At 47.2% G+C, this 72,089-nt stretch overlaps 2 protein-coding genes and 1 pseudogene across 5 annotated transcripts; 2 read left to right on the forward strand and 1 right to left on the reverse strand.

Annotated features, from left to right (window-relative positions):
• Positions 1–20,820: 20,820 nt before the first annotated feature.
• LOC8027295 (probable phosphorylase b kinase regulatory subunit alpha) lies at positions 20,821–26,255 on the forward strand. Its single transcript, XM_002407670.4, has one exon. The coding sequence runs from the start codon at positions 20,998–21,000 to the stop codon at positions 24,421–24,423; it is 3,426 nt and encodes a 1,141-aa protein (XP_002407714.3). The 5' UTR covers positions 20,821–20,997; the 3' UTR covers positions 24,424–26,255.
• A 7,322-nt stretch (positions 26,256–33,577) lies between these two features.
• On the reverse strand, positions 33,578–54,958 carry LOC8027306 (activated RNA polymerase II transcriptional coactivator p15). 4 transcript variants are annotated; one of them, XM_002407668.5, is made up of 5 exons: positions 54,842–54,958; positions 54,289–54,373; positions 51,887–51,979; positions 50,059–50,167; positions 33,578–33,874 (listed from the first exon to the last, which is right to left on the reverse strand). In XM_002407668.5, the coding sequence occupies exons 2-5, from the start codon at positions 54,349–54,351 to the stop codon at positions 33,795–33,797; spliced, it is 345 nt and encodes a 114-aa protein (XP_002407712.1). In that variant the 5' UTR covers positions 54,352–54,373; positions 54,842–54,958; the 3' UTR covers positions 33,578–33,794. The 4 variants fall into 4 exon arrangements, with proteins under 4 accessions (XP_002407712.1, XP_040072486.1, XP_040072487.1 ...); XM_040216552.3 differs by having other exon boundaries at positions 54,289–54,376; positions 54,846–54,919; XM_040216553.3 differs by lacking the exon at positions 54,842–54,958 and adding an exon at positions 54,596–54,614.
• On the forward strand, positions 41,443–42,499 carry LOC8027305 (annotated as a pseudogene).
• Positions 54,959–72,089: the final 17,131 nt, after the last annotated feature.

A 72,089-nucleotide genomic window follows, 5' to 3' on the forward strand; every position in this document is an offset into this window, starting at 1 on the left:
ACGTTGCGACTTTCTTTCGTTTTTTAGTCGGTGCGCGCGCGCACGCGCGTGGATGTAACGGTCGGGCCTCAAGTCAGTGAGAGAGGGAATGCCTCTTGGAGATTCATGCCATCCAACTCGTTGCCTAAAACTGAGTAAAAACATTTCTCTAAAAAAAAAAAAAAACGGAAAGTCGAGGCGACCGGTAATTGAATGACATAGTGCGATGATGACATTGATCCTTTCTCTCTCTCTCTCTCTCTCTCGCGGGCGCTTTTCCTGGACGAACAAAATTCTATGTAAGCAAAACGTGTGCCTTCACAAAACGTTTCTCGGATCGGAGGAGCACCAGACCTGTCGGTCAACAGAGTAGATAGTTTATTTCGAAAAGTTTTAAGAAGACCCTAATGTAAATCAAACGCTTCGTACGTGCAAATGCATAATGTCCTCCGGTCATCAGATCTCATTAGAAGCAGCTCTTGAAAGGCGACAGAGCCGTAGTGTGTGAATAGCTCCTGTTGATATAAAATACGCTCGCGAGATGTCGGTCTCCCAAACCCTGGTATCCATTGTCCCTGTTTCAACAGATGTATAGTTGCAGAGCTGTGGGTCCTTGACGCTCGGTGCGCTTACGTGAAATTAAGACTGTCTAATTAAATGCGCCACCAGCTCGTTGTCGCTGGAGCATGGAGCTCTTCGAAGAGCTATCGACGCATGAGGTCGGGGTGCACCACTCTAAGCCCGCTACCCATTTCCGGTGTTTATTTGTTTTTATTATTATCATTCGGTGCAATACATTGAAGGGGTCTCACGTAACTACATCGACGTTTAATGACGTTTATTAGTTCTCGAATTCAGCGCAAGAGGTCGGTGGAAAGAAATGTCACAAAGAAACAAACATCTGTAACTAAAAAAAAATAAACAAAATAACAATTGCAGCATTATGACTTTTACACATCTTGGTTTAGGTTTTAACTTTATTCTTTTTTTTTTCCACCAGCCTTTTAAAAGCTTATTTGTCGTACACCGAGTTAAGTCCCAAGCGTCCGGAACACGCTGAAGCTCGTCGAGAGTGGCCGCAAAAGCGGCAGAGGCGTCCGTCTTGCGGTCCCGACGGGCTAGCGTCGCGCTCGCTCTGAGACGCTTCGGAACGCTCCAGCGACTACGCAGGCTAGGCGGCGCTGTGCGCCAGTGACGACGTTTTGTGGGAGTCTTAGTCTTCGAGGTACTGTTGCCGCAGCGCCGTGGAAGCTTCGCGAATCTCGACGATGTATATGCGCAAAATATTTGACGCCGAGTACATGCCCTGTATTCGTCTACCGACAGGTAAAATAGAAGAGTGAAAACATCACCTCGACTTGCGTGTTGTGCCGGTCACATCGCTCGTCTGCGACGCCCGGTGTCACCCGAAGAAGGCCGAGGACAGGAACCGGGAACGAAGGACGAGATTCTGCACGGCCGTACCGAAGTGAGGGCGCTGCTCTTTACAGCTGAACCGGGCCCTTTCACAGGTGGTTTTTCGTTTTGTTCTTCAACGACCTGAAACTGCCCGCATGAGCACCGCTTGCAGCAGCGCTGTTGGTGGTTACTCGCTCGCGGGATGTTCCGACGAGCTTCGGCCTCCCCTCGCCAACAATGCACCCGTCCCGTTTTGCTGAAGGCGAGCCTTAACCGTACTCCAGCTGACAGGGAAGCTAACCGGAAACCTGTTTGCCTTCATCCCACCTTACGTGCCGGGCTCCGTTGTTTAAGCGTTTCATAACGTCGATAGTCCTTCTTCATTGGTTCGTAACTGGTTGCAAAACGTAACGCCTCTCGTCGTCTCTTGTCAATGACAGCGCAGGGAGCTGAATGACATCTGTGTTTGCGTTTGTCGCAAGTTGCTCGTTCGGAGACGAGCACGTTTGTCTGCGGGAGTGGTGGTCACTGCGCGTGCGCGAAAAAGCAAACTGCGTAGAGCGGAGAACCACGCATGGTCCGTTCCTCAGCCATGGAATGACGTCACAAGCGTGATCTGATATACACCCGTAGCCACTGACAGCTTTGGAAACGCAGGGCGAAGCTGATTATTTATGGTCTAGCTTGTTGCCTCGCGATTCGCGCATTGCTCTTGTTGTCGGTTAAGGCTGATATATCATAGCGGCGAAGTGATAAGGATCTGGCCGCGACTTGTTTCTTAAGCTATCGGTGGCTGAAGACTTTAATTCAAACATTCTATACTTCCTGTTACCTTAAGCCCAGTCGCAGCCGATGCTACGAGCTGATGGGAGAACATCAAACAACCTCAAAAGCGCACCATCCTGGTGTTGGTCATGTTTCTGTAAGTGTGCAATCATCGCTGAACCAAATCATAAACAAGAAATGGCCCGGTCACTTGCGCTTTTCACGCTGTTTGATGGGTCCCATTACCTGGTAGCGTCGGTCGCGTCTTCGCTGAGACGAGATCGTTGTTTCTGTCAAGGGGATTTGTTGCATACGGACGTTCTCTTGTTCTTAATGAAAGACAGACAGAACAGGTGCTCATAGAAAAAAAAACAAAAAAAACCTAAAGTTCATCTAAAGCTCGGATAAACTTTATATATATGAACTTTTCTGCTCGAAGGTCCTCTATTTTAACGAACATCAAATATTAACGTCGGATTAACCTGTTCTGCTCGAAAATCGCGATTTCAATACATTACGGGTTTCAGTTGAGCCAGTTGGTGCATGTTACTTCTAAGTTCAGCTGGCCCCAGTCCAAGTTCAATACATTCTCAGATCAACAATGAAATTGTGTTAGCTTTTATGACACGTATCTACTTGAACAAACAAATTGCAACCACAGACGTTAACGATCTTTAAACCCAAAAAATGAAACTAATTACGGAACTCAAAAAATATTTTTTCATATCCTGGATATCCGCAACAAACGTATTTGAATTTATCGACTGGTTTATTAAATTTCTTCCATGTTTTTTTGTTTTTATCTAAATATGTGGGTTATGGATTACCTAGTTAGTTCTAATCTAGTGCAGTAACCTTGTAATTTGTGCTGTGTAGACTGGTTTCCGTTCTTTTCCGTTTCAAATTTGTGGGCCCGCTTGAGTGCTGTAGTTTGGTTGCAACCTCGTCAGGTGATTTCAATTACCTTTTGTCCCAACCGCCTTGACACCCGTGTCAGAATAAGATATGTCAGTCAATCTATCAATCAAATAGCGCGCCATTGAGGAAGTAAATGGCGTGGCAGTTCTTTGCAAATATGAAAATACAATGCAAATATTCTTTAGACCTTTCTCAAACAAGAGATACGATTAAAGTGTAGTTTGTTAGAATGCGATGATATACTTGTAGCATCCGAATTATACAAATTTATATATACTTTATGATTTCGTCTGGCCAGATAGGCATACATACTAAACGTATATATGTATCATACTATTATTAAAGTAAAAACACTTTCAGTTGACTTTTACCGCTCATTCACACTGGAATCGGATCCGCGTTCGCAAAGCGGTTGCGAACGCGGTTGTATAAAGATCCAGTACAATTGCAGGCGCACTTCATGTCATCGGGTGCGCGTGCAATTGTACTGGATCTTTACACAACCGCGTTCGCAACCACTTTGCGAACGCGGATCCGCTTCCATTATGAATGAGCGGTTAAGGTGTTTAATAAAATTAAGAATAAATATACTGTTTTTTGACAATGAAAGACGGGTGTGAAACGGGACATATAATACAACTTTTGATCGTTGGAGTCGACAGTTTTGTTTCTATGAGCAGGCGGACTAGGAATGAGAGTACGAATACCTGTACAGGTATTCGTTCTACGAGAGTTAAACAAACCAACAAAAGGTCATCTTGACTGAAAACGTGGACACTAAACAAACCGCCCACCGACGGCACCAGGCAATTTTTTTCCCGTAAGAACTGCCTACTCGTCGGCTAAATGGTCCCTCCCCACCAAACGAAGCTCTCGGATTGGTCCAGCGGAGCGGCGATGACTTGATCTCGTCGCCAGGGTAACGTCAACCCCCGCCGGAACGCGCACGCGCCCTAGATCTTTCCGCCTCTTTCCAAAGTAGTATAAAGACCTGGATTCGAGACCTTCGCAGATACCTGAACTTGAGGAGACGACAGCGACTCCACAACTGGTAAGTTCTGTCTTTGTAAAATTGTTATGAATCCTTGTGACTTTATATGACTACCGACAACTTAAGAAACTTAGGGCGTGTTTTTTATATTGGTGTTTCTTGCCTCGTGATTTATTAATTGGCGTTCTTATCGGCTAATGCTGTAATCTTATTGGCGGAGGAGCGATAATGAGATGTTGGAATCTCACCACGCCCAGAGGTTTTAAAGTTGTCAGTCGTTGTATATTGTGCTAAGGGAAATCACAATTATTTTAGGCGTCATATTTCCGATGGAAAAAATATAGAGTTGTAAACGTTACACTCGACAATTCTAACACTCTGGCAAAGATTACAAACACAACCCCAAATACCTGTCAGCCTGAATCAACCATATGGCATTATGTCTTTCAACACAGATACAGATCACATTTCCTTTTTTTTTATGCCCAAGTCTCTTTGAAATGGAATTACCTTCCCACATATGTGCCTGGAATCGCTGAAATTAAAAGATTTATAAATGTCGTGATTACACATTATAGCTGTAATGAGCCGCTATAATTGTTCTCGAGTTTGTTTTTGTTGTGCGTTTAGTGCTCCATATATCTGTAATCAACTGCCTTCAGTTATAGTTACTTGAGATAGAACGTAATTTAAGTACAGTTGGATTCTTACAAATCGATCTACTTAGAGGAACAGTTGTTCATAAAACGTAGCTAAGTAGCATTTTGAGTAATCTTAAAATATCTGATGCCGTCGAGGTGCACGGTAACTGCTGACCCATGGCTCACTTTCGAATGCCGAAACGAAAATTGTCCTATAGTATAGTCACAGATAAAGAAAGTTGAAGTAAAATGTTAAAAACGTCGAAAAATGACTCACGTAGCGAAAAACGACAACATAATAAAGCGCGCCCTGCCTTTTCTAAGTTGTTAATGTCTAAAGATTAAATTTACAACTTTTCTAACGGCACGCTTCAGGCAGAAACAATAAGCAGCGCTGATGTTGACGCAGAATCAATGTAAATGTGTGGAATTATTGACGTAATCTTGAGCAGTAGCTAAACTGCAAGTAACTCTAGAATGTAACTAAGTTGAAGTTACACGTACTAAAGGTTTCTTGAAACATTCGAAATATTCCGTTTTTGGAATAGCAACCCACTACAGTAAACTGAATGCGTTTTATTCCTTAACAGCTCTCCAATATTAATCACTAGAAAATATATTGTTAAAAATATGCTGGAAGTATAAAAATAGCTTATCTAAAAATAGCCTTTCATGCTGGAAGATTTCTCGTTTATGTTTGTTTTAAAAAAAATATATTTTTTTCTCAACCAAGTTTTGACATTTGAACTTCTGTTGGAGCCATTCTACCTATCACCACGCATCAATCACGATCACCCACATAAAACCGGGTTTCCGCGGTGTCGCACTAATACCTACTTTAAATCATTTATACCTCGTACGTCTACTAAATGGAATGATCTTCCCAGATCCACTACCACAATTCCTAATCCTGCGTATTTTAAGAATGCTCTAACCGGACTACAACCTGTTTCATGATTTGCTTGTTTTGTTTGACTTTCTGTACATTGTAAACCCGCCCCCCTCAGTAATGCCTTGGGGCCCTGAGGACACGAATAATAAGAATAAATGAAAATAGCCTACACAGATTTAATGACACTCGCACAATACATCGAGCACAAATTAAAGCCACATTAAACTGCGAAGAGGATAAGAAAGTGTGGATTACCGGTGATTGCAGCTACCCAGGCTTGTGGGATTGGGGTTAATGTATTCTCAGCGCCTTGTTGGATTGGAATCTAAAGGATGTTACACTACCATCTGACAAACAACGCGCTTCCTAGAAGTCTTTCATGTGGAACCATAGTCCAAACGGGAGAAGTTTTTGCAGTCCCCTTTCCCGACACTACGTTCTGATTTGCTTAGCCTTTTGATCGCACGATGCAGGCTCGAACCCAGGGTTGTCCCTTTCTATACAGGTTCCTATGAAAGTTCAGCATTTCCCGAGTTGCTTCGCAACGTGAAACTTTACTCTTTCAGATGACACGTCCTTCCCAGGATCCTCGAAAACTACCTTCCAAAAAATCTAGTCCGTTTGCTTTCTCACAAAGCACTTGGGAGGACAAATTGCCCTCGTCTACGGAGGAAATTCCGCGAATGACAGGGCTGGAAAGGTGTTTAGGCCTAAAAGATGTTTTCGCTGTGGAACCGAGTATGAAGTATGGACGTGAAAAGTCACGCTCAGCGTTCCAGCGCAAGCTGTTCTTTTTTTTTTTTTTAAGGCCTTAACACTTTTTTAGTTTCCACATTTCCCGATCCTGCTCCGTAACTTGCAGCGACTGACTCTTCCAAGTCCTCTGCGGGAAAGTAAACGTACCAGACGTCTTAGAGTATTCTCGTAGGAATGTACATGTAATAATAATGATATATGTAACTGATGAGTTAGTAATCCTTCAACATGAACAGTTGAAGTTTCTTCTTGTTTGATAGCTGTCCGCTCGTTTTTTCAGTCGTGTAAAATAATCTCAAGAATGTCATTTGAAGCTGTCTTACATCGATTGACGGTGTATCAATAAAGCGCGCAATCCTTTTCAGTCCTTAAATGAACCGAACAGGATAATTTTAAATTTGTTTAATTTACACGAGGATGAGAAACGCGTACTAACAGAATTCGAAGCGTTACGCTCTTATTTTTGAGTAAGTACTCAGCATTCACTAAACTATATACTCCAAGACAAATAAGAAATGAAACTTTTTCCAGGAAAAACCTGATTTCAACCTTCATATTCCTATAGATTAAACAATGAAGTTATAACACTCGATTCTAACCACATAGGGCGCATCTAAAACCAGGCACTGCCACACCCTTTAAGACTGAAGCTCTCCTGAGTGAACCGCACGGATATTTTCAGTCCCGCGGCCACTATTCGATGATAAAACAAACCCCGCTCCGCGAAGAAACAACAACAACAAAAAAATACGTTCAAATTACGCGTTATTTACGATAGCATTGGAGGTATCGTTGGCCGACTGTGCTAACGCATAGCACGTCGGAGCACGTGGAGCGAAAGCTGGCGCCGTAGGATCCAGGGATCCTGGGCTCCAATCCCCACCCCTTCCCGTTCCAATCTTATGGGCATCGTATCGGTGTGCGGTCGTGTATCCCTACTGCGTGATGCATGTTAAAGACCCATGCAAGCACTGGTAATACACTGGCCATTTTTCTTTCATCTACAGCGGAGACACCAAACGTTTCTTCGAGCCAACTAACTTTCTGCTGTCTAAACATACGCGCGACACGATTACTTTTATTAGCATTCCGCTTCTTTTTCTTCTATAGGGCCATGTCAACCGACGCTGCGTAGCTTTAAATTTTGACTACGCCATCGTACGGTGGCTACTACTCTACAAGGACGATTCTCAGGAAACTCACAATCGCACAATCGAGGACGACGTTTGCCGACATCTCACACGGCCAGTGTCCTTCAGGCAACCTAGTCAAGTTGATTAAAGACTGGTCAAGCGGGTATAATTTCATCCAGCCAGTATGTCTTTAACGACATCTAGTATATATGGATGCCGAAGTAAGGGAAATTAAATGTTTTACTCCTGCGTAGTGAAATATTCGTTATTCGTCCAGGCGACGTTTTTCGACTTATTGAGAGTCGTAAAATCTTTAGTGACGCGAACAAACCTACAAATTATTCCTGCAGTAGTCTGACTACTACTTACTTAATAACGAACAGCAAACAATACACGATTAGAAAACTATATTGTTAAAAAATATTAAATGAAACTCACGAGTAAGGGTCAATTTATGCACCTCGAACTACCCTTCAGAAAACCCCGAACAACGCATGTCGCGGTTATTTCCTTGGAGCATTTTATCCGTAATTTGTCGAAGCGTTCACTTCACACCCCCAACACAGTGTTTTTTTTCTTCTTTTTTTTTTGTTGGTTTTTGTAAAGGTTTATAATTGCTCGAGCCCCTGTGACCTTATGTAGTACATGGCAGTCGTCTGCAATGGCGTCGTCTAGAAAACTCCCGAATGTCCGCTGCCTCACAATTCACTCGAAACACCGATCGCGACTCTTTATTTAACTTCGTTCAACCAATGAAACACACTAGAAAAAAAAGTATGCGAGTTAACTTTCCATCAGGACACCGTGATAGCCAATTACCAGCAAATGATGGAAGGATCCCAGCAAATGGAAGTTCAGGGTTCGAATAAAGAAAACAAATCGATGTGCACAGGAATCATGCGCGCGTACTATTTCGCTTGCTCAGTGTTCAAGCACACATTGCACTTTCCACATTCAATCGTGTTCTTAGCTTAGAGCACAATACCGCTTGCTTTTCTGGCTGAATCGACTAGTTAAATGAAGGACAGACTGGGGTAATGAGTGGATCACCGGCGCGGTATACACTCTCCAACATCTAACAATTTCTGGTCACCTACAACTTAAAAACTGCAGGGCGGGACTTACTGTGCTCGCGCTTCTTGTTCACGGATTCGCTCATTAACTTCCTTGTCGGCAAATGGCGTAATCCCGTTGGCTCCAGAGCGACAAAATGATGCTTGAGAATTATCGTGCCCGGATGCGGTACCTATGCTTTCAGCGATAGAACCCAACATGTTATATTTTAGCGTCTTAACGTTCGTGACGGCGTGCGTATTATTTTTTTCCAATAAGCTACGTGCTGATACGCAAAAATAATTTCGCTGACCACTTATACAGATGAAGAAGGCATACCGAGCAATTAAGTTAAGTAGCGATGGAAGCGAACCCCGGATTACGAACTTGAACCTACAACGGAGGCGCGCTGCTCGCTATAAATGAGATTCTAGTAAAGGCTAAACTCCGTACCTCCCGTCCTCTATTCCCGAAGGCAAAAGTTCGGTGCACGTGACGTGCAGCCAATCATTCAGCCCGATTTCAGGACGTGTACGTGACTGACACTTGAAAATGGTTCTAGAACACCGTCATGGTGGTTGTGAATCGAGGAAAAATGGATCCAGGTCCTGTATCGATTGTTCCTTGTAGACACACATGCCTCTTGAGTTTATTCGTGGAGTACATGGGTGTATATACTTTGAAGTTGTTAGTAGAGTCAGGACGAAACAGTAGTCATAACCCATCTTTGAGATGAGCACATGAACGATCTTACATGTTTGCTACCTATGAGTTATAACCCAGACCCGTAGAAGAAACGAAAATATAGTTGTGACTTGTTCCTGCGGGTTAATCACAAACACATTTTATTCGAAAAAAAAAAAACAATAGACTGCTCAGTTACTAAGAAATCAGTTGTTTTAAAACTCGTTTCCTTCAATTTTGGATTTTCTTTTATCTCTGAGACCTCGGATGGAATAAATCGACGATTAGGAATGCTGAAAATGCGTGGACCAATCGCGCTGTAAACGGCGGGCGTTTTTTTCGTTTCACCTCGATTTCTTCCGGCTGTTTATGCACTGTGTGTATAAACGAGAAATTGTAATTCCTACCAACGGCCGCAGTAGCCGCAAAAGAACCTTTGTATGCGTAGTGAGGACAGCGACGACTACGATACCTCAAGGGCGATTGCAGTACGCGTTACTAATGGTTGACTCCAATTCCCTAAATTATCTGTCTGAGATCAGGCTGTGACTTTTCGTGACTTAGTGAAAGGTGACATTCTAAAGTTACTGAAGCGAACCCTCTTTGCTCCCTCGCGAAACACGCACCACGAGGGAACCGAATGATCGGCAGCCACCAGACAAGCATGATGGACCTCTCTAACCCTCTTATACTCCCGGACATTCCTACGACAGCAACATAAGTGGCCTCAATGACAAAGGCAATTTGGCTATCAAACAAACCAAGAAATGACGCCGTGATTCTAACGTAAGTGAGCTAAGTATCATCATGCACCTCAGCCATCGTCCAGCAAGTGGATCCAACAAACCAACTGATCACCAGCATCAATCTTCTGGCACCTGATGGCATAATCTCAATACACCCTACCAATCGGCAGACCGCGGTTAGGTTATAGGACGATGATGTTAAATGAGGTCCGTCTGTCTCTCCAGCTCTTTTTCGGGTCTCTATTTTAAGAACATTTGCGTCAACATCGGATTATTTTTTTTTTCTTGTGATTAGTGGTTGTTAGCTACAATAAAGATTAGTTTTAACAGTACCTTCGACTGACTCTGAGGTTAACATTCTCGCACCAGTAGCTTCCCTTGAAGTTAAAATAAGATGGGAAATTCCCGTAGACGCTTGTAACGTCAACGGACGTCTTATGGTTTTCAAGACAGTCTTCCTCGAGAAGTGTTGTTGCGGCCCCTTCTTGTAAGTGTACCATGAGTTGAACAGAGCCTATAGTCCAGGTAGCAACACGGCATGCCGCAATCTTTTTGCCCTTATGACATGACTTGGTAAATTCTTAAGCTGGGAAGCCTTGGAGCAGTTAATCGTTCCCAGTCCTCGTGCGTTGACGTTATTTGAGAAGCGCCAAAGAAGATCGCAGACGATGACCTCAAGTCAGCAGGAAGCGCAAAGGCCTCCGCGATTTGAGTTCAGAGGGTTAAAAAATCAAAACTATTCAAGGTAGTATTTACCACCGGAAACTCGTCAGCGTACTTCACATGTGTTACATACTTAATTGAAGGTTTCGCCGTGCCTGGCAAAAGCGCACCAGTGTGTTAAACGTCGCCGATCCAGCCACGTAGCAAGCGTGTGCCCTTAAACGCAGTGCTGTTGTTGTGCTGGTGAGCACGATGCCGGTACATGTAAAGCAGAGCAACCAGAATGTGCCAATCACAAGAAAAGTTATGATTCTACATCATGCCGATGTGCAGCCTCAGAAGCTCAAATCACGTTGACTCTACGTGAACTATATCGGCAACTGTCATCAGAATTCTTTAATCCAACGGGGACTTAAATACTGAACCCCTTTCCAGAGACTACACTGTTTAAAACAAGCGAATAAATTATTACTCCACTAAACAGCACTCTGGACTTCCTTGCTTTGACAAATCGATCAGACGAAACCATGCCGGCTAGAGCTTCCACGATGATAAAACTGCTTGAATCTCCCAGAAATCAAACCGTCGTTTCAAGGAGCCGTGTCTCAAAAGACGAAGACATTCTTAAAAAATGCGCAATGACCGCTAAGCTTTACAAAGAGCACACGCTCCAACACAACCCCTCGTTCTTCTAGCGCTGCGAATTCATAATGCTCAGTTGCCAGCGTGCGCTAACTAAGATCGTCACCGTCGTTTTTGACGTTGCCGGTAGGATTGATTGTGATTGTACAGATCTTTCGGTTCGCCAGCTCGCTCCCGTGCGTTGTTTGATAATGCTCTGAAACCTTCTTACAATTTCGACTCATCTGGAATAGTATCTCAAAAATGCGATAAAACGCGTATTCGTGCTAACCAAACACAGTTGGCGCTGATCAGTGTCGTAGCGCCAACGTGGTAGTGTAGTGTTCTGTGTACTAGGGCAACGCCTATTACGGTGATCCGGAAGTATTTGTCACCATCCGAAGGAGAAGAAATTGAGAAAAGAATAGCTCATCGAGCCAAAAGTGGGCAAGTTGAACTCAATGAGCTCTTGCATGTGTAGGAGAGCTAAGATAAATAAGAGCCGCTTCTCCGTAACCCTGTTGGTTCCACTAATCCTGGAGTGGGACTCTTATAAGTGTCATGCTCATTACTTTTTGCATTTTGCAAGCGAATAAACGAATGTTTCTCCTAAACAAATCGAAGGATGGTCCTTTGGCAAACAAATGGTGCATCGAGCATCAAGCATAAACAAAAGCACCTCCGTTTCCTTGTCATTTTCCTATTTTAGGATATGAAAATGACAAGTTCGTACCAAGTGGCATGACGACGTTACTTCTCCAGTGCAATTCGCAGAAAGAGTCTCTGCAGGAATCCTAAAGCTCTAACAAACACGGACAACTTCAGAGAAGCAGAGCATGCCGAGTCGCATAACCTTATTACCACTTCGCAGCCATTGAAATTTCGGCCTTAGCAGAATAAGAAAACAACAAGAAAAATCACGAAGTAAGAAGCGTAACCTTTTTAAGCCGCGCCCCGTGTTTTTTAAGCTGCCAGCGATTATATACCTTTTCCACAAAAGCTCAGCCATCTCGAATGTCGTCACTTCTGGTACGCAATAAAACATCGTTTTGATCTCTCCACGCCGCTGGAAGGTGCTCACGAAAAATGCGTGGTTGTTACACATTCGTGTTTTGCCTCACATATGTTTTCTCGTGTATTCCAGGTTGAAATGTTTTATTATTTTTTCGTCCCGCATACCAAATACGAAACCCCTCTGACTGAGAACGAGAGGAAACAGAAAACGTCGATAGGCTTTTTGCGCTGACGTCACATCGCATACTTTTTAACACCATGTAAAAGGAGGAGAGGGAAGCTGCTTTTGTAAGAATTTTGAGTGATAGGTTAATCTTCTATAATCTTTTGGGGGGAGAATAGCGACGTCTGTGCTTATCCGGGCGGCACAAAGGAGGATCCTGATAAGAGGGGAGCTCCCTCTTCCCCTTTTCTCTGGAGGGCATCGGAAATGACGTCATGTGCAAGCCACGTATAGATATATAGGCTCCTTGCACTGACGTCACATCGCACACTTTTGAACACCAACTAAGAGGAGGAGAGGGAAGCTCCTTTTGTAAAAATTTTGAGTGACAGGTTAATCTTCTATAATCTTCTGGGGGGAGAATAGCGACGCCTGTACAAATCCGGGAGGTACAAAGGAGGGTCCTGATAAGAGGGGAGCTCCTTCTTCCCCTCTTCTTTGGAGGGCAACGGAAATGACGTCCTGTGCAAGGAGCCTATAGCACGGTCGCAGCGTTCAAGTTCACCCCCGGCAGTTCGATCTCGAAATCAGGTTTAATGAAAACGCTCGTGGTGGCATCCGAACTGTGCCAAAATTCTAAACTATACTCGTACTCGTTTCAAAAACCGTAGTAAAAAAAAAAAAGTCCGGCTCATCGAGGAACGTTACAAATTCTCCCTTTCACATGTTGAATTAAGATATACATGTATGTAGGCGCAGCGTAGATTAGAGTTATGTTGTTTTATCGAGACGCATACATTTCAAGCACCAAAAGCATCGTTCCTTCCTTCGACGACCAAATCTTGTAAGAACTACTTCCCGCAGCGCACGAATAATGCCCAAAGCTTCCTTTCTTCTTTTTCCAAATAAACAGTTCCCCCTTTTCTTCCTCCGCGCAGGCCAAGCGGGGTACAGAAGGCCATCAGCTAGCAACATGAGAGCGTCTTCGTGGTTCCTGCTTTGTCTTCTGGCAGCACTCGTTTACGGTTCGTGGTCGAGCCCAGCGTCCATGCAGCAGCGCCACCGCATGGCGATGGGCAAGTGGCTCAAGAGCGTCCTCCCCGGGGCGCCATCTGGCGGCGACGCGGGGAGTCGGAACAGCGGCGACATCGACACGGACATGATCGATCCCGTCATACTTGCTAATGGCTTCGCCAAAAGGCAGGATGACGACTACGGTCATATGAGATTCGGCCGTTCCGACGACTACGGACACATGAGGTTCGGCCGCAAGTGAACCGACGGGAGACGAGCGCACGTCGAAACGACTTTGTGACCGCCGTATACCTCCGCCACATGCGTTGGCGGACGAACTTCGAAAAATAAAGATTTCTCCGGCATGGTTCTGGTATATACCCTGCGTCTTAATTTTTTTTTTTTTTTATTCGCCAAGATTGGTTTACACACGCATCTTGTGACGGCTTTCTACCTTAAGGGGTTCTGAGGCTGGAGCGTCGGATGTGCTCGAAAGATTGGCGGAAAAGAAGGGGGGGAAAGTGTGTCCCCCCCCCCCCGCCCCCCCCCCCCCCCCCCTCAACCTTTCTTCTTCCGACCCATTCGCCTGCTCCGCGCCACTGCTTTGGGATAAACCCAATACAGAACAAGCAATGTGAACCTAACATTCTAAATGAACGTAGAAAAATGTTTGAACAACAATAGAGGCTTTATAACACGACGTTCCGGGAAGAGACTAGAAGTCTCTTTTTAAACCTCGTGTAATAAAGCCTCTACTGCTGTTCAAACATTTTTCTACGTTTACGACTTTCTGGTGAAGACTTGTTCATTAATACAGTTATTCTAAATGAAAAAAAAAAGTTTCCTCTCCTTGAACGCTGTCCTTTACCACGGAACCCTGGCGATATGGTGGATTTCTTTTTCAAAAGTAACACAGAACAAACCTTGCCTTATTTGAAACTTGGAATCGTCAAACTATTTCATATGAAGCTGTTATGAATCAAACGGTTTGCTCTGAAAGCAGACTGAAAATTCGGCCCCTCCATGTAACCAGCTCAGACTTGTGCCAGAGGTGTACTTAGTGTCGAATTTAAACTTGTAATATTTCAAGGTATTACTCAATTCCTGAAAGATTAGACCAACAGGTGATGACCACGGCTGCACGAGCGCTCGTTCGGCGAGTGCACCTGTCAAATCCACTCGTGCTTGTAGGCACTGCGATAAGTTTGTACTATGGTGCCTGCAACGCGTCTCCGACTGCTGTGTTTACCGCGCCCAAAAAGGTGGTCCCTCAATTTCCGCCTGACGACGTCATAGAAGTGTCATGCTGTCGCCGGTAGCGATCCTGGCGGCGTCCCAACAGTTGTGGTATATATGGCAGACGCCTGTTCTGCTGCAGGTCGCTTTTACATTGACAGTCCACGGAAACTACAGCAGCCGGAAGTTTGGACGCCTGGGACGCCGTGACGTCAGCGACACTCGCGTTCGCTCGTGCTTTTCGCCAGCATTTCTAAGGCCAACCGCCAGGATCGCGACAGGCAACAGCATGACACTCCGGCTTCTGTGACGTCATTTGTCGCCACTTGGGGACCACTTTTGACGTATGGGCGGAATAGGACGCTAAACACACCGGTCGGAGACGCGCTCCAGGCACCATAGTTTGTACTAAGGCGAGGTGAGGTAAACACATCGGGGCATTTGGCCACCGTCATGTCTCTGCTTATGGGGGCGAACACGTAAAACTGCAAACCTGCCAAAGCTACCTTCTGGTGCACACTGCACGTGCTTGCACGTGTAAGGCACCAGATGGGGCAGCATATGCTTGCAATTGTCTACGGTTTACGACGGTGGTTACTTTTTACAGCAGCTCCATAGTTTATCACAGGAACATGAGGGAAGTCACTCATTAAAGCACCCCCCTCCCCCCCAAGACTATTTTACTGTCTGTCACCATACGGCTTGAAAATAGTGTCAAATTTATTTTTACGTTCCCTGTCAAATATTCTTGTTTCCATTCAAAATAGCTTTTAAGTAGTTTCGGCATTCCAGTTAAAAGAATAGTTTCGTACTATTCTATTTTCCAGCCACGCTGACACTGTCCCCTGCTCCTACAGCTTCTCGTTACTGAAAATGTTTTTTGGCGTGTGGGTGCTCGACAGTCGGATGATTCTCTTTGAACAGGGACTGTGACCGTCAAAATTGACACCAAGATCGTAATCACCCGGCGCAAAGGTTGCTGTCGCTTGGAGCTCTCATGTAAATATTGAAGAAGTTAGATTCCATAACTAAGGCAAGCTGGATAAAGCACTATCCTGCGTACACGAAGGTAAGTGCATATATTATAAGTAACATAGACAGTTTTGAGTGCTGTTTCTGCATCCACTTTTGTGTGAGCGCTTCTTCGAAAGGTTGCTAAGTTTCGCTTTGCACCCGACAACCAATGGTGTGACTGGTTTTAGGTTTTACAGCAGATAAGTAATTTTTGTAGGAGCAAGAAGAACCTTGGGAGTACAAGCACATTTTTCATTCTTGGTCATTCTATGCGAATATACTACATCAGGATTGGTGTTGGCCTGACCGCCTACAAGATTGCCTTTGTTGCTGTCATGACCCTGTGCATCTACTTATTATCATACAATGCACCGGGAGTTTAATATCCTCAAACACTCAAGTAGCTATTTATTTGTATTTTAAAGCACGAAACATAGGGACAAAAATGTTGTGACCAAAACGATTACTTTTTTTTAGAAAGGTTTATTGCAGCCGTCATTTTAAAATCTCATGCTGACTGACGGAAGGTACAGCACGAACTAATGCCAATGATTATTTTAATAATGGAGTCAAAATTCAAGTACAAACAAAATAGTATTCCCCTGGAATAATGCTAAGATAATATAAATCTGTGTACTGAACTGAAATCTTCGTTGAAGTTTGGAAAAATTCAGTAAAACTGGAAATCGTTATTAAGTTTATACAACGTCCATCAATATACATGTAAAGTTTATAATGATGCAGATGAGCACCTCGACGATAGATATGCCTCCTTAAATTATATAATCCAACTCGTTAAGTGTATTCACAAGCTTCAAATACTCGACTGCTAAAGCTAATTTAGCTTTAAAAGTAAACTTCATTGCCTCTGCCCTCCAAGATTTAGATTTTTATACAGAGGTGGTGAGCAAGCGACGGATTTGACATACAAAAATTCAACCTAGTTCCGCCATACACCCAACCAAGTCTTGAATTTGGGGAACCAAATCTCGATCAAAGATGCAAGCAACTCGTCAGAATATCGCAGTTCCCACAATTTTATTTTTAGAAAATCACTGGGACGTATAGGGGTCACATCAACATTCATAAATTGCTACGTTTTCATTGGTCCAATAAATCATTAAATCATTGGTCCAATAAAGCTTGGTCTTGGGTTTGGGCTAGTTGGTTGTACATTGATAGACGTGCTGCGCTGCGAAGTTCTACAGAACAAACGCGTGACCAAAAATTGAAAGGAAAAGGATGTAATTCATCATTTTCCTTTCAATTTTTGGTCACCCGTTTGTTCTGTACAACTTCGCAGCGCAGCACGTCTGTCATTGGTCCAATGTTGGCAAAACTTCTTTGGTCACATCTTCGCGCAAATATCGGACAGCGATCACACCGCTGTTTTTAGCTGTTTAGTTGCACTTAAAAGCACCAAACTTGACAACAAGAAGGGGAGAAGGGTCATTTGTTTTGTTTGAAATACGTTTATTAGAAGAGCCGCTTTTGCACCGAACTAATTCATAAAGTACATATTTAAAAAAAAAAAAGAAACATCGGTTAATTTATTGAAATAATGCTACAATAGCATAATTTTGAGAAAATGTAATGTTTTGTTTAAGTTAAAAGGTTCCAATAGAAATGCGCAATTTCAAGCTTAGCTAAAATAAATCTTTTTGTCATCTAATAAGGCATATCAGAAGCATTTTACACGCAGGCTTTCATGATGATTATTTATCGGAATGCGGCTGATAAACATGTTTTCTTCACGACCAAAAAAAAAAAAAAATATCACGACCAATAATGCAGGCAACTCGTTCGAATATTGCAGTTTATATTGCATATTGCAGGTATTACTATAGCTGCGAATTTATTTTTTTTTTTTTTTTAATTTTGCAAGTATGGTAGAGATGTCACATCGGTATAAACTAAGATTTTTTTTCCTCAGTGTCCGACGCCCGCACGCGCACCATTTCACTCTGGAAGGATGTTTTTTCCTCAGCACCCGGTTGCGCTGCAGTAAAGCGAGATGCGCAGAATCATGATGCCTAATTCGCGGAAGGTGCATTATCACAGTGCACCAATGCATGGAAAAAAGTGCACTCAACGGTGCTAACTAACCGTCCTGAACGAAACTGAACGTATCACGAACGAGAAATAGTGTTGATCTTCCGAGCACTGTCGGTGTTTGATACGGAGATAAAATCAAATAAACCGATCTCATCAGCCAGTTTCGCTACGCCGCCGCTGCCGGCATGTATTGTGGGAACTGTGGTCCTTCTGCACGCGCGACAACCCCGCTCAGGGTCGACACGAGCAGAGAACAAGACAGCACGAGCTGTCTACTTCACTGTTGCTTTCCTCCTGAGAACTAAAATAATGTCGTCGGAAAGCATGCGTGGAACGCTCAGGGAGATCGGTCTATTGTGCGCTATTCGGAGCGATAACAAGATTAAGAACAAAACGAGCGTGTCGGTAACGGTAATTAGGCATGAGGAAGATACATAGAAAGGGGGGACGGACAACGAAGACTTCCAACTAGCCAACTAGCCTGGCTAGTTGGAAGTCTTCGTTGTCCGTCCCCCCTTTCTATGTATCTTCCTCATGCCTAATTACTGATAACAAGATCTTCCGAAAATTCGCACAAGCCCGCGGTAACCACCATGCAGTGGAGCGGTGCTGAAGTAATCTTGGGCGCAGTGTTGGCATAAACTCCTCATATCTTGTTAAACTATAGCAGGATGTAGAAATGTAAGCCCTTTGAACCATCTCTTGCACGTGACGTCAGTCCGCCCATCTTCCAGGTGGCCAGAAGCGAAGCTACATATACGCTCTCAGGCGCCCTTTTCCCCAAGTTCGACCCTCTTTCTGGTGGGAAGAAGCGTATCGTTAACGCAGCGAAAGGCACACCCTCTCACGCGCCCTGTCCCCTATTATGCCCGACCATGTGATGTCATTGCAATCTATGTATATATTGGATTTTTAGTGTTATGACCAGTGTGAGGTAGCTACATACGATACGACCAGGATGCCAAATAAAGTGTTATGAATGGACATTGCCTGCTTGCCGTTTCTTTGCCCGGTGCAAATCATGAACGGATATAGACCAACATTATCAAGTTAGTACGCGTTTGGCTCCACCAGGTGTGGGCACTGCGAGTGCGCAGAAACCAGAACCGGGAGAAGTGAAGCGTTTGCGCATGCGCAGTGCCCACAGCAGACAGCAGCGTTACCGCGGTGGCGTGACATGAGACTCAGAGATTCGAGTTTGTGTCGTTTGTGCTTGTGCGTAATTCAAAGAATGTTAGCGGCACCCAGCTATCGATTCAGAACTGCTTTAGGGTTATTACAGAAATTATGATGCTTAACGGAGTCGCCCTTAGCATTCGTGACACTGCTGCGTGCCCACCAAAACGCTACTCAGATATCAATGTGATTTTCCTAAAATTAAAAAAAAATTAAAGACGTTGAAACTCCCTGTAATGCCGAATTAGAGCGCAGCTCTTGAGGAGGAAGAGGAGGGGAGGGTACTGAGGGGAGGGTATCATCATCCTCCCTCCTCCGCTCATCCTTTAAGCTCCTCCCCTACTCTCTTCGTCCTCCTGCTCTCTTCTCCTCCTTCTCTCTCCTCCTCCCCTTCCACTCCCCCTTTCCTCCCATCCTCCCTCCTTCTCCCCTTCTCCTCTCCTCCCCCTAGTCCTCCTCCCCGCGCGGTGCATTATCGGACATTTCCCATACGGCACCGCGCGGTTACGCCGACGCCGCTCAAGCCGGAAACAAGCGCCTAAAAGCTGCGCTCTAAAAAAAACTACAAAAAAACTCAAATCTTTATTTATTTTTTGTCTTCTTTTTGGAGAGGGGGCACATAGAAAAAAATTGAGGAGGACGGGAGGCTACAGAGGAGAAGCGATACCTTTGTCGTGACCTTCACAAGTGACCGTGACGTCACGTCTGATAAAAAAAAAACTGCGCCGACTTTACTCAGCAAGATTAACAATTTAATCAATCAACGTTGGAGAACCTAACGTTTCGTCTCCTATGCGGGAAACATCATCAGTGAAACCTTAAAGCAGGAAATGGTTTCACTGATGATGTTTCCCGCATGGGAGACGAAACGTTAGGTTCTCCAACATTGATTGATTAAATTGTTAATCTTGTTAAGTAAAGTCGGCGCAGTTTTTTTGATCATTATGATTCCCGGCTTTTGGAATATTTTTGCATTCCGACGTCACGTGTGACGTCATTATGGGAAATGTCCCGTAATACAACGCGCGGTCACGAGTGAGACCCGCGCGTTGCATCATGGGACGTTCCCATAATGCAACGCGCGAAACCCTCGTGACGTCATGTGTGACGTCATTATGGGAAGCGTTTCATAATGCAACGCGCGGGTCACGAGTAAGACCCGCGCTTTGCATTATGGGACGTCCCCCATAATGCACCACGCAATTACGCCGACGGCGACGCCGCTGAAGCCGGAAACGGGCGCCTAGCAAAATTAGGTGGGGGAGGGTATTAGCCGTCCCCCACCTAATGTTTACATTGTACGCGTGGCCTGTCAGCTGGCATGCATTTTGCCTACCCGACCATATTAATAAAAATAAATTGCCGTTAATTATTGAGGATCGGCACAGTCCACGATAAGCGACCACGCCTCAAATTTGTAACATTCGGAAAATGCACAAAGGACATATATTTATGTACTGTTTCGCCGATCTCCCAGTTTTACCCGTTTATTTCCAAATTTTGGTGGGCGCTTACTCAGGATTCTACGGTAGACATAAAAATAAAGTCAATTTTGGCTTTGGGTGTTGGAAAACCCGTGCACCTCGTTGAACCATGACGCCGACAGCCGCAGATCGGATATCCATCCAAACCTTGACAAAAAGTGATACAAAAAAAAGAAAAAAAGATTGCAATAATTTTGGTGGTTTACAAGTCTTGAGAAACTGACGTTACAAATATGAAAATAAAGTTTATTGTTATTTTTCTTCGTTGGCGATGGAGTAGAGTGGAATAACGACGCGGTTTGCGACAATACGCGAAGAGTCTCTGCCTTATATTTCAGTGGCTAGATGGCGAAGGCTACCGTCCATTACACAAAGAGTACTCGTCCAGTCCTCGCTCCCAGAAGTCACTCATCCGTCCATAACAACGCCCTGCAGGGCGCGCGACTGATCATGCCGATCAGGCGGTGTTGCGATTGCGTTATCACCTGTTCGCCAGCTCGGCAGTGGCCCTTGACCTCGCAAATCCACTCAATGTCATGCGCTTCGTAGCCGCTGTTCGCGGTCACCGAGCTCCCCGGAAAGCCTGAGTCCGGCGGGCGCCATGCGGAGACGGAACAACTCCGGCGTGCGGCTGGACTACTACCACCGGCTCGTGTCGCACACCATCCTCAGGTTCCAGGACCCTGTGACCGGACTCATCCCGAGCCAAAAGTACGAGCAGCACGCCTGGGTTCGCGACAACGTCTACAGCATCCTCTCGGTATGGGCACTCTCGTTGGCTTACAAGAAGCAGGCCGAGCTCGACGAGGACCGGGCCCGCACGTACGAGCTGGAGCAGAGTTGCGTGAAGCTCATGCGTGGCCTGCTCGTGGCCATGATGAAACAGCGGGACAAGCTCGAGCGTTTCAAGGAGACTCTGAGCACACACGACTGCCTGCATGCCAAGTACAGCTCGTTGACGGGCGAGCCGTGCGTGGGCGACGCGGACTGGGGACACCTGCAGCTGGACGCCACGTCCCTGTACCTGCTGGTCCTGGCGCAGATGACGGCATCTGGGCTCCAGGTGGTCTTCAACCTGGACGAAGTGGCCTTCGTCCAGAACCTCGTGTTCTACATCGAGGCGGCCTACTGCACGCCGGACTACGGTATCTGGGAGCGCGGTGACAAGACTAACCACGGCCTGCCCGAGCTGAACGCTAGTTCTGTGGGCATGGCCAAGGCGGCACTCGAGGCGATGAACGAACTGGACCTCTTCGGCGGCCGCGGGGGTCCCTCGTCGGTTATCCACGTCCTCCCCGACGAGACGCAAAAGTGCGATGCCGTGCTGCATTCCATGCTTCCCCGCGAGTCCAACTCCAAGGAGGTGGACGCCGCGCTCATGTCGGTCATCGGCTTCCCAGCCTTCGCCGTCACCGACCCGGCCCTGATCGAACTGACACGGACCACCGTGGTAGACAAGCTGCAGGGCCAGTACGGTTGCAAGCGGTTCCTGCGGGACGGCTACAAGACAGCGCGGGAGGACCCGCAGCGACTGTACTATGAGCCCTGGGAGTTGCAGGCATTCGAGGGCATAGAGTGCGAGTGGCCCGTTTTTTTCTGCTACATGGTCGTGGACGCGTGCTTCAGGGGTGACAGCGAAGCCGTCGATGCATACAGCGAGATGCTCGAGCGGCTCGTGGTCACGACCGACGATGGGTTCAAGCTGGTACCCGAGATGTATGCTGTGCCCGAGGATTGTGTGGAGCTCGAGCGGGCCTCGCCTCATACCCAAACGCGCGTCCCCGTGGGCCAGCTGCCTTTCATGTGGGCACAGTCGTTGTATGTGATTGGGCGGCTGCTTCATGAAACCCTACTGGTGCCCGGAGAACTGGACCCCCTGAACAGGCGCCTCGGTGCTTTGCGGCGGCCCGAGGTAGTAGTACAGGTGGTGCTGCTCGCAGAGGACGCTTACGTGCAAGAACGACTCTCCGGACTGTGTCCACCCCTGCAGACCGTGGCTGAAGTGGGCCCTGTGGAGGTGCAACCCGCCCGAGTCCTCGGCCAGCTCTATTCCCACCTGGGCCAGAGCCGCAAGCTGGGCCTGTCTGGCCGAGCCTCCAAGGATGTGGGCCTGCTGGCCACCAGCAAGCTGTACCTGTTACAGGACCGCCTCTTCGCATTCACCCCACAAAACCTGGACAGCGAAGAATTCCACCTGGTCAACGACATCGACCTCTTTGCCAGCACCTTGCGGTCGGACATTGCCGTGCTGCGCTCCCACTGGCACATGCTCGGCCGCCCCACCGTGGTCGTGACGCTGCAGTCACGCCAGCTCGAGAGAGACCGGGTGCCACCTGCCCTGCGGCAGGCGCTGGTCAAGCTGGCCGGGGGCTACATTAATGGCACCCGGGTCGTTCTGGGCTGTCTGGCCGAATTCGTGAGCACCTCGTGCCTGGCCAGCCTCAGCTTCCTGGGCGACGGTGAGCAGGGCCGTCCGGACTGCCTGGACGCTCAAGTGCGCGACTACCTTGACCGGGAGATGCGCCGGGCCTTCCTCAATCGGCCCCTGCGGCCGGGAGCCCTGCGGCCAGGCCTGCCTGGCGCGAGGGCGCGTCGCTCCGGCGTGGCGGGCCTCATCCGGCGCTCGCGCTCCATTCAACTTGATGACGTCGTCATCCCTTTCGACGGGACCATCGCGCGGCGAGACTCCTCATCAGACGAAGAGCCCCAGAGCATCGTGAGAGCTGTGTCGGAGTTACGACTGGACCAGGCGACGGAGCGAGAGCTGCTGGCGACGTTGCGCGACACAGACTCCCTCGAAGAGCAGGGAGACATCCTGCACTACCTGGCGAGCCACAAGGGGCTGACTTGGGACACCGGTCTTGGGCAGCCGCACGCGGTGGTGACGGTCAAGGACCTGTTCCAGGACTTCTACGACCGGGCCTGCCAGGAGAAGCGCTGGGGCCTCGTGCGCCATTTTGCGGGTTCTCTCGGGAAGCGCGTCGAGGACCTGGCAAAGTCTGTCACGGACTTGCTGGTTCGCCAGAAGCAGGTGACTGTCGGCATGCCGCCCCACAGCGAGCACACCATCACACGGCCGCTGTCCACCCGCGAGTTGCGAGCCATCATCAACCGGGCCCACCGGGGTGACCAGAGCACGGCCATGCTGACCCAGGAGCTCCTAGTCTACCTTAGCATGTTCATCCACACCGACCCACAGCTCTTCGTCGAGATGCTCCGGCTGCGTGTCGGGCTCATCATCCAGGTGATGGCCTCCGAGCTGGCCCTCCGCTGCGCCCCTGAGAACGCCAGCGATCTACTGCTGAGCCTGAGCCCCTTCGAGATGAAGACGCTGCTCATGAACATCCTCAGTGGCAGGGAATTCACAGTCAAAAGTGCCACTTCGGGGGCCCTCTCGGTCACAGCCAGCTTTGTGAACAAGCGCAGCGCGGCGGGCACGTTCCTGCGGAGCGAGCAGGAGGATGAGTCTTCCAGAAACCGACAGGGACAGTGGCTGCGCCGGCGTCGCCTGGACGGGGCCCTCAACAGGGTACCAGGAGGCTTCTACCCACGCGTCTGGGCCGTGCTCGAGCGCTGCCCGGCCCTGCAGGTGCGCGGCCAAAGTTTGCTGGCATCGGTCACCCACGAGATGACCCCCGGGGAGCTCAAGTTTGCACTGCGGGTGGAGCAGCTGCTCAATTCGGTGCCGGAGCCAGAGTACCGGCAGCTCTTTGTCGAAGCCCTCATGGTGCTTGGGCTAGCCGTGGAGAATGCTCTGCCTGTCGGGCCAACGGATGTGGAGGCCCTTGTGCGTTCTGCCCACGAGCTCTTCCTCGAGGACCAGCGGCGCTGCCGTGGAAACTCGTCCCTTTGCTGCTGCAGTGGACGACCTGGAGGCACCTGGTGCCGGCCCACCGCGGGCCTCTGTCAGCACTTCTATGACAGTGCACCCAGCGGCTGCTTTGGTACCATGACCTACCTGGTGCGTGCTGTGGCTTCCTCTCTTCAGGACCTGTCCTGCATCCAGCTGGAATGTGCCACCTCCTAGGCTGTCATCTGCATTCTGCTACTACTAGATTTGTTTATGTAGTTCCTACTTACAGCCATTCGATTTCCTAGTGCTGTACCCTTGATGCAAGAGTGAGGGGCTGGTTCGAGACAACTAAGTTTGTTGCTGGATAAAGGGAAACAAAGTGTTGGGACGGTGTTAAGTGGCATCAATCTGCCGTTTTTATGACTGTTGCGACCACAATCTGCCATGGCTTCCTCTGTCTGGTACCTGCCCTGATTCCAGCTGGAATGATACGCCTACACTTTTGTTGGTGCTCATTGCCATCATACAGTGCTTGTTGAATGTTGTGGTGCCTGTTGACAGCAGCAGGTCTTTATTGCACATCATCGATAGAAGCTTCAGGGTACAAGTCAGTCCTACTGAGGGAAAAGAAATGGCAGGAGTGTGTTAGTACGCTGTCCTTCACTCGTGTTTGAACCGTCGTCTATCTGGCATGTGCCGTGGCATGCTGCTTTCTACTGGAACGCTCTGCCTCCCATACTGATATAGGCAGATGTTCCCCACTAGATTTATTTAATGTTGTGGTGCCTACTGACAGCCATGGGCCTGTTTTTTTTGTTGCAGATGGTTTATATTATATATGTGTGCGGGTGCAGGCCACCCAAGGACTATACTCCGTTTCACCTTCAGTCCGAGCGCAGCGGACGCTAGGAGCCATCCCAGCCAATCCAGCGGTGAGAGGGTGTGGTGTGACCTTGAGGTCCCTGCGTCGCTCTGCCCGACCAGCAGGTCCCACTATTTTCTCCCGGCGCTGGCTCGGCTGGGATAGCTTGTGGCGTCCACTACGCTCGGACTGAAGGTGGAATGGAGTATAGGAAAGTTGTTGAATGGTATGCAATCCACTGTGCCTAGTCATGTCCGGAACCAGGAAAGTCAGCCTCCGTGGCTTGTTGGTTAGATAGAAATGCACAATTCTAATGTTGGCCTTGCAGATAATTAGGAGTTTTCAATAACTTCAAAGGGAAGGAAGCATACGAGTTGCCCTGCCAGCCTGTCGGTCAAACCTGCCTGTTCTGAACAGGCTGGACGAGGAAAAGCTCGCAAACTAAAAGCTGCTTCGACCATGCTCCCAGTGACTTCCCTGTGAAGCGGCAGGCCGATTGCATGACAGGAGACACATGCAAGCTTGTAGGTGGTGCAGTACACACTCCAAAGATTCAGAACAGCTTGTCAGATGTCATTTGACCTCGTGATTCACTGAAGTGATGCACTTAGGTCAAGCCATCTTGCAGCAGCAAAAGGAGACTTTTGGAGCAGAGGCATGGACTCGGTTTTAATTGGTCTTACTGCAAATGAAGTCTTGGTCACATCCTTTGTTAAAAAAACAGTGAAGACAACCTCTGTTGCTTTGAAATGGATATGTCTTGTGACTGCAAGCAAGGCCAAGATGCCAAGTTATTTTTGTAGCTTTTTGTAAGAGCATTGTTTGTCACTGTGGTGTTTACAAAGACCAAAATGGCAAGAGGAGCAAAGTGTTCGAGTCATTCTCTTCGTGTACCATCAAGTCATTATCGTGGTAGAACTTTCTTTCACAGCAGGGAATGCAAGCCAGCACATTCTTCCATTGTGGTGATAAGCCTATCTCAGTGGCGTAGGCAGGGGAGTGGTTTGGGGGTCAAAAACACCCCCAAAATCATTTTATTTTTTATTTGTTCCAGTCAGTTGGTGGGTTGGGGACGGCCATGTCCGTACTCGTGAATTGCACAGTACATTGACTACTACATGCGGAGATGGGAGAACGCCCCTCGCCCCCCAAAAAAATTCCTGGCTACACCACTGGTAAATATAAAGCATTTTTGTGCCTGCAATTTCACGAGAGATGCGTCTGAAGCTGCCCATTTCGTCGTCGCCATATTTTGACCGAGTTGCCACAGCAGTTACCATTTACTTTTCAACTTTAAGGGGCATTGTTGCAAGTACTATGCTTAGTGGGCCCATTTCATTGGGTTCCAATGCTGGAGAACCTGTATCGGCAGCTGTGCAAGTAAACCACGATTACTGAGCACTGAAACGCAAACGTCCAAACCAATGTTGAAGGAACACTGGACTCCGGAAAATCTTATTTTTTAAAGTGCCTGAATAGGACACAGCTCACGAAATACGCTTTCTTTGAAGGATAGTTTTTGGATATTTGTTAGGAAGCTCGTTCAAGGTATTCGAAAACAAGCTTCTAAACCGGGTTCGACATCTTGAAATGGAGCATGTTTCATTCTTGCTGCAAACTCCAAATCTGCTGTGCAACATACATATTGAACTGAGTGTATGTTTATTTTGTGACATACCTGTCCTGTCCCAGCACTTTAAAAAAGTTAGGAAGTTCAGTGTAGGTTTCTTGACCTATGCCAGTGCAAATGTTTTCTCATTTAATACCACCAGCATAGCCAAGTACTAGTCTAATTCACTTGTCACCAAAACGGTATTCTTGTTAATAGAATCGGACACATTAACAAGGATGATGGAACAGGAGTGTTGCATTCCCCTTTCTTTAACCCTTATTGGTATTTAACAAGATAAAATGACATAACGGAGCTGAAATAAAAAAAAATATCTTAATGTAAACTTGCAAGTTATAGGTCTGTTACCTGTGGGCAACACCAGGCAAAAGTTCAAAAATTGTTCCTTGCGTAACCTCTGGTTCACTAAAATGTCGATAGTATCTGCGCATACGATAGCCTCTAATAAAACGGCCACCTATTGTAAAATATTAGTGGCAAGAGGAAACCGCTTATCCATAACTTTCGGCGTTCCACTGCTCTTGGCCGCCTCGTATTTGCGTGCCAAACTTTTTTCTTGATGACAATTTGCGTATCTTTTCACTAAATGGCGCCATAGTTTCGATCTTCCCAGAATGGCTCTGGATCTTCCAGAGCCGTACATGTAGTTTGGTCATGAATTGATAAGAATAGGGCAAAAATAAGGGCATGTCATTGGCCGAAATTGTTTCACTTGCCTTGGGCGTGATGATTGACAACACTTGTGACCAACCACTAGCCACAAATATTCCCCTAGCAGAGGCAATGGAATACCCTCCGATCACAATTGCTAGGTCAGGATGTGTTCAAGTATTTCATTTCAGCACACTAGATATGACGTTTGCGACTCTTTGTAACTGCAAGGGCAACGCACGTGACATAGTCACGGCAACATTCAGAACGCACTCAGTCTTTCTTTCGATTGCACTCGCGGCCGCGGCCACGACGAAGTGGACAGCAAGAAGTGTGGATTCGGCTGTGCTGGAGTTTTGACCCAAACCCCGAACGCGCACCCACATTCCCGGTTGCACCTCATGTTTCAGGAAATTTTTCTCGTCAGTGTCACCTTTCCTAGCTCAGTAAATGCGCTCAGCACCTTGAAACACTCCTTTTCCAACAATCTCTTACAATTATACATTCGTGTACTTTCAGCCTCGTCCAGAAACAAAAAATGCCTGCGCCACGCTACGCGTATCCTTTAAGGTCATCCCGGCTCATTCTTGCTTCACAAGTTCATCACGGGTCGATAAGTGGCACTGCCGGCAGCGTCGCGTTCGCTGTTCCACCCCGGCTCCTCCCATTGACCAGACTCTCTCTATAGACCATTCCACTAGGAGGAGCGGAGAGAGAAGAAATGCGCTCCAGCGCTCGCCCAGTGTGTCGTCTGCTCCGTCGAGTGGGCTGTACCTAGCATCCGGCTGGCATTCAAACTTGGTTTAAAATCGCATCATTTTGGAAATTTCAAGTGCAGAGGCGCGGATTTTGATATGCAAGTTATTGTGTAATGCTATGCTCCATAGAAAGACTAGCCGAGTCTAATTGTGATAATACCTGTGTGCGGACAAAAGAAAAACTGTTTCAGAGTGGCCGGTCGCTCTGGTGAAAAGTAAATCTGGTTGCTGTAGCTTTTGTACTATAGACCAACACGCGGCCCTGACGTCACGCAGCTGCGGTGGCGCAGTCGACGGCACTGCGCATGCGCAGACGAATCACTCCACATGAATTTGGTTTCAGCGCACGCGCAGTGCCCACACCTGGTGTGGGCAAACGCGGGCTTGTTTGTAAACAGCGTGTCGGTCTATACAAAGTTCCTACTGGTGTAGGCCCTAAGTGACAATGAGTGGAAGTTTGGGATAATAAATGAAAACGTGCTCTCCTTACGGATTACACGCAATGGTAGAGCGTAGTACTGCTAGCTGACTCCACTGCTACTAAAGTAACGGAACAAAGATAAGCTAGTTGGTCATTTGTTGAAATAAAAGAGCAGAGCTCTAAAGGCCAACTTTGGAGTAGTCCTAAATATTTTAAGAACGCGAACAACTTTACAACGACAGCCACGAGTGCGAGTTTGATACCGCCCGCCGGTACAGCCCAAAGATGGAGAGCGCCAACCTCCCGGATTGTCGTCTGCTAACAAAATCGGGCACGTGCCTTCTCTCGTTTTACACCGCCGAACCTGCTGAACCTCCTGGATGTGTGGAGAGGGCGCTGCGGTCGAACAAAATGGGGCCACTCTGAGAGCGCTAAACAGAATGGTGTATACACTGCTCTTGATCTTCAAGACTGTTGCCAGACTAGAAGATTAGAGAAATATAATCAAACAGACTATTAAAAACAAATCTTATGTGGTTCGTTGCCTGCAAGCAACACTCGTCAACAAAGGGTTAAAAGCCTGGTGATATCGCACGCTGCCTGGTGATTAGTTAGAAGGGGTGGGAGGAATCATGTTTGTCATTTGAGACTTGGGCTAAGTTGCGCAAGCTACCGCCCGTTACAAAAGGTATAGCCAGTAACATCCATCCCTCCTTGCAGCCACTTTTAATTGGCATCAGCCCCAAAGTACTTGCTGAGTGATGGAGGGTATCACAAGGCACCCGTAGATGGTAGTTTTAGGAGCAAAATGTAAACTGGAAAAGTAATGTTTTGATATTTCCCTCCCTATTTAAACTAATTAGGTGCAGTTTATACTTTAATGGCGGTGCCCTCACACTGCTGGAGTCCTATACGCCTATCGAGCCCTCGTCACCAGGTAAAAAAGTGCCGAGTTGCTGGGCTGTGAACGCATGCGCAGTGATGTGATTGGTCGGAGTCATTTTGGAGCAGCTGAAAGTTCATTTGAAGCAGCGAAAAAAGGGACTGTCCAAATGGGGCACTTCAAGCACGCGTGAAGCAACAATTCTCCGCCATATGAAGTGTGGCCCTCCGCTTCCGTCAGTCTTTTTGGCCGGGGGGAATGCTTTCCTCTGCCACGTCTGCTTGTGTTCTTCACAGAGGCCTAGGGCATGCAGAGCCGTATATGTAGAGAGTTTGGCCATTCGTTGGGAAGTATAGGAGACAAATGAAGCGGCGCCATTGGCCGAAAGCGGGCTGGGCGTGTTCCAGGGCGTCTTCAGAAATTCGAATGTGACCAACCAGAAGCCGGAAATAATACCCTGGCGGTGGTCGCGAGAAACAAACCTGATAACTGCATTAGAGTAACTCTCGATGGCTGAAAATATGGTACACGTGATGTTTCAATCACACTCATCTAAAATGATGGTGGAAGAGTGCGACTAGCGGAAAGATCGACATAATCCTTACGCCAAACGCCGAGCGCCGGGAATCTGCCGTCAGAGCGGTCACACTCTGTCCGCGCAAAACAGAGTTGAGCGGCGCATTCGTTTCTTACATCTTTCTGCAAGATCATGATGAAACAACACGTGAACCCTATTTTCAACCACAAAGAGTTACTACACTTCACTCTTACGCACTTATTAAAACCATATACGAACAGAGACCTTCGATGATCGATCGGCTCAGAACTGTTTCTCGCTACCACCGCTAGGGGATTCTTTTCGGCTTCTGGTTGGTCAAGAGAGCATGCCAAGCCCTCTTTCCGAGTCTGCCGCACGCCCTGGCTCTTCCCGCGCCTCCCATTGACCAAACTCTCTACATATACGGCTCTGAGGGCATGCTCATCATGTGGGTATGGACATCCAGTCATATGATCTGTTGGCTGTCAGTGAATCGCTCAAGGCCTCTGCTGCTGTTTGAGTCCAAAAAACGGGAAAGGGCGTGGCAGAACAGATGGACGGGCAACAGGCACACCAGTGGCAGGTGGCGTCAAGCCTGACGACCACTGAGGTCACAGAAAAGCGGAGGGGGCAAGGAGGTAAGCCGTGATGTTTGACTGGTGAATGTACAAACAGAAGACTGACTGCCAGACAACTTGCACTTCGTACGGCAGAGAAGTGTCGCCTCACGCGTTCTGAAGTGTCCTGTTTGGACAGCCCTTAAGCACACATTATATTTCCCCTCGTACCACTGTGAATATTATGTTAAGATTTGTGTGTTGACCTGTCGAACTAGCAGACAATGTTTACTTTGCCTTCCCACTTTTGTGAAATCTTTTGTTAGCGTTGGTTGCACGGTAGGTTTGATCCCCTCGAACACGGAACAAGCTGCTTAGTTGTGCGTAGAAGCAAAAAACACGGCAACATTAATCCAATTGATGAATGTCAGTATCAACTGCAGTACATAGTTATTTTCGGTACAGAATCAAGGATATTTCACTGAAATAATGTTAAAAAAGAATAATGTAGTGCATCCATATGATGTTCTCTTCAAATTATAACAGTTCTAATAAAATTGAAATTCCCCCCCCCCCCCCCCCCCCCCCCCAAAAAAAAAAATATATATATATTTTTGTTTTATTGTGGACACTGATAACACAGCTTCAAATCAGTCTATAAAATTGGGGCAATACTCAATTAACCTTTCTAAATCTCGAATTTGAAAAGGTATTGTCAGAATATTGCAGTTCAATATAATATACATAATACTTGCAGCTTTATTAAGAAATCGCGAGTCACGCGCCACCTTGGAAGGGTGCTTCCTTCTCGGAACGCGGCGGGTGAGCTGTGGCGAATCAAGTTACGCATAATCGCAATGCCCGTTTCGCGGTTGTCGCTTCACTGCAGCGCACCTGTGCAAGGTGTGAAGTGCACTCACCGATGCCAGCTAAATTGGCAGAACAAACCATGCATGTGACAAATATTGCAAAACGTTTCAGAGTATTGTCGGTGATTGATAGAAACGATTAGTACAATATGTGACGTTATAATCGAAAGTTCTGAAAATTTGCACAAGCCTACCATATAAATCTGGCCGTATAACAGGGCCCTAGCTATTATATTTTAAGTACTTTAAAAGAACCACGAGATTTATTTTAAATTCTGCGTGCAAAGTCCATGACGCCACGGAATGGTCATACACTCTCACCACCTCAACGTGACTGCCAAGCCAGTCCACTCTCCTCCACGTGCTTGAAATGCCGAGAAAACAAGTGGAAAGGAGGTGGCTACCAACTAAATCACGTCTCGCGCCGTCAATACTGATCTAAAAAACAATTTTGTTTTTGTAAAATTCATTTTTTGACACAAGTGTCCCCACCAGACTGTTTAAAAAAAATTTTTTTTTCTTTTCAGTGGCCCTTTAAGTGACATTGACTTTGGGCGGAATGTTGCTGCAAATCCCTCAAATTTTAGCAAAATGTAGCAAGCAGGGTTACCATTTTGGAGAGTTTGGCACAGCAATAACATTAGGGAGTCTTAGAATAGCGCACGCCAAAGCTTTGCGCACGCAAAGAATAATGCCGTCACCCTAACGCATGCGCCGACCGCCAACCACGTTTTGCGCTTTGCAGGCGCCGTTTTTCGGAAATTGCTTGCGTAGAAAAAGACTCTTTGCGTTCCTTTAAGAAGTATTCGTGATGAGAAGTTGGCTCAAGCCAAGACGAGCAGTTAAAGAATTGCGGCTCCCAGAATCGTATCTGCAGCCGCTTTGGCAGAGTTGTGAGTGCGACGTCATGGCATCCTCGCGACTGCGATTTTCAATACGAGACGACATCGCACTCGATATGCCAACGATCACTGGCATCCTGGTGCTTGCGACGCACAAACATTTCTCGGCGAAGGCATGACGTGCAAAGGCGAGTACACGAGACCTCTTGCCGAGGCGAAGCAAGCGGACACGACTGGTCAACCGCTCGCGTCGCTTTCTCCTGTTTCAAAAGATCTAAAATGTTACTCTGGACCAAAAACTTGTTTTTTTCTCAAGTTGCAGCATTTCGTGTGTGAAATAAAAAGTGTTACTGTATCTTTGTGGCGTTGAAAGTGCGGGATGCTTGGGCTTTTCCGTCGCGGCAGAGTCGCGCTATTCTAAAACTCTCTCGCGTAGTGTGCCCTAACGCAGGTGCTAAATATAGCAATAGCGTGCGCTAGTATTGCGTATGTTAAGCTAAAGCTTTCTATTACTAAATGCGTGGCACCCGAGAATCTGCAGAAGGAAGATACTGCAAGTGCTTGGTTCCACAGCACACTAGATGGCTGCAAGAAGGCAGTTAGTGCAATAGTTAATGAATGAACAAGGTCTCCTATAAAAATTAAACCTAAGTGCAGCCCGGCTACACCTGGTCGAGGTTACTTAAAAATCCTCTTGCTATACCTTGCAACCTTCGGTAACAATTCAATCTTGTGGGCATGCCCAGCCAAAGCGCGATGGAATCCACCAAGTGCTTGCTGGAGGTGGAGCTTCAGTCTAATTCTTATTACTTTGAACATTTCTCTGCAAAGAAGGGCTGTCACATCGAAGTCCACAAAGTTCCCGTTTTATTTTTTCTTCCAAATAAAACATTTTCACTCAATCGGTCAACCAATTATCCGACTAATGGACGTGCACCATCCCAGTCTGGAAGAGAACTTCCCCTCCCCACGGCACAAGGCTGCGCTACAGCGAAGTCTACAAAGCCTGCTCCATGTTTGTCGCTTCTCCGCAGCGCACTAGCGTGTGGCGGGAAGTGCACTCTACAAAGGAACTGACCCGTCCAAACAGTTTACAAACAATAAGATATATCACGGAGTTTCAAGTACTCTCGGCGTTTGAACGAAGGTTGAATCAAACAGTATGTTATTGAAAGTAATAATCAAAAGCTCTTTCAATTTGTAATGTAATGTAATTCAACTGTAATGATCGGGCAACACAATGGGGCCCAAGCTTCAGTACTGAGAACATGAGATGAACTTTTGGTGCAATGTTCGCACAAATTCCATACGCTTTGGAAAAACGCAGCGAAGTCTAGCGGGGGAAGTACTTTGGTGTAGCAGTCACTGAATTAAACATACTGCATCCAAGCGCAACTTTATTTTTATGGAACATAGTCGTACAAAAAGAGCCAATGAGCGCTTCCAAGTTGTTGGGGGTCGTTCGGAGCGCGATATGCAAATGGTCAATCACCCAAACCAAAAGATTTTCGAAAAAAAAAAAAAATTATAACAACTCAACGAAACATTTTAACAACAGACAACTTATGATATTGGTTCCTGGCAGCAGCGATGCTCAGTGCTTTCGAATGGCGGCGTCGATGTCATCGATGTGACCTTTCAACGCGTTCCACTGGTCCAGCTGTAAGCAGATGCCTGCAACGAGAATCAAGAGACGTGACGCAAGATAAGCATACAACTTTCTCGAAGCCGTCATACAGATGAATCGACTCACAATGAACACGAAGCGCCAAAAAAAGGTTTTCTTAGAAGCGATAAGGTAGGACACATGTCACCAAATAAACTTTTAACGAAAAATGAACATTTTTAGCACGTTGGACACTACCCAGAAAAGTCAACTTCTGTACCGCTTGCTTGATTTTAATCAAATTTACAGTGGAAGTTTGAGTGGCAAGCCCATCCCTGCCAAATTTCATTGTTCTATGTCAATTCTAAAACTTGTTATGAATGTTACAATATAGAAGTCAGTGTGTTTGCTTAGGAAAACTGTCGTTTTAAAATAAACAAGAAATTGATTTTTATGTGTGATATAGTCATAGGAGTACCCATAGCACATATCCGGCTAGTTATTTTGCTATATTGCATTGTTTTTCGTAAGTATAACTTCGTAAGATTACTTTTTTTTTTTCATGTCTGCTCTCTTTTCTAAATGTAGTTTTTTTAGCATAAAAGAATGTTAAAATAGAAAAACTAACCAGCCAAGCATGTTCCTTCCGAAAGGCTATCCCAGAAAACCACCTAAAAATAATTTTCTATTGTGCAATAGGAGAACAATAGTTTTCCTAAAGTGAAATTTATGCCGAAAGGTGGAACGGAGAAAAACGCATTCTAAGTGATACAGTCCCTACCCTTTCTTTAGCATCAGTGGACCAAAAATAATTTATAAAAAATTAACTATGCAGCGTAAACTAATGAAACTTTCTGGGAATACTCTTTAGATGTTGGTGGCAATTTATTATGGTGTCGGAATACTACCCAATTAATATTTTGCTACAGTCACATATTTTTTAAATAAAGCCAAAAAATGCAACTGCTCGAAACAAACTCTCGCACCGCACGGAGAAGGGGAGAGGATAGAGTGAGTGGTGGAAGACGTGTGGCTACACCAAACCATGCATTCTTGTTTTTTTTTTCTCCGCACGTAGCAGACGAAATGCGTTGCGGGATCCGTTCGCCGTGCGATATTTTGCAGTTATGTTTGTTCCGCTCGCTGTTCGGTACTTCAAGATGAGTTGTTTTGTACATTTACATGTTGGCAATTAGTAGTGAGTGCCCGTGGTGAATTCCCGTGATCGGCTCCGAAAAGAATACTCCCAAGATGTTGCGTATGTCCTGCATCTGAAAGGGGCATTGTGCGGCAGCGTGCACAAGTTTCCGAAAGATCAACGGGTCGGGATCAATGGCTGGCTGAAATTCCTGTAGAACAGTTACGCGAAGCTCGGAAAGCGGACGCTACCCGATTCATATGCTCCTTGCATTTTGTGGAAAAGGACTACATTGAGTTTGCAGGTGTCAAAAATGGAATCCCATACCATTTAGTTCAGCGACGTATCGTCCACAACAACTGTTTTTTTCAGTGATAATTGTAAAAAAAGAAATATAAACATAGCAAAATGCTTGACAAAAAAAAAAAAGAAAAAGAATGGTACACCCACACCAGGGATGAACCCGTGCCCGCTGCGTGTGAAGTGGACGTCTTTCCACTGAGCTACTCAAAGAACTCCTTCATGCATAGTAATGCAGCAGGTCGACTGTATGTCGGAAGTTTGCTGCCGATTTTCCTTCAATACATGCGCTCCTGGCTTGAAGTCGGGCAGCACCACGCATAGGCCACATTTGCACCTCGTAAAGAAACCGTACGCGTGCGTATTCAACTTGAAGTACGCACTTCGTGCTTGACGTTTCAGCGAGCGATGTCTTCGGCCACGAGAAGGGACGACGGTTCAACGACGTCTTCGTGCAATCGGCTTGCTGGTCCAGCGTGTCGTATGGGACGAATATCAGTTCTTTTGATCGGTCCAAAATTTCTCTTTCCAAGGAAGACAGAATTCGTCGGTACCGTGAACGGCAGTTCTGAAGTAGAGGTCCAACGTTCGTCATCCGCTGCCATTCGCTGGTCTCCATCTTACGATACGCAAAACGACGCCATGTTGAGAATTATGCAGTAAACGCACAGAATGCTTCCGGTTGTCTGTACTACCTTTTTTTTTTCAATCAACGTATTTGCAGCCTTTTGGAAGCCACAAAGAATGGGCTTCATATTTTTTTTTATTTTTAATATTGACTGTATGCCTTCAATGACGCACGACTCTGATTAAATTTGGTTTGAATGGCTTTGTTTGGAATTTGGAAAAATGGCTTTGAAACCTTAGAACAATGGTTCTCAAATGGGGGTCCGCAAAGATATTTTAGGGGTCCGCAAAGTTAGTCAACCTGGCAATGAAAATTGTCTTTTTTTCAGGTCGTGAAGAAATGTTTCAGATTGAGGGCGAGTTTTCTCGTGTGTATACGTCACTAACAGAGGACTACTTCACACTAGCCCTTAGGTATATCCATTTATTAAATCATTATCCTAATTAACCTATACCTTTCCCCTCCCCTCACCACGAATGGGGTCCTCCATCATCTCCGCTGATCCACAAAGGGTCCGCGAAACATCGATGGTTGAGAACCACTGCCTTAGAAAATGGCCCGTGACCACGGAAAACAGAATGAGCGCAACTCAAACCGGCCAGTTCTTGATCAGCGCTTTTCGGGCGGAAAGAAACCGAATTTCAAGCCGCAAATTCTGTTCTGGGTAGTTAGGCTCCCATATGTCACATACAACTAAAAACCACAGCGAGCATAAATACCCTGTCAGTGTCCCTTTAAAGGCCGACGACCAGTTCGCGCTCTCCACTTTCCCCCCGCTTCCTCCTCTCCCCCCTTCTACCCTGTCTACCATTGGCTGTTTCCTCTTCCCCTATGGTGAGGAGGATGTTCTGACTTGCAGAATCTCGGGTCTGGTCGTCGGCCTTTAAGTCATGAGACACTACTTTAAGTTTGGAGCGAAGTTGACAACTTGCTTCTAATATAAGTGCACCTTCTTAGCTTCCATTGGCTGAAAAGATGGTCCACATTTGCAATGTTGCTTATAAACAGCGTTCCGTGAATTCGGAGTTTACCTTTGGACAAATTCGGACGGTGCTTTTTTAGTCAATTTTTACCTCAAATTTAATTTTTTTCGGAACTTTCATTTGTAAGTTTACGAAAATTTCGAGGATTTGGATGTTTATTGTCTTAAGCCTATATGGAAAACAACAGTCGACAAAATTATTGAAACAAAGTGTTCATAGACAACGCAATAAAAACCGAGCCCGTACCGCCTCGTCTAAATGAATTTGTCGAAAATAGGTGCACGCAGTTAATTAAATACGGTCGTCTGTCTCGAGACGAGGTCTCTTCAGCTGGATGCGCCGATTAGAACTGCGGTCATTTGACGATCATACTGGGATGCGGCTTGCGGGCAACCTGGGGATCCAAAGCGTCGACCCAGGCTGCTCATCCGCCAAATCGTCAATAGTCATTTTCACCGCGAGGGGGCCAAGGGCAACTGGCCACCTGAGCAGCGCTCCGCCGCCGATAAAAGGCCGTCGCAGCGCACCCGCGAGGGCTCTTGGGAACACGGCGTGGGTGATAACGAAGTAAATGACCGCGTGTTGTTGAACCAGTGCGGTGTGTCATTCTCCAAGACGGGTAACAGCAAGGGAATTCCCTAAAGGCTTGACCGATGAAAGCTGCAAACAATTTCCTCAAATTCTCCTCTGTAGCGCGACACGGTAGCGCAAGCAAAGTATGATGTAGGCATATGGCTCGAAACCTAAAAGCCGACCGCAGGGTAATAGATTGATGCTATACTCCATTTCACACCCAATATACAGTGCCGTCAAAGCTGCTGGCGTGAGCATGGGGTTTGTTTTCGTTGATCATTTGCACGCGTTCTCGCGCAAATGAAACCATAGATGAAGCCAAGAGCTCGTGCCAGTAGCTTTGACAGCGTTGCATATTAAGTATGAAACGGAGTATAGAGCTCAATGGAGGTCGGCCATCTTACGAGCATCTGAGCGCAATATTGCCGCGTGGATGGCTGAGAGGAAACGCTTTCCCATACTTCTATAAGATTTGCCTTTACTCTTAACCAGTGTAGGAGATAAGGAGGCTGCCTTGGCCTTGCTGACGCAGTCCCGCCCCAGTGCGTCGTGAGCGACGCAACTACCTGCGGCAAAGTTCTTTTCGAAGGCAATGTTCACCTGCTTCTAAGAGGAACAGGCGTTGCAAGGGGCCTAACAGAGCTACAGGATGGACGCACTGCAATCCTCGTGACGAAATTTCAACAGGAGACGCAGCATCTCACAAAAGCATACCTGCCAACCTGTGGACTTTCAAATTCGTAAAAGTCGCGGCTGCAGGGGGGGGGGTTACGCGAAGCGATGTGCAGCTTAATGTCAGCCTGGCCAGCGTGCGAAACGCTTACATCACACGTGCACGTGCTACACAATCCAAACTTCTCTCGCTTTTTGGGTGGCACGAAGCACGAAAATTTCGACGTGTAGGGCTTTAGGAACACCTGAAAGTACCTCTTTTGAGGTTTCGAGTTCGGCAGTGCGTCGCGAAGCCACAGTGACCAGGAGAATGCTACAGTTACACGTGCAACAAACACAGACGCCGTACTTCTCGCCTCAAACTGGCCGAAACAACGAGGCCCAACAACGTCTGAACACGCCGAACCAACGTGCACGTGTGCACCACCGAACACACGAACAAAGGCTTTGAGCTTTGGATTGCTTTTCGATCCGTGGCCACCGGATAGACGGATAGTAAAAACCACGACGCTGCTGTGGACGGTACCTATCGCTCTCTAGTGGCGGTGCAAGATACCGCCAACAACGGAGTTACAAAAAAAAAAAATATATATATATATATATGTATATTTCGTAAAATTTTAAGCAAGATTCGTAAAATCGTAAAATTAGTTCCAATTCGTACATTTTACGAAAAATTCGGAAGAGTTGGCAGGTATGCAAAAGGTGCCACGGTATGTCACGTCAAGGAGCTCCACAACACCGCTGCGGTCACAGCGACTTCTCAAGAAACCTTGCCATCTCACCAGGACACTACGCTGCTGCCACGACTCGACATTAGCCCGGTGCTCCCCATCCCGGAACGACGACGGCTGGTAGACCTCTTCGCTGAATTCAGCGACTGTTTCGCGACATCGTCGAAGGTGCTTCAAACTACGGTTGGGAAGCGTCGCATCGTTACCAACAACAGCGCGCTCCCAGTGTGTCAACCGCTGCGCCGGGTCTCCTAGAGGAAAGAGAGGCCTACGGGAGCAAGTTCGGAAGATGCTCAACGACGACATCATCCAGCCTTCAAGTAGGCTGTGGGCCTCTCCAGTCCTAATGTTTAAAAAGATGGACGATACGCCTAGGTTCTGAGTGGACTACTGGCAGCTCAATGCAGCGTCGTAGAGGGACATCTACCCGCTCCCCCGCATCGACGAAACACTGAACGGGCTGCACCACTCTTGATACTTTTCGTCGACGGAGCCGAAAAGTGGCTACAGGCAGATCGAAATCGATGAACGGGACTGAGAGAAAACCGCCTTTGTCACGCCCAATGGTCTCTGCAAGTTCGAGGTAATGCCCTTTGAACTTTGTACAGCACCGGCAACATTCCAGCATGTCATGGATGCCGTGCTGGCAGGCCTCAAACGGCAGAGCTGTCTTGTTTTCCTCGATGACGTCGTGGTCTTCTCGGCCAACTTCGACTAGCACTTGCGACGTTTTCGGGCCGTTCTTCAGGCAATCCGGGCCACCAGACTCAACCTCGAGCCAACGCGAAGTGTCGGTTCGCCCAGTGCAAAGTGAAGTTCCTAGGTCATGTCGTGAGCAAGGAAGGTGTTTGTCCTCACCCCGAGTTGACTCTCGCCGTAGCAGCGTTTCATCACCATTGAACAAAAAGGCAGTAAGTAGATTTCTCCGACCCTGTGCCTACTACAGACGCTTACTTCGGAATTTCGCGAGAATTCCTTCACCACCAACCCACCTCATGAAGGACGCCATGAACAAACCGGGGGAGGAACAACAACGGGCAGACGAGCTGAAGCGAAGACTACAGTCGCCCCCGAGCCTCTGCCACTCCGATCAGTCGGCGGAAGTCCACACGGATGCCAGTATTGTAGGATCTGGCGCAGTACCGGTCCAATGGCAAGAAGGAACCGAGTGAGTGATCGCTTACGCTAGCCGCATGCCGAGCGAAATCACTCAACGACCGAGAAGGAATGCCTTCCTGTTACCTGGCCGACAACGAAATTCCACCCGTACTTGTGTGAGAACCCGTTTCAAAGGTGCAGTCTACAGGTCGGGCAGCAAGCACAGCGACACCGACTGCCTGTCCAAAGTCCCCATCGAGTCGGCTCCTACTGGTGACGACGATGAAGAGAGCCTTCTAGCAGTGAATGTCAATAACAAGGCAAAACTCCAGCGAGACTATTCTGTACTGCACATTTTAATCGCGCACTTATAGCCTCGTCCAACTAGAGCGACAGACACCGATTCTTGTCCGGTGACACCGCAATGTTTTGTGTCTCTGATGCTGTCCTACTTTAACGACCAGCACACCCGACAAACGATCGACGACAAACAGGTTCTTGTTCGTCCCTGGGCTTGAAGCACAGCAAGCAGTCCCACCAAGGAACATCTCTAGGAGACAAACTTATCCTCCTCGCCCACTTGTACCCTCTGTTGCCTCTTCCCACCCTTTTACCCTTCCTCCCGTGGCTCACTCCACCGCTCGACCTTCAGAGAAGGCCTTGGCGGTCGCTGATGGTCCCACAGTTCCCAAATCCCTCAATTGCTCGTAGCGGTAGTGGCTTGCTTGCTGGCGGTCGTGTTGCGAAAGGGAATTGGCTGTGGCTGGTTCTACTCGCGAAAACCTGGCGCTCGAGGTGATGCCTCAAGACACCAAGGTCTATGCCCCTGCATCAGGATGGATACACCGATGTTTAAGGACTGACCAAAGTAAGACCGCTCGCCACGAAGTAGGACACGACGTTCCGGCAAGCCATTCCGGCAGGCGAAACTTGTCATCCGGTTCTGCGATCATCGGCACGACGTATGCTCCCAAAAAAACACCTGCCCTCAATCATTTGGATACAAACATCCTCGAAATCGGCTTAAAATTCTGTGGCGGTCACCTTGAATGACCCAAATAATGAACAATTCAGGAATTCTAGTTTTGAATAAGTTTGGTGTCGATTGTCACGACGGTTTACGGAAAGTCGCCAACGGCAAATGAAGACTAGCGGAAGCTTTAATTAAGAAATAAAGGAATCGTCTCCACTTTTGCCGGGTTTGTCTGCTCGTTAGCTACCCAAAAGCGAATCAACGAGGCCCTCTACTCCGGAGAGCAAGCCAGGGCTGATAGCACTACCGGTAACCAGGAAGAGGAGCAGTCGCAAGCCTTGCGAAACGAAGGAGGAGCCGGCATTGGAAGTAACGCTGCAAATGACTAAGTCGTCGTACAGCAGATTTTGCGCATCCCCCGAGACAAAGGAATGATTCGGCTGCGTCGTGACAGTAAACTACTTACCACCTGGGGCTATGTCACAGTGCTAACCGAGATTACCTATGCACACAGCTACAAGTACAAGGGTTACCAGACCTCAATAAGCAGACTACCCGTCGAATACTTGTACCTCTACATGACTCCGGCGCATTTCAAATATGCTATCCGACAACACCAAGGCCATCAAGTGCAGTGTCAAAATTACACCGCACGGCATTCGCACCCCATGGAAGACTGGGAGCAGCGTTGTACAACCCGTCAATTCGGACATGATGGTATACGGCGTGAGCGCAGTGGGCCTTAACCTATCTCTGGACACTGGCATGTGCATTCCCGGTCCTGGAGGCGCAGACAATGCCATGTATACATCCAACCCCACGGAGTTTAAAGACGCGGACCACAGAAACCTTATTGAAAAGTATTGGGGCATGAGCATGGACGAAAACCTGATCATGACAAAGTCGGACAAGATACCAACGTGTATGGGTGTTCCTTGCCACAACAAGTGCTACGACTTTATTCACTGCGCCAACTTTGGTCCTCGCACCAACAAGTTTGTCAACGTGTATCCCTTCAAGAGCCACATTGGAACACCCATCATCAACTACGAGTACGAGTTTCAAAACGCTTAGATCAAGACTTGCCCACCGTATTGCGGCAACAGCAGGACCTACGTTGCAGCACCAGCCGACAGCCTGACCAAGATGGCCTCTAGCCTGGACAACGACAAGGATAGCCCTGCAGGTGTTTCCTCGCCAACCAAGCTCTCCCCAAACACGGAAGTTACACAATACACCAACCCAATCGAACGTGAATGGGGCCGCCAGGGACTCGGACCTCACCCCAACTTGCACGCTGCTCAACCTAGCGTGGGTTTCGGCATCATGGCCGTACCTAAAAAAAAATCTGGACCAACCCGAATCGGGGGACAAGTTTCAAGAAGTTGCCGCCTTTTTCCAGGTCGACACTGAAATTGTGCTGCACACGGATATCGACACGATTAATCCCATGCACACTTGCTACCCGGCACAGGAGCAACACTTTGAAAAGACCAACTTTGGCATGTATGTGCCGTACAACCGGCAGACGCACCTGGGCCACTACATGTACCTTCCCAAGACATCACCTCACCTCGTTCCTTTTGAACCGTAAATTTTTATTTGGTTCTAGAGCTTTTATAATGCTGAATAAAACCGAGTACTCTGTTCAATTCAGTGCTCATTTCGTTTTCTGATCGTTCCAGAAATTCATCTTCGGTCTCGCCGTCTTCTTGTTCCAAATTTAGGTGATTGACATTTCCATTCATCACCTCACATGCTATAAACCAGTCCTCGGCTTGTTGGGCTAGAATGTAATTCAGCCGGTTTTCCTGCTCAATTACGATTTCGTTTTCAAATTCTTGAATCAGGTTGACGATCGCAGTCAAAACTGCATCTTTGAGTGCCACGGCCCGCTCCAACGCCCTCTCTCTCGAACCAATCACCCTCTCCGTCTCGGACGCCTCGGAAGTGTCGTCGTCGATGTCGATCTGCATAAAAAGATATATATATATACTTTTTTTAATACCACCGACAACAACTACGACAAAACAAACGGTAACTAGGGAACCGCTAGGCACCACCTGCAAGGATGCGCTGAGAGGGACGTTCACCAACCAATATCGACGGGGAGGGCCAAGGACCTTCTTTGAATGAGGACCCAGGGCACAAACGAGACAATCACCAGCTTCGTCGGGGATGTCCTGCACCTGGTTGCTTGTCCCGACCCCCAAGCCACCGACAAAAAGAAGCTACGGATCCTGGTGCGAGGTGTTAGAGATGACATCTTCGGAGGCCTCGTCCGTAACCCTCCGACCAGTGTTGAAGCCTTCGTCATGGAGGCAACGAACATCGAGGGCGCTTTTCAAGTGCACGCTTCCCACTACCAGCGACACCCCGGCGTCGCTGCCCTCTCGCCTCTCAGCTGCAACAGCCCAGATCTCCATCAGATTATCCGCCACGTCGTTCGGGAGATGAGGAAGGTGCTGTCCAGTGCCGATCGCCCTGCCTCGCTCTCCATGACCAAAGTAGTGTGACAGGAGGTGCAGCGAGCCTTCCAGCTGGAGTTTCCCGTTGACCTGGCACCACCGGAACAACCGACAGTGAGCTACGCCACCATGGCCCACGACCGCCACCTGCTGCTTGTCAACCCCCTACGCCACGACGGGACGCACCAGTACAGCCGTACCCCTGACGTCTCGACCTCAGTACGTCTGGCAAGAACAACCGGCGCCCAGGAAGACCAACGTGTGGCGAACGGCCGATCAATGCCCGCTGTGTAACCACTGCGGTGAAGCCGACCACATCTACCGCCGTTGCCCCTACCGGCAAATAGGGCTGCGCGGCTTCCACCCGAACGACCCATGCCCACGCTATGATGAGCGACCACAAGAGATAGAAGAGTACCTTCGACAACCTCAGTCTCCCCCGCCTGCACCTCGCTGCAGGTCCCGGTCGCCGTCACCACAACGTCCAGCTCTGCCGGTGCACCGACCCTTTCGTGATAGCCTGTTGCCCTTGTCCCGCCGGGAAAATTAAGCGTGGCAAATCCCGGAGGTGAAGTTGCCATGGATGGACGACGTAAAGAGCCTCCACAAACGCCGGAGCGCTCCCACTCTTCCGACGCCACGCCTCGCAACGATGCTCCGCCAACGGTGCCCAATAACTTGAACGTTGTTATCAACGGACACGACGCATCGGCACTCGTTGACACCGACGCAGACTACTCAGTCTTGAGTGGGAGGCTCTCTCGCCTCCTGCGAAAAGTGACAACTACGTGGGAAGGCCCTCAAATACGAACCGCCGGTGGGCACCTCATCACACCAGTCGGAAGATGCACAGCTTGCATCAAGATCCACGGTGAGACGTGCCCTGTCAAGTCCGTCGTTCTGCCAGACTGTTCGAGGGACGTTATCCTCCGAAAGGACTTCCTTTGCGAGTATGGTGCTGTCATCGACCTCGGGGAAAACCAGTTGACGCTGCGAAAGCCTGTTCTGCCGCCGGTGGAGACCAACACAACGTCAACCGCGATCCGAGTTATGGCCAACCATGTGAACCTGCCGCCGCGGTTGAGTGTTTTTGTAACCGTCATAAGCGACGCAGCCATGCACGGTGAAGCTCTTCTGGAAGGCAGCGTCCAACTGCTCCTTGAAAAAGGAATTGGTGTCGCACAAGGCATACGGATCTCCAAGAACGGCGTACAACTGTTCTCGTGACCATTTTTCGAGAGGAGCCGCAGCACCTAACGAAGGATACCACTGTGGGCCACGTCGAGGAGCTTCAGGCACAAGCTGCGGTCACCGCAATTGCTGAGGAAACCTTGTCGTCCCAGCAGAAGAGCACGTCGCCGCCGCAGCTCGACATCGACCCCGAGCTCCCGGCTCCTAAGTGCCAGCAACTAGTTGATCTCCTCGCTGAATACAATGGCTGTTCTGCTACGTCGTCAAAAGTTCGCCAAACACCAATGGCGAAACATTGTATTGTTACCGACGACGACGCGCTCCCTGTCCACCAGTCGCCATACAGAGTCTCCTTAAAGGAAAGGAAGGTGATTCGAAATCAAGTCCAGGAAATGCTCAACGACGACATCGTTCAACCCTCAAGAAGTCCATGGGCGTCCCCAGTCGTCTTTGTAAAGAAGGACGGAACCCTGAGGTTCTGCGTAGACTATCGTCGACTCAACGCTGTGACTAAGAAGGACATGTATCTGCTCCCCTACATCGACGATACGCTAGACCCATTGCGCCACTTCCGATATTTTTCGTCGATGAATCTAAAGAGTGGCTACTGGCAGATTGAAGTCGAAGAACACGACCATGAGAAAACTGCCTTCGTCACTCTCGACGGACTGTACAAGTTCAAAGTGATGCCGTTCGGACTTTGTACAGCACCAGCCACCTTCCAGCATGTCATGGACACGGTGCTGGTCTGAAATGGCAGAGCTGTCTCGTCTACCTGGACGATGTCGTGGTATTCTCATGAGATTTCGATGAACACCTGAGACGACTTCGAGCCGTGCTTCAAGCCATCCAGACTGCCGGCCAATCACTCAAGCCAATAAAGTGTCGGTTCGCCTACGGGAAACTAAAGTTCCTTGGCCACGTCGTGAACAACAAAGGTTTTCTCCCTGACCCCCGAGAAGACCCGCGCCGTAGCTGCATTTACTCCGCCGTCTGACAAGAAGGCGATGAGAAGATTTCTCGGACTCTGTGCCTACTACAAGCGCTTTGTTCGAGACTTCGCCAAGGTGGCTGCACCGCTGACGCACCTTACGAAGGACACCGTAAAGTTTGAGTGGACAGAAGAACACCAGCGGTCATTCGACGAGCTCAAACGAAGACCCTCGACACCCCCGATTCTTGGCCATTTCGACCAGTTTGCTGAAACAGAAATCTACATCGACGCCAGTAACACCGGACTGGGTGCTGAGCTAGTCCAAATGTAGGATGGGGCAGAGGGAGTCATCGCATACGCAAGTCGGACGCTGTCTAACGTGGAGAGGAACTACTCAACAATGACTGAAAAAGAGTGCCTCGCTGTCGTCTGGGCAATAACAAAGTTCCGCCCATATTTGTATGGGAGTCCTTTTCGCATGGTCACTGACCACCACTCAATCTGCTGGCTCGCGCATCTGAAGGACCCCTTTGGACGGCTGGCCCGGTGGAGTTCGACACGACTGCAGGAGTTCGACATGACCGTGGTGTACAAGTCCGGCCGGAAGCACGGCTGTTAAAGTCACCAAGTTTTTTATCGAGTTCATTGTCCTCTGTCACGGCACCCCCGAAGTCCTCATTACAGACCGTGGATCATTGTTCATGGCTCAGCTGATTCAGGAGATCCTCCGTCTCAGCCACACCAACCATTGGCGAACCGCAGTGTACCATCCTCAGACTAATGGGCTGGCGGAACGCCTAAACAAGACCATCGCCGACATGATCTCCATGTACGTCGACGTGGAGCACAAGACGTGGGACGAGGTGTTACCGTACGTCACATCTGCCTAAAACACGGCCGCACAAGAGACCACCGGGGTTAGGTTACACCCTTTCAACTGGTTCATGGTCGCAAAGTAACGACAATGCTGGATGCGGTGTTACCCGATGCATCGTGAGAGGTGGACCAATGCGGTGCGCAAGTTCGTCTGCTTCTTGCACAGGGGTTGCGATGATGTCAGAACGGCAACCTCTAATTGGCTGATATAAAAAAATAGTAGGTAGACCTCAAGGAATCTAGCATTCAGGTTTACCCACTATTCTTTCAATCAAAGCCGATCGGAGCTTGGCATCGTTCTGAAGTCATAACAACTCCTGTGCAAGAAGCAGACGAACTTGCGCTTCGCATTGATGTCACAGACGTCACGCCAATTGGTCCAGCACGGGCAAAGCTGTTCGAGGACCCGCAGGGTTATGAGCCCCGCCACTTGGCGTCGTCAGCGCGTTACAACCTGGCCGTTTTTGTGGACTGTCCCCACTCCCTGGAGTTGTTTAATAGGCCGGGAGGAAGGGAAATCCGGTTTGACAGGGCTCATGCAGGTGCAGTTTGCTGCCGTACTTCCGCGGAGTGGCGCTGATTTTGAATAGTGACATAACAACATTCGATTTATTCCTTTTAAAAAGCTCTGGTGGTGCTTGCCAGCGTAGACGCTGAGCCGCAGCATGCCGAGCCTTTCGTTCGTTTTCATCCATGTCAGAAAGAGGATCTGTGGTATGGAACGTGGTTATATACCCATTTGAGCATTTGACCGCAGCGCCCTCTCGTCTATAAATGTTGAGCCAATGCATGCAAAGTTTAACGCGATTATATACGCATTTGACTGCAGTGCCCTCTCCTGTATAGACGTTGAGCGGCTACATGCAACGTTTCATCTATGACATTTCCAGCTCTTGAGTTACTACCACATCTCAGAGCCCCCACTCGTCCCGCAGTCGTGGCCAAGTGGTTAAGGCGATGGACTAGAAATCCATTGGGGTTTCCCCGCACAAGTTCAAATCCTGTCGACTGCGCAAAAATGTTTTTTTCATCAGTTTTTATTTACTTTTTTTGTTCATGAGCATGTAAGCTCATGAGCACGGACGCCGGACGGACAAGGCTAGACCCTAAGGAGCTTCGCCCCTAATAATGTTTCGGTGTCTTTTCAAGCAAAAAACTGGTGTCTCCGTGGTGTGGTCAGAACATGGTTCACATTTAGACAACCAAATAGGCACTAGAATTTTGTTTTAGTAACCCTTTAAAGGGACACTGGCAGGGTATTTATGCTCGCCGAGGTTTTCATTTGAACATAACCTACGAGGGCACAACAACCCAGAACAGAATTCGCGGCTCGAAATTCGTTTGATTTCAGACCGAAAACAGCCGGTCGAGAATGGACCTCTTGGCAAATATGTGCTGCCACCTAAACACGCCACTGGGTTCGAGTCTAAGTGGCGAGAAAACGCGTGCGCAAGGCCTCTTCCACCCGTTCCAGACCCAAAACGTCAGCTACATCCTGTTCACCCATTGAGGCGCTGTGACCTAAATACGGCTTTCCCAAACTCGCCTTTGTCCCCATCGTGCGTAATCTTCCGCCCCGAAGTCGACACAACGAAACCATCTTCCCTCTCTGCTCGGCCAGAAGGAAGAGAGAGAGGGTACTGGGACCATTTACTCTCGAACCAATGTTTCTACAAAAGGTCCATTGGCTGGTTTCAGTCGCGCTCACTCTCGTCTCTATGGTCACGTGGCGTTCAAACTATGTGTACCAAATATATTCGAAGTCGTGGATTGTCTAAGACACACGTCCAATACTAACAACAGAGAAGAATGTGAACCCCCTTTTTCGTGGCCTCCAAGAAGCCGCAAGTATGTTGGTCAAAAAAAGGAAGTTAGACAGATCAGAGGAAGCACATGTATATGTCGTTATCAATATGGTGGCTTACATTGAGCAGAAACGATACAAGTGCGAAACAATCGTACGACAGACAGCTGTTGCAAGTTTGTCATCGTCATCTTCTGCTTCAAAAGCAAAAAGATAAAAAAAAAAAAAAATAGCGGTCGGGTGTAGTTTAGTGATTTCCAGCCACGAGCTTTCATGCCAGTGTTTTGGTTGCAGAGCAGTTGAGCTTTACTGCCCTTATTAATAATATATGTGTCTCTGCAGCAAAATGTTAAAGGGGTAGTCTCTTGAAACCATAATAAATCATCTGGCAAAGAATAAAAAAAAAAAGCATTCTTGGGGGGTGGCAGTGTTTTTTTTAAAGGGGTAGGAAAAAAAACTTTAGGGCCCATTTTATTGCTTAGCTATACATACCATGCTGCATGTGCACCTGAGAAACATCAATATTTTGTTTGTAAATGCGAGAAAAGTAATTTTAAAACGAGTAAAACGATTACCCACTCGCACTTGGTAATTGGGAAACCGAAGCTTTGTTGGCGGATTGTGACACGTTGATCTTCCCGCAGTGGCGCCACCCCAGCCGTGAATCATATGGCGTAATCACGAAGAGCCAACGTAAAGTTGACGAGTTGGCCACGTTGGAGTAGGTGGCTCACGCGGCGTGCAATTCTTTGGAGCCACCGAGTTGTTCCTGCGTTTGTTCATTGCGTTTGCATGCAGGATGCTGCGCTATAGTGCAACAGCAACAGTGTGCTGAACTGCCAGACGCCGACCCACGGGTTTTCGAACGATGAGAAACTCCGAAGCATGTGGATCCATCTCGAGCGTTTGTCCTCTCTCGTGTGTGCGCCGGTGAAAACGGATCGCTTCGGTTATCATTTTCGCGACGAGGACTATGAAAGGTGACCCACTGACCACTCGAGTCTGGGACTTCCTACCAAGAATATTTGGTCGCTACCAGGGGTTGTGCCGACCACTTTTTCCGAGAAAAGAAAAGCAGAGGAACTCAGCGAACCACACGAAAAGCAAAGCAAACTGGAAAGTGAACACGCTGTTAATGAAACGTTTAATAGCACACACCTCCAAGTTGGCCTATCATTATGAGATGTGAGGCATTTCTTGGCGACCCCGACCCCCGTCAGATTTTGTTGGGCGGACGGTCTATCAGTCGGATGGTTCGTACGGTTCCAGCTTGAATCGACTGTCAGTCACCATGTGCGAGAGTGACTAGTCGTCCTTGTCGACATCTTCAGAGTTTCCTTGGTAGTCGAAATCCTCGTTGCTACCGAGTTCATAGACCCTGCAGAACGCACCGTGGACTATGGGGCCGGTATGAAGACGTCACGACGGTCGTAGTGCAGCTGTGCATTCTTCCGCCACTCCAAAACGCGAGATTGTGACACGCAAAAGCCACCACGTGGCGGCGCTCACAAACACGCCAGCCTTTGGATGTGCTCAGGTGCCTGATGCCACGATTGCGACGGAGTTCCCAAGACGCACCACACGCCTCGATGACTGATTTCAAAGAGGTTGCTAGAATCGTGCACTCGAAACAAAAAACATAACCATTCGCTGAAAATACAAACGCGGAGTCGTCGTTTACAGATATCACCAAACATATTTCACCCATTTCAGAAACGTTTCCGCATATGCTGATTTTCGTTTCGAAGAAACTCACACACCCCAGAAATACTGTAATTCCAAAACCGACACCACAGCCCCCCTCTAGTCTCGGCTGAAGGTAAAATGGCTTCCCACAAACAGCCAGCCCGGTTATGCGACCCAAAAGCACCAATGCATACCCTTCTTCCCGGGTTTCAGGTCGCCGTTGTTGTCCTCGTAGAACTCCCGGATGTCCACCATGACCCTGCCCTTGAACTCCCGCACGGTGAGGTACCGCTTCTTGGCCAGCTGCACAGAGCGAGTATCGGTCATTGCCGACTTCAAATACCCCAGCACCAAAATAATGCACACACCGCAGGCCGGGTGGCTCATTATCGCCAGTAAAGGCTGAACCGCATGTAAGCGATTTAGCGAGCGACAACGACAAGCGATACAGGTTTTTCACTGCTGCTTGTCGCGTCGCTCGGTTTTCGGACTTCTAGAAAACGTCGCTCATTGCCTTTGACGCATTCAAGCGGTTTGCTTGTCGCGCAAATGACCAAGCAACAGCGAAGAGTCGCCATCGCTTGTCTCGTTGCTCGCCAAATCACTTACATGCGGTTTATATTTAAGACTGTGGCGCTAGCTGATAAGAATGCTGAACCGAAGAACAACGCAAAGAGCATGATGTCGATAAGGAACAACCTCGAATTAAGGGAAGACACCGCTCTTTGAGGTAAAAAAAAAAAAAATCTAAAAGAAAGAACATAATTTTGAAAGAGTATTTTTTTAAAATTGGCAGGCACTTCTCATCTTGTCCGCAAGGATTTCCAGGAAAAAAGTCCCTCTCTTATCTCAAATATTGTCTTGGAAACAAAGTAAAATTAGTCTGTGGATGTTTCTTTTTGTGCAATTATTTCCGAGTGGATTATTTATACACTTTGCTATTTTATGAAAGCCACGTCCACACTTGTACATACCCAATCTTTATATATTTTTCTTTTTTCTCCGATGGGTGCATGTGTGACGTACGCAATACAAGGCATAACTATATTTAAATATGGTATCAGGCTTTCCCTCAATGAATCATTTTGAAACTGGAAACTTTGAGCGTTCTAAAAACCTATAAATCGTCCTAGAGCTTTCATTTATACCTTATTTCATTAGACGGACCTTTTAGTTTGCCGATATACGTTTATTTTTCTATTTTAGTGCTATTTCAGTTTGCCTTCGTCCATCTCATAATCTTTGAAAATGAAATATTTAATATTAACAAAACTAATTAGGATACATCAAAACCAAGTACACATTTTTAGTCAGTTTGTAAGAGCAGATAAGCTACGTAAATTTAATTTGAATCAAATATCAAGTTACATAAAAAAAAGCTCTAGAGGCAGCGTTTAAACAGTCAATAATGGTACGGCCTTTCTATGATCCCAGGGTACAGCATTCCTCAGTGGTCGCTTGAATTACTCGAACTGGTGCGCAACTTAGCCCTCGTCTGCCCTTGCATCGAAAGTTGTCCCGGACTGGCAACGAACGCAGGTGGAACAGGGATCTGCCACATCCACGTCCGTCACTGCGGAGCCGCCGGGCTTGAACCAAACGACCGAACCGATCCATCGTACGGATTAGCCAACGAAAAAGAAGCGCAGAATACACGTATGTGCACGATCTCCGATCGGCCGGCAAATTACGACCGGGTCGAAGGTGATAGGTGCACCTGTTTCTGCCAGGACATTCCGTGTCAAGCAGTGCTAGTTTAGTCTGCAAAAGAAAAATGTTCGCCACACTAGCCAACTGACGAAACGAGGGATGGACGATCCGGCGTGCAAGTGCGCTGCGGCTCTAAGCGTGCGGAGCGAAAGTTCATGCTGCAGAACGCGGGGATCCTGCGTCCGTTCCCCCCTCCCCTCTCTCGCTCCCCCCCTCTCGTCGCGTCTGTTTCAATCTGAAAGACTAATTGTACTACCTGCATGCAGCCGCCGCGCGTCGAGACCACGTGACGGGTTGGTGCCGTCGACTCACCATGAATCTCTCCTCTCCGTCGGCGTTAGTGTCCCGGCTGGCGCTTGCGGTCTTCTTCTCGTCGGGCTTGCCCTTCTTCTGGGGCACGTTCCTCTGTGCATGGGAGGGTCGCGCTCAGTTCTGGCGGTGCGGTAGTCTATAGACTATTTCCAAAGTTCACTGCCATCTAGTGGCTCGAGTAGCAGTTTAGCTTTCGAGGTACTTAAAGGCCGACGACCAGACCCGAGATTCTGCAAGGCAGAAGATCCTCTTCACCATGGGGGAGGAGGAAGCAGGCAACGGTGGAGAGTGTAGAAGGGAGAGGAGAAAGCGGGAAAAAAATGGAAAGCGCGAACTACTCGTCGGTCTTAAAAAGAAGGTTAATAAAAATGGGGTAGTGCGTTGGGCATTGTCGCTTTGAAAGATGGACAGCAAGCGGAAACACGTCACTCACTACGGTTGTTTCTCCATTTTTTAAAGTTTCGGCGGTGACGAGGCACGGTGAATAAAAGCAATTCGATTGTAAAGCTAGGACATCAATTAGCAGTCTGGGAAAGGTTTGTTTGTGTGTCCATCCATCCCGCAAACAAAATAGCGGTTTTCAGCATTCCGACTAAAAGTGACTTGTGTGCCTATGGCAAACATGCCAAGACAAATTTCACAGTGCACCGACACATTTATTGTACACCCTACTGTTGCAAGCATTCAGAGACCACCTTACGTGAAAGCACACAACGTTGTGATTGGTTGGCACCTGTGCTCAAAAATTGCAGCACGCAACCGAGGCAGAGAAGCCGGAAAAGAGGGAATACCGATTCTCCGACAGGATCCTCACCTGTAATCAATCTTTCAGCGGCATCCTCGCTATGCCAGTCACGTGACCTAAAATTTGCCCGTCTAGAGACCGTGATAAATTTTTGCCCGCGGTCATTGTGAGAGAAGCCAGATCCCAAAAGGCCGCCATTATTAGTATGGCACAGGTACCATAAACTCGTGTTATGATGGTGTTCAAAGTGGCCAGATCAGGCTTCGAAAAATTGGTTGCAGCAAACGTAATGGCAGTTTTATCGCTGTAGCTTACTTCTTTATCCCCTTGCCTTGTGGGCGAGTCTCAAAATTAGGTACCGTAAAATGCCGGGCAAGCGCCCACTCAAAATTTTGAGATAATCATGAAAATATGAAGGATGGGCGCTTGTCCGGTTATCAATTCTACATATCAATGTACTGTGCATATTTTCTCAGATTACACAAATTTGGGTATGGGCACTTAATGTGGTACGGGTGGATGCACGGTATCCTACGGTAAGTTTCAGAGTAATGGTCGACCCTTCGGCCATCTTGTTTGTTAACATCACTGTGGTGTATTGCCTAAAAGCATTATCTGAAATCAGAGGAAACGGTTTTCCCTCCTCCAGAAATGCATAGAAGGTCTGCAACAGAGCAAAAACAATATCCCTAAGGCTTCCTGACACCACCCTTACACGTTTGGAGGTCGTATTTCCGAATTAACAAGGTTCGCCAATTGCACCCCCTCTGCACTGAGCACCAAAATGGCGGCGGCCACAAGAAAATGGACATCTGCACAAATAATTGTCAGCACTCCATGGCACTAGTTGTGAGCAGTGGAAGTGAAGGCAACACCAGGCAAAAAAAAATTTAAAAAAAATGGCGAGCACTAGGAAGGTGGGACGGGAGAGGAGGGCAAGGGGGGTGAGGGGAGGACAAGGACAACAATGCCTAGAAGGCAAGGCCATAGTGCTGCAATTTTTTTTCCGTCACCAGCGGAGCCTGACGCTGGATACGGATTGGAAACGACTGCTGTGTCAGCGCTCTGCTTCGAGTCAAGTTTGAGCCGAACGTTGACGCAATCGTTGTGTCCAATCTGCGACCGGTGTTGGTCTTCGTTGATGACTGCATCTCTATCAGCACAGCGGCTTTGTGATCTAGGAGGGGTTGACTAGGAACTTTAGAGGGAAGAGGAGGTTTCACTCCTCTTCCCCAGCCTTCCTAGTGCTTGCCCTTTCTCCCCTCGCCTGTACTGCACGCAACTTGTGACACGGACTGTAGATTAGTCCCCGCACTTTTTGCGAAACTTTTTTTTAGAAACCTTCGCACATATTGTGCTGCAGGATCGTCTGAAATGCATATTCGTGAGGCTTCGTGAACAACACCGGTGCCAAGAGTGCCGTAACAAGCAAAAACTTCTTTTAGGCCCAGCCCCTCTTCACAAGGGCCTGTGTTTGTGATTATTATTTCCCATTTTTTATCGCTGGGGGCTAAGATTTCGGATACTGGTCTAAAGAGTCGAGAGCAGGGGCCTTGTCAAACAGCACTGCCTCTTGTTGGCTACCTCCCCATCGGGCACCACCGAAGAGAAACTAATGAAGAAACGTGAAAACAAGGTGGAAGAAGGAGCTACTCACGTCGTCAGGCCCCGAGTCCGAATCGCTGTCCGTTTCAACCTTTGACCTCTTCTTGGATGACATCGTTTGTTGAGCGGCTTCTTTCCTGCGCGCGAAAATGAGACTGCTTAGGACCTCGCTCCACCGGGTGATCGAAAACAAACAAAACACTGCCCCATGATACGCCAAAAACACGTTTTTTTTTTAGCCTCGAACGTCACCGACGGTGCACAAAGGAAGAACAACATGTGTGCAGTGCTGACGAGGGTTGGTCGTATCTCCGAAAAGCTCAATTGTCTTGTCGGGGAAGTGAAATAAACGTCCGCACCTTGCAATGACGGCAAACCGAGCGAGAAATGACTGATAAATCTGCCATTGCGATAACACGTAATGGGAACGAATTCTTCTGTGCCGTGGGAACCCTTGATATGAGGAGCAGCGCCACGGTCGTGCAGGCACTCACGATGACTCGCCTATTTCAGCGAACAATTCGCTTCGCCTCACTTGTTCTCTGTGCGTTCCAGCGCGAGGCTGGTGTGCATCTCCTAAAACGCGATCGAAGAGGAACACTTACCTGAAAGATGACGAGCAATATATCGCGGCAATGCTACAGCGGATACCCTACTTGCACCTGCAAACTACCCGAGAAGACAGAAAACGCCGGTGATGAAAGTTGCCAGCAGATACTAGCATACTCGCCAAAAACTGCTATATTTGGTAATAAAACAAAACAAATACGGAAAACAAATTTTGTTTCTTTGTAAGAGGTTTTGTATTGTCAGTGGAAAGTTAAAAACAACTAAAACATAAAAATAAGTCTAATTTAATTCTTAAATTTGGGTTCCTAAGGTCTCGCGACCAATCACGGCGAGGCGACGCGAAACGTTGTCCGCCGACGCAAAAGCGTCGCGCGTCGCCGCTCAGCTGCTGTCGCTCGAAGCGCTCGAAATGCACGCTCGGAGTGGAAGGCGCGGATATCAAAACGTGTGATATTTTTGATCTTACTTGCTTGCCAAGTTCGTTGTATTAACGGCCGTCTCTACACCGTTTAAAAAATAAGCATCAAAAAGCCCGTGCTTCGGTGAATCTCCGACATACTCAGATTACAGTTAGCACAAGATCCTTGGACACTCCTCTTTTTGGGTAAGTGTCAAAAAGACCTTCGGAAACAGCTACATCCAACGAGCATAGCGGCCAGAGGCAACCGGTGGCGTTGGAATTAGAGGAAGGAGGGAGAAAGGGTGGGGGGGGGGGGGGGGGGGGGGGGTTCGCCTATGAGCCACGCCCGCAGGACTCCGGAATTGGCATTCTGCGCGACATGTAAGACCAACACAAAAGTTCAACTAGGAACAGCACTACGTGCAAAGGTACCAATTGCCAGCCTTAGACGTTTGGGCTACTCTGAGGTCATTAAAGTCATCCTTGGAGCAACTCCACCGGAGTTCGTTACAGTCGACTACACTCGCTGTAACCGTATATCGAGCTGCCCCTGAAGTGCTCCAAGTGTCATCACTTCGGCCACGTCGGAGTAGTCTGCGATCAATCCCTGTCGTGCATTCGCTGCGATAGTCATCATGGTTTTATCAAATTTGAAGCGAAAAATCCCTGCCTTGCCGAAGATCTGGCAGGGTTGCGTTCGCTCACACGCTTATTGTCAATCAAGCTCGTTGTACAGTTTCGGCACGCCATCCGCACTCCTTCTAAAATTCCAGACCCTACCCCTATATGTTCCAGAACACTAAAGAGAACATCACGAGACACGCGGTCGAAGGCTTTTTCTAACTGTAACATCGCAACCTTCCTTATCTCTGAGTCGCAGCACTCCAAATTACTGCGCGCGACATGGATGTTAGTTAAAATACTTCAACCAGGCCGCACGTCTGGTGCGGCCCCACAACATTCGTGATCACGCATTGCAATCGTCTGGCAAAGTCTTTCATTAGTATTTTGTAGTCTGTGTTAGTAAGGGTTAAAGGACGATAAGATTTTACACTACGAAGTTTAACGGGATCGTCACACTTAGGGATCAATCCAGTATGCGTACGCAGAAACAATATAGCGGTAAGAATTTTTGGTGATACGCTTCAGTAAAAACGTCTAATAAAATAACTGCCCACCTCATGCTTAAACATCTTCTAGAAAAGTGCCGTCAACCCATCTGGGCCTGGCGATTTCCCAGGTTGCAGCGCTTCTTCTGCAGAACCCTTTAATTTACTGTCTATTGCCGGCAGTAAAGACAAGAACTCGGTATCAGACGCCACCTTTTGTGAGGCTTGACGACTGAAAAGATCCGTGTAGTGTTCGACGAAGGCCTTTTCTATAAAATTTTTCTCGCCAGAGAGAACGGGTGGTTATCATTTGAGCCCGCTCTCGTTTCGCCCTTCTCACTTGGCCTTTCTCAAAACAACCATTCTCATAAAGATCTTCTCTCTTTCGCATTCCAACTCTCCTCATTTGGGTCCGTTCTCGCTTTGCCCTTCTCCCCTGGCCCTTTTCGAAACAGCCATTCTCAAAAATATGTCACTTTGACCCGTCGCACTTGCCTCTTTTCATACCAAAATCGTTTTTAGGGTAATATTAATAAATACATTGATATGTTTTGTGCGCGCGCGCGCGCGCGCGTGTGTGTGTGTGTGTGTGTGTGTGTGTGTGTGTGTGTGTGTGTGTGTGTGTGTGTGTGTGTGTGTGTGTGTGTGTGTGTGTTGCCACGCTACAGGCATACTTCCTCTGCTAAGGATTTTAGTAGTGCGTCGAGGTATTCTGAGATATTCTGAGATATTCTGCACCATCACATATCCATACCCCTAGATACTTGTATTTACTAGCTCTCTCAGCTGTAATATTCTGTATCTTCAGCCTCTCAACTTCATCATCGTTAAAAATCATGACTGCTGATTTTTCACTACTGAATTGTTAACCTAATTCCTCTCCTTGCCTTACCACAGATGCTCATTAATTCCCGCAACTCTGTCCTGTTAGCCATTAGTACGATATCATCCGCATACATCAATCCCGGTAAGGATTGCTGAATTTTTAGGCCTAGCTTTCTGTACGAAAGGTCGAATACAAGCCCACTCTTCTCTAGTCTATTCTCCAATCCTCTCAGATGCAACATAAACAGCAAAGGCGATAACGGGCAACCCTGCCTACACTCTTAGAAAAAAGGGTATGGATAGTCCTCCCTTAGGGGAGGAACGGTCTTGTAACCTATGTTCCTTTAGAAAGGGAGAAACGTTCGTCCCTGAAGCAGGGGAGCAACGTTCCTCCGTCGCTTGCATCTCAATATGGCGGCCCCGAATCGAGCAAATCGAGCCCAATAAGGCTTAACCAGGACGCCACGTCTCTTGTACGGGACGAGAGCAGCAGCAAATAAAAGCGTCACACGAGCTTTCCGCAAACTGTGTTTATTTCCGAAGCCAGATTCCCCCCACAGGTACAGAAACTTGCGTTTCGAAAGCAGTTACTCAGTCTTCTCGTCGACAGCACTGCGATGTTAAACGGAGACAACCGATACCCAGTTAGTTCGCGCACTTTGAGTCTTACCTTTGGTGTTCCTCGAGTCACAATTCCTTCGTCAACCGCACATCACAGAGAAGGGCAAACTCAATCCGCGAAACCAAAAGCCGCTCTCGAAAGAACAAACTCGAAGCCGCTGTTTATCGCGTAGCGTGAAAGGTTAAATCGCTAGCCACCAGATGGCGGGGTCAAGCAGAGTAATTGCAAGCAGCTAGGCTAGGTGGCGCTAAGTACCGCCCAATTCATGTTCTACAAAAAATAATATATTCTTTTCAGGCCACTACTGCGCTTCAGAGCCGCTCTCCTGCGCTTGGGGATCCTCTACTATACACACACATTACACTTATTAGAAGCATTAGGTGAACATACATTGAGCACATACACGGCACACACACAGATATCAATACAACGGAACACCACACTAACCTGAACACTACACCCGTGCTCTGCGTTTCCGTCTTTTATACTGGTCGTTTTGAACGTACGGAACTTTTCGGTGACCCCCTAAGCAATAAAAAATATTCCGAGCATGTTGATTTTTTTCCAGCAATGTCATACCTCTGAAAGTATTTTAAATGGCTCAAGGGATGAATCTCTTATTAAAAGTAAACGCTCGATCAAGCCGTAATTATTTGAAAGCCAATAAATCAAGCCGCCATAATGCGGTTCGAAGCCATGAGTTTGTTTCCCCACACGGCACGTCGTAGCCTGTATTTCTAGTGGTTTTTCTATTTGTGCTGTTCGCGCAAAGCTGCAATTGCCGTCTTGAATTAATCTCTGTAGAGCGGATATTCACTCAGCTGGAAGTGATGCTTCACATGCTGAGAAACCGCTTTTCGACCAACTTGAATGCAGTCAAAGCCGCGACTTGCGGCAGGTGTTCAGTGTACGGAGCTACGCCGTGGCGAGCCCAAAAACGTCTAGCGCTCATCCCAGCGCGCCACTTGGAAGGCAGTTTCTCCAGGAACCGTAGTATATTTAAACAGCAAAATAAAGGTCATTTTTTTTTTCGATTTTACCTTCTATTGTTTTTTAATGCCGAAATTTCATACTGTAGATATACGTACTTTCCGTCACGATTTCGTACTGTTCAGTCCTTGCCCCAGAGCGCAATCGCTCTCGGGGACGAGACAGTTCCGACAGTCATATTGGACATTGTACGATAGCGATAGGAGCTTCTACTGTTCAAACCAGCGTTCCAACATGACTATCCGCAAGTTGATCGATTGCACGTAATCCTTCAAGTGGTATTAAACTTTTTAATGTAAAGCGGAATGTCAACCTGCGACACCCCGCCCCCTCATCACGGCCCGACCAACGGCATCAATGCCCGACAGTTTACGATCTCATCTTGTTGTTACACCACTGATACGCGAACACACGGTCACATCGGCGATAATTCCAGTCTTCTGTTCACAACCCACAACACTGCCATCACGATGTTGCAGCTATGTTGCTGACACGCACAAATACAGAACCACGTTGAACGCCGGTTGCACTCGGCATCGGAAAACAGAACCGAACTCAGCGCGGAAGGCACCCAGGCAGCCGGCAGCAAAACCTGCCTGTCTTGGACGCAGTTCCTGCGGTTTCCATAACGTCGAAAACGTCGACACAGTTCCGCGTAGTTTCGCTACTGTAGCGACTGTAGGACTGTAATTCCGTCGGTTCGCCGCGCGCGCGAGTCCCGCAATCCGGGGACGGCCATCCCCCAGTGTACGTGGCACTGCTGGCACTGCTCCGGAACTTCGCTGTTTCTAGCGGCTTCGTTTGCTTGTTTGATAAAATTAGTGATAAAAGCGTCATTGCAACCGAAATGTTCTGCACGTTTAGACTAGAAGACGGAATTACAGGCGGCCTTCACTGCCGCTGAAGTTCAATCAACTCAACAGCTATTTATTAAACAACGTGCGCGACCTGCTCGAAAAACGAAACCGAAAGAAGATGAGTCGGGAGGGCGAAAGCTTTCTCCTGTCTGCCTGGAGAAGGAGAAAAACGTTTCGTTCCTCCCCTTTTCTCGTGTCCGGTTGGGGGCGCGTCAGTAGAAGGGAGGAAGACGCGCCGTTGCTACTTTTTTCCTCCATTTTTTCTTAGAGTGTAAGCCCTCGTCTTATCTCTATTTTCCCCGTCGCCTTTCCTTCCCATGTTATAATCACCTTATTATCCTTGTAAATGTTCCGTAATAGGGCGGTTAGTCCTTCATCTAGGTTTAAACTCTCCACTATGTCCCACAGGTTACTTTGGTTCACATTGTCATAGGCACCCTTGATATCCAGAAATGCCAGCCAGAGCGGTCTGTTCTGTTTTTGCGCTATTTCTATACACTGTGTCAGAGAAAATATATTGTCCTCCAACCTTCTTTGTTTCCGAAACCCGTTCTGTAACTCGCGCAGTATGCCTTCGCAATCTACCCATTCCTCCAGTCTGTTCTTTATAATCTGCATTACCAACCTGTAAATAACTGGTGTCACGGTTATGGGACGATAATTCCAAATATCAGACTTATGTCCCTTTCCCTTATATATCATACTCATTCTACTAAGCCTCCGTTCATCTGGAATATTTCCTTTTGTTATCATAGTGCTCACTACCTCCCTTAGTTTTGCCTTAGATTTAGGACCCAAATTCTTCACCAGCTTGATTGGAATAATTCAGGTCCCGACCAGGGCGCCCCTAGCGGCAAACGGGTCCGTTGCATCGGGGAGCTTCTGGCCGTCGCCGCGTTGGTTGTGAGTTGTAGCTATACTCTGTTTCATACTTAGCGTGCAACGCTGTCAAAGCTACTGGCGCGAGCGTGGGGCTTGATCTCGTTGATCATTTGCACGCGTTCTCGCTCAAACAAAATCCTAGATGAAGCCACGCGCTCGCACCAGTAGCTTTCGCAGCGTTGCACGCTAAGTATGAAACAGAGTATAGCACACCATATTGTAGCTGGTTAGCGCTGTAATTTCTGAGATGGCTATTCCGCACCAAGAAAGCCGCAACAATTGCTGCGTGGTCGGCTGCAACAGTACGTATACAAGGGCGCGCACGGCACGAAGTTTTACGGCTTTCCTTCGAAGCCGTACAAGGCGGAGTGTCGCACAACCAGGGTGCAACTTGTGCGTGGAGGCAGGTAAGTGGCTTTGCTTACCTTGCAGTTCGCATTTTGCTTTAAGCTGCTGACGAATAATACAATTAACTTTTTTTCGATTCTAGCGACGATGGAACAGCAGGGCAAACTCTAAAATATGCAGCAGATATTTTACCGGAATCGAGAAGAGGAATGCGGTCGCCCACCGAAGCCCACCCTTGGATGTTTCCATCAGACTACAGGTAGATAGTAGAGAGTTTTAGTAGATCGTTCCGATACCTCCGATAGCCCCGATAACGATACTATGCATGCACAAGGGAGGCGGTGGCGGAGTATCGGGTATCGTTATCGGAGTCACGGGAACGATCTACTAAAACTCTCTAGTATAGTGGGAATCGCGGAACGCCGCAAAAACAATCGCGCAGTTATTGCAAATCTGATTCAGAAAGTAATAAACGTACATAATTAGCACAGTCCACTCAGCGGGGGAAATCCTTCTGAAGATGATATATCAAGCCTAGGTTCGTTAATGTGACAATGTTTCTTTTTTTAGATTTATAGTTCGTGAGAACACCCTGTTTGAGATTGCGAACACAGTAAAACAAGCTCGCAGGGACAGTATACCTTCTTAAAACTTTGAGCCCGATCTGGGGCGTTTATTTTGAAAGCATTGGGGGAATATTAGTGGCGGGCGATTTTAAACTTTTCCTGCTAGATTTCATGCGTTCGTTTATGAATGCATCGTCCTGTGTCGTTCCCCGCAGCAAGCATGCGTAAAATCAGTAGCGCGTACACGCCGCGTTGGTCCGTGTAATCGCACTCAAGTGTGAAGTGCATTTTATTGTTAGGACATTCGTATTTCCCCTGAACACTGCAACTTTATTTTCATTTGAGAACATAAGACTGAAAGAACTCATGACAGTTTAAGAAACGCGGTGCGTGATGAGTCTCGAGCGAGAGTAGGATCACCCCCCCCCCCCCTTTCCCCAAACAACACGTAGCGCAACTTCGTCTGCTTCTTGCACAGGGGTTGTGGCAACGTCAGAACGCCAAGATCAGGTTATCTATGTTTAACGAATAGTGGGGAGACCTCAGTACTAGCTGCCTTGAGGTCTACCCACTATCCTTCCAATCAGAGCCAATCAGAGCTCGGCGTGGTTCTGACGTCACTACAATCCCTGGGCAAGAAGCAGACGAACTTGCGTTCCGCATACGATTGTGGCATCAGTCGATAAGAGCACCTGTTAACGAATAACCATGGCTAGTCTCGTAATCATAATAAACCACAGCCTCAGATTGTTAAGACTTCAGTGGCTATAAATATCAAAGATACTCACATGTGTAGTTTATTTATTTAATTTCTTTACAAGATACGTTTGAAAACGCTGCCGATGATCGTATGGTTCTCATTCTGACATGTGAGAACTTCACATCGCAGGTGCCCTCCAGGAAAAGAATGATGTCCATGGCGTAGCAATCCTGCCTTCGTCCTCTTACTGATGATGCTAAGCAGAAGTGTCCCGGGCAGGTATATCCGTGCTCTTTTAAGTCTGCCGTGCTTTTGACATAAGCGATAACCTCGTCCCGCTAACTTCAGTACAAGCTGTGATTACGAAGTCGGAAGAGCTAAAACTAGGAACTTTGAACCATGGCCTAGGTAGGAGCTCTCAGGGAACGCACGGAGTCCTCCAGACTACAGCAATACCACAGTTGAAGTGTTGATTCTTAAAGGCAGCGCAAACCGGCTGCTTCAAAAACGTTTTCTAAAATATCACCGGGTTTTGAAGGAAGTCTATACAACGCAGAAAATGGAAGCAGCCCCCACACCGCTGCGATATATTTAGACATGACTACCTAATTAGCAAACACTCGTTTGAAGCCCGTATTACAACTTAGTGTCGATTTTTATTCCGAATTGCGATATTTCCTTGTCAGTAATTTATTCCATGATTGCTGGAGTCACTGGCAGGTTCAGAACGGCAAGGCGTCGCTTCCGAATGCCCCGTCTCGCCCACGCGCTTGTCGCCTTTCGCCTAACTTGGCTGGGCGTGCACGCAGGAGGCTCTTGAAACGCCAAAGCGTTAGCGGCAAGTGGGCAGGACGTTTATAACGTCAATATATGACAGGTGTTGTTCTTGTGTTTTTTAAAAACTTCATTTTCAAAAAAAAAAAAAAAAAAGCTAGCGCCAATGGCCTGATTTCGTTCGCACCTTTCCGAGTGGCACGCGTAACACACAACTATCGTTTCATGGGGAAAAAAAATATTTGTCGTAAGAATCTTAAGACTCTTTTTTGTTTAATTTTGCTTGGTTTAAAGCGTATAGAAAAAAAAATGAAAGACGTTTATAATCCCGTGTAAAGGCCCGTTCACACCTTTCGTCAAGTAAAGTCTACACAGTAAAATAATCCTTGAATCTCCGTGACACACACACGCAGAGAGAGAGAGAGAGAGAGAATGCCGATAGTGGTCACTTGTGCAGTCAATTATCATCTCTAACGGGTGTCTCAATGGTGTGGTTCGCATGATCAGGTCAGCGTAATGATTCTCAAGACTAGGCTTAAAAGCTTCGCGTAAAATCATGCAGAAATAAGTACTCCTGTTCATCGGTTTTCGCTACAATAGGACAAAATAATTTCTGACCCAAATGCGTTACACTTTAATATGTTTGAGCCAGTGTGCGTTAATGCCTGCGTAAATTAAGCAAAGTTAAACTCCAACATTGTGTGATGACACCCCTAATGATGTTAAGTATGTTGGAAATTATACTCACTCAAAGTTTAAGAGACACATGGGCCGAGCAACTTATCATCACTCCGCAACCAATCAGATGGAGGCACGAGTCGATAAGATCACAGATTAACGAATCGCCAAGCAATAAGCGTGATCATTATAAGCCAAACCCCGAGTTTTTTTTTTTTAAGCTTTGAGAGATACTCACATGTGTATATGTTTTAGAGCGCAGCTCTTTGGCGCCCGTTTCCGGCATGAGCGGCGTTGCCGTCGGCGTAAACGTGAGGTCACGTGACCCTCGGAGGAGGGTCACGTGACCTCACGGATGGGAGGAAGGAGGAGGAAGAGGGGGACGAGGATAACGGAAGAGGGGAGGAGGAGCGATGAGAAGGAGAAGAGGGGAGGAGCTTGAAGGATGAGGGGAGGAGGTAAGAGAGGAGGGGGAAGAGGAGGGAGGCGGGGAGGAGGAGCAGCAGGGAGGATGAGGAGGTGAGGAGAGTATACCCTCTCCTTAGCACCCTTCCCTCCTCCTATGCATACCTATATAGATGAAATGAACCAGATTCTACGAATACAAAATGCGAAAAGGCTTGATAGCCGGAGACTGCTTGGTGACAACACCGACAAAGTCAAAAGTGGCCGCACACTGGTTAGGATGTGAAAAGATATTCCCACACGTCTGTTTTATTCATGAAACAAGCGTATTTGTCACAATATAGTAAAAAGTAGACACGTAAAATACATCAAAGTCGTATTTTTTTTTTTTTTTTTTTAAGATTTATTTTTTGCGCAGACTTATCTTTTGGAACCTTCGAAGCATATTCTTTCAAGAACAGCAATGTGTCCTTGGAACATTATTGGATACAAATCGCGTGAGCTACACTAAAAACAAGTTACCTAGCTTTACTAAGAGCTAGAACCTATTTCTAGATTTCAAACATTGCCACGTCACACACAGAACACTGTTTTAAGTTTTAACACACCATGGTTACATTGAGCGCGAACGTAGTGTCAATATGGTTCCGTGTAACTCTAACCAATACTCTATTGAAATAACAAATTTAAGACTATACAATTTGCACAAAACATCCCATCATCAAAAACAACGTTTGCGAATACCCTCGCTTCGTTAAATGCATGAGAGCGATGCAGTGATACCGAGAGTGTACGACATTACGGCGTGCACCAAACATATCGGGTATTTCTACAGAAAATAACGAAGAAACTGAAATTCTTAGAGTTCAACGACTGAATGCACAATCACGAAACATACATATTAGCAGAACGCACCAAACATTCAATCAAGTTCCGGGTCATGTGAAAAGATATGTGAACAGATTATGAAGATAGAGTGTGAGTAAACACTTGTTCTGTTACAGCGCCGAATGCGCATGCGTCCATTGCTATAACTCGGAGATGACGCGGGAGTACACTGTCTACAATTCAAGCTCGGAGCTGGGACATTCTGAAATTGTGTCTACCCACTATATCCTCTAATCAGAGCTCAGCTGTATGACGTCACTACCTTTTTCGCGAGAAGCGGACGAACTGGTTCGTCGCACTGATGTCTCCAGCATCTGGTCAGTCTGATTTTTCTTGTGAACGTCTACGAAAGCTCACAACATGCACATCACAACAACACGCGTGTGTTTGAAGACTCAAAATGGCGCTCTCGAATACACGAAAGTGCGTGAATATAACGAACACTTCCATCAAGAAACGGAACGAACATAAACGGAATAAACGAAACAAAAAACCTCGCACGCAAATATAATTCTATAAAACTTCTGACTGCGCCAGGACCTCGAATAAACAACCAAAACAAAATCACTTTCAATTACACTTCAGTATTTTAACTCGTAACAATGCAAACACTTGAAGCAAAAAAAAAAAAAAAAAAAAAGTTGCCCACTCAAAATAAACAATATGCTTCTAGGGAGCTTTATTTACTTTTTAGTTATTACTTATTGATCTGTTTTGAAGCACAAGTGAGGCTGTAACCCACAAAAAAACTTGTATACATGTGCGAGCACATGCCTAATACAAATTGTTATTTTATGATTCCAATGTCCTCTTGAATTGTTTGCGATAAATGAACCCTGAAGATCGCGTATTATATACGGGAAACATGTTCGCGGCTATTGTGTGGGAACATATGGCAATCGACTGTACACGTAAATACTGTAAATAAAATGTGAAGTCCTCTTACGACACACCCCCGTCTATAAGCACTCAATTCAATATAAAGGAGCTTCAAATTAACACAGATATTTAATCGGATATGCGGGAATGAATCTTAAAGAAAGTGGTACCTCAAGAGCAGGCGCTTTCGTGACAAAGTTGTCGGGAACTGCGACATAAACGGGACATACTCGTTAGTTAAAGAATTGTAAAAAAAAAGACTAAATGGAGGGCGACAACCAAACAAATAAAAAAAAAAAAGAGAACACAAGTTGCGATGCCTTTATGGGGGACTATAGCGATGGCCGTTGAAGAAATATTTTTCTATCGTCTTTTTTCAGCGATATGGGGGAGCCCGTTGACATATACTTAGGGTTCCGCGTTTTCGGTTTCTATTTTTTCAAAATTCGGCGTACTTTTTTCGGTGTTTATTTTAAAATTCAATTTTCGGTTTTTTTCGGCGTATATTTATGCCCACGAAAATTTATCGTCTTTTTTCGGTGTATATAAAATAAACACCAACGGACACCGGATCAGATGATCCTTGTAGCTCTGATATTTTTGATCACTCAAATAATAACGGCACAGATATATTGAAAAAGAAATGGACACTTTATTTGGCAAATGTGTGCAACTGTAAAGAATCAATAAAAAAAAGTAGAAGTACAAACAAGTCAGATATGAAGCCTATGCCCAAAAAAAAACATGGAACTTCACCTTCTGTATATCAGGATTACGTGATCTTATTACAGTACACACGCATGTACTTTCCCAGGTTCTCTTCGTTGATCCGCATTCTTTCTTTCCTGTTAATATGACCCTGAGCTTCGAGAATGCACTCTCAACGCTAACACTGGACACTGGCAGGCTGAGGAGATGAAGCGCTGCCCGAGTCGAAATCGGCCAATCAACCAATTGTGAGCACCAAAAGAGACACGGTGCGGCGTTTTGGAGCACAACACAACATGCAGAGCTTGCATCAAGTCAGTCTTCCTTACAACGAGTTTGAAAACACGCCCGTACATGGCGAAGTCATGGGGCATTTCAGACTTTACGTTCCGATCGATGATGCGCACAATAAACTAAAACATCGCGATGGCATCCGTGTATCCCACATTCGGACACGTTTCGATAGACACTGTCGTTCTACTTTTTCGCCACGGCTCTGCGGTACGACTGAAAGGTCAAAGTGACCGTCTCCGGTTAAAACTGATTTTCAGAAAATGGATTCGACGTACTTTTATCGGTTTTTATCGATTTAAATCGAAAATGCCGAACTTAAAAACTGACCTTTTTCGGTTAAAACCGAATTTCCGAAATTGAATTCGGCGTACTTTTATCGGTTTTTATCGGTTTAAACCGAAAACTCCGAACCCTACATATACTCTTGCCAAAGCACCAAAACACCTATTTATGTATCATTGCGCCGTTTGATTGTGTCAGGGTTCAATGATAATTGTCTATGCCCGGGAACATCATCTGCGTCGATGATGTTCAACCAAGAGCTCAGCGAGTGCGCTGCGCTCATTGTCGAACTTGCGAACGGCGGTTTTGTATTGGCGGGGTTTTTCATCGACGTCGTTCGTCTCGCTAACGTAGGTGGCTGGGCAAACCGCGCAGGGGATCTTATAAAGCGCACCTTGCGTTGAAGTTTTTTTTTTTTTTTTTTTTTTGGCGGGCTATCTTTTGCCCAACGCAGGAACCGTCCAAGCGGGGACATCGTCTAGTGCGCACGTTGATTCCTTCTTTGGCCATCACGTGTGGCAGGGCTTCGGTTTTTCCGTTGCTGCAGGGTATGCAGATGGCGGGGTTCAGCGAGGCTGCGTATCTGCTTGTGACTGCTCGTGTCGGTAATCTCGAGCTTGACGACGGGCAACGCGGTGGATAAATGTGCTCGAGCACCCATTTTTTTAGGTCAGCACAGACAGCTTGCTCTTGTTTACTTCTGTTCCTTTGATACGAGCACATAGTATTCGCCCTTGACAACGGTGTCAACATGCGCGGTCCTTTATTTATCGTATTTCCGACAAAAAAAAATCTTTCCTAAATGTTTCCTTTAAAAAAACGGCAGCTATTTCCCGGCTGCTGCTAAATAAGATGTACTGCTTTTGCATTGGGGTATTATTTTGCTGCTACAGATTTTAAGACAAGGTGTACAGTAGTACCTCTAATAACAACCGATGCCTCCTCCTTCTTTGCCCGTGGAATGTAGGAGTTTGGTTCTGCATTGCTTCGACATTTTTAGAGTTGATCTCTTCAGACGCCTGTCGAGTTTGGGGCTGTCAACAGTGTTGCCAATTTAGCGGTTTTCTGAGTCATCTAGCCGACGAAATATTCGTTTTCCGGATGACAGGATATTGAGTGGGTTTCAGGTCATGTTAGTGTCTTTTCTTGCGGTTTATATGTTCTAAAATGTAGATTTATAAATCATAAATAATTTAGTTCCCGTGGTAAGTTAAGAGTCACGGGGTCGTCATTTTTTCTTACTGGCACCAAGCGGTGAGGCTAACGTTCGCGATGACATTTAGACATTCAAGACAGAAGCCTTGAAAACCGCATTTAGCAAATGTAGGCGAGATTTCATACATTTGTTTTCCTAGTTTGCTACGTGACATGGGGCCAGTGAACTATGCACAAACTCTAAGAAAACATGGGGCAATAGGATTCAAACCTTTGAGACCCCATTACTGGACGCTCCAATCCACATTAGACGAGCCACACACTTTGAAAAATGGAGATTCTTCCTAAGCCAGCGCATTTGGTCACTGAAGCTTTCAGCTGCCACGAAATCTTACGCTAAAGATGGAATCGATGGAAGAGTTCGTCAGCGTGTGTGACAGAAAACACACCGGGTAAAAACTGCAAAAACCTGGTAACACCGGGTGACAGTGAATTCTCACAATGGACATGGTTCTGTTAATGGAAACGATCTCCCTCGAACAACATAGTTCACTTCTATAAATCATTTTAGTTGTTCATTCGTTTTAGAATAATTATAGGAATAAATTGTGTGCGCTTGCAATTTAGTGTTTTCTAACATTTTGCTCAAAATTTATACATCTTTTTTCAATTTTTTTAAAATTTGGTAACGCAGGTTTTTATTTTGCCTTAGTGCCTGTTTTGGTGCAAATTCTTCTCCAGGATAGAGAGGCCTCTTTGTCGGTGGTTTTGAGAAGACCGAGCATGCAGACGTTTTTTCTGCGCAGATGTAGTGCTTACATCACCTTCTTCCAAATCACACCTCGTCACTTGCTCTCTATGCGCGCCCCTGGTTCACCTTTACGTCACCTCGGTTATTAGGACATGATTCACCTATCCCCGGCGCTCGTTCCCTCGCAACATGCGCCGTCCTCCTTGTCCGGATTTGAACCAAAGACCGGAAGCGTATACCGAACCAGTCACGGAAGTACACGCATGATCTCACGCGTTTTGGGGGCTGAACAAATTTCATCGCAAACTTAGAAAAGCCAACCTAGGTCCCTATACATATGCGCAACTGACCACTTCTAGGTATGGAAGGTGAGCTGAACGGTTTTGCAAGCGAGGCCCGTTTCCACGATAAGTGTCTCGTCTTCAGCGGACTGAGCGTTCCGCGTTCGTGTCACCATTATCCGAGAATCTCCATGGAGTGCCAGCGTTGTCTTGAGCCACGATCAGACTGCTCACACATGATTGAAAAGACCGTCTGCAGTGCACTTACTGGGGCGGGCATTTCCTTGTATGACGCCCCGTCATGTTGGTTTTAAAAAAAACACTGGATCCACACATATTCAAAACATACACGTGTCTCAAGCCAACCTGGCTAGAAAATGCTTGAGGCCCAGATAAGTTTTCATCGAGCCAGCGGCAAACAGCCGCTGGCTCAATGAATTAAAACGATAGCTGATATGGGTTCTTCCACCACTGGAAATGACGCCCGTTGTTGATGTTGTAGTTGGCGTTGTAGGGCGTTCCTCGCCGATGTTGTTAAATTTTTGTAAAAAAGATAGCCCGCCGCCCACGGGAATCAAACCAAGGTCTACTGCCTGCGAAGCGGAGGCTTTACCACTGAACTACGCCCATAGCATTAACAACCCACTTCTATACTTAGGGTTATTGTAGTACTCGATGCCCAGTGCGCGCGTTCTCTGGAAACAAAATAAGCTGATAACAATATGCAGTTGTAGCGCTGTCATTGCCAAGAGCTTTTGCCCAGAAACGTGCTTTCACACGCTCCAGAACAAAGAAAAAAAAGTGTGGAACAAGATGGTCAGGTTTCTATTATGCTCCGAACGTCCTTGTGCACGCACCCCACGGTACGTGAACGAGACGCCGATGCCCAGCGACTTCGCCGTGATGTGTCGCAGCTGTCTCTGCGATTGTACCGTGAGTTAGCACGTGACTCCTCGTTGTTTTGCATGACGTATGAAGAGTGAGACAGCGGCTTGAGGCACTGCACGACAAACTCACAAATAAGTGCCACGCCACTTAGGCAAAGCCCTACACCCAGTATAACGAAGCATGGTCGAAGATTGTGCAAATCGAGCAGTTCTACGCTTGAAGGATCGCTCTTGATTGTAGAGACACGTCGTAGAGTGCGGTTTAGTTCTGCCATTCGTGACGCGCGCTCGAACAGGCCATGTTCAAATGCTCTGCCCACCGTTTGCTCCAGGTGTTTGCGGTACGGAGACGTGCCCCTGATCTGGGGTCCGGTCACAATGGCCGGATAGTCGCTCATGGTTCTCACGTAGCCTCTACTCAGGAGCTCGTTTTTAAGTTTATCCGGTTTCGAAAATCCGGAACCAAATACTCTGAAAACGTCTTTTCCGTCGTTCCCCATGTGTATCTGGCCGGAAGGGTTCATACATTGGTACCCGAACTTATGTCCTTCGGGAGCCTTGGGGTTATATGCTCCGTCTAGGGGATATGTCAGAGTGCAGAGCCGGAAACCTTGCGAGATGGGATTTGAGCTAGGTGTAAACTCAGGCAGTGTCTCGCTCATTGGTACATTGGCTAACAGAGATGTTATGACTCCTTTATATCCTGTAGAAATGATCGCGACTGTCAAGAACCACACGCCGAATATTATTCTAAAGGAGGTGAGCTGCGTAATATTAAGCGGTACGGGGTAACCTTGTTGCAGTAAACTTGCGAGAAAAAGTACGGGCACATACGAAAACAATTCGGTCTTTATATGTAGAACTCTGATGACCAAACCAAAAGTGAGAAGACAAACAGTAAACGATGCCACAACCGCGATCCAGACATAGGCGCTTAATGGCAGTAAAAGCAACACCTCTTTTAAAAGCGGAACTGGACCTTTGACGTAGTATTCGTACCCTAAACTTTCGTAGTGCTGTACAGGAGATAAGTCAGGGAACAAAGGATGGCGCGCAAAAACCCAGTTGAAGTAAAGCATGGACTTCGGGTCTTGATAACACTTCGCAATGGCCCATTCGTACCCATACTTAGTCGAGAACGGTTTCAGCTTAAAAGACGCGTTCTTATGGTGAATTATATTCTTGAGAACCTTACTACTAGGGGCTCCGCAAAAGTAGGGATCTTCGCATCTAATCTTTATCAAAGTTTCTTTCAAAGGAAGTTCACGTACCAGTTTGAATTGATGGCTGTTTTGGTGGTCGGTCGTACTGTTAAGACGAGTCACTTCATCATACCTTCCAAGCAGGATCTGTTGGTTGTGAACCGTAAAATTGATGATCTCACTGCGACTAAATTGGGAGATCTTGGCGTCTATCAAATTATTCGCGACAGTGCTGTGTGCACTCGAGTTCGCACAAAATACGTGAAGGTGCAGGCGATACGCTCTAAATTTCCAGAGAATGCCCTTCATCCACGCGGATTCTCTGCACATGACAAGCAGTACAGCGTGGAACTTCGTGCTGGGGCGTACTCTATACTCATGAGATAGACCCTCCTCGTGCGTAAACATTCTCACAGAAATCGGTGTCGCCTTCAAGAAGTCTGCGAAGAGCCGGGTTTCCTCATCACCAAACTCGGGTGGCAGTCTTACATGCAGGTCAGTCATCTTGGTCACTTGGAGCACATGCTCCGCAAATACTTGGGAGAGCACAATGTCTTTCCAGTAGGGACACAGCTCAGACCCTGAATGTAGAACGTGCGGCAGCAGTGCGACGATTAGGATCTTGCCGAGAAACATTGTCATCTGAAGTTTGGTAGTAGAAATATTCCGACTTTGATATGCGGTCTCCTAAGACTTATTGATCTACTATTTGCCGGGACTTCTGCTCAAGGACCGCTCTTGAATTCAGAAACAATAACACAGCTTTCAAAGCTCGACGGAGTCAGAACAGTTGAATGAAG

This window comes from Ixodes scapularis, unplaced genomic scaffold (assembly GCF_016920785.2).
Source record: "Ixodes scapularis isolate PalLabHiFi unplaced genomic scaffold, ASM1692078v2 PGA_scaffold11__112_contigs__length_91849675, whole genome shotgun sequence".
In the NCBI taxonomy this organism is placed as follows: Eukaryota; Metazoa; Arthropoda; class Arachnida; order Ixodida; family Ixodidae; genus Ixodes; species Ixodes scapularis.

Coding starts and splice junctions, on each gene's coding strand:
- LOC8027295 (XM_002407670.4), top strand. CDS start 20,998: ATGCGGAGACGGAACAACTCCGGCGTGCGGCTGGACTACTACCACCGG.
- LOC8027306 (XM_029979446.4), bottom strand. CDS start 54,515: ATGTTGTTCTTCCTTTGTGCACC. Junction 54,374..54,492: donor TTGTTCTTCCTTTGTGCACC/GTCGGTGACGTT, acceptor TTTCGCGCGCAG/GAAAGAAGCCGCTCAACAAA. Junction 50,168..51,886: donor ACGGAGAGGAGAGATTCATG/GTGAGTCGACGG, acceptor CGCTCTGTGCAG/CTGGCCAAGAAGCGGTACCT.